Here is a 71359-nt window from a genome sequence, read left to right on the forward strand (position 1 = left end):
GAGAAATTGTTGCCAGGAGGAATGCCTTATGAGAAATACTAAAGGAAGTCCTTCAGAGTGAAAAGAAATGGCACCTGACAGTAACTCAAATCCACATGAGAAAATAAAGAGCACCAAAAAAGGTAATTGTATAGGGAAATATAAAAGACACTATAAATACATGTCTCTCTTTTCTTCTCTTAGCTGATTTAAAAGACAATTGTATAAAATGATAATTATAGAGCTATATTGTTGCACTTATAACATATAAAAATATAATATATGTTTATAACACAAATACACAATAGCACAAAGAAAAGGCAGGGAAGAGAATTATACTGGATCATGGAAAAGACACTACATGATAACTTGCATCCACAGAAGAAAATGAAGAGGACCAGAAATGAGAACTATGTGGGTTAATACAAAAGATTCCATAAATATATTTTTTCTCCTTTCTTCTCTTAAAAATACATAAGATGGTACAAAGCAATGATTATAACACTATTATTGGACTTATAGCATATATGGATGTAATATACATAACAACAGCACAAAGGATGGGGAATAAATGAAGTCATATTTAAGCAAAGTTTTGATAATTTACTGGAATTGAGTTAGTATTAATCTGAAGTTGATCGTGACAAATTACATGTTTTAATTCCCAAAACAACAAATAAGTTAATAACTCAAAAATATAATGAAGAAACAACAAAGGAATTAGAAGAAACATTAGGAAAATATTTATTTAACACAAAATAAGGCAGAATAAGACAAAATAAGGAAGAACGGAGTTACAAAAATAGTCATGAAGCATATAGAAAAAATACAAAACTGCAGAGATAAATCCAACCCTATCAATAATTACGCTAAATGTGAATGACTTAAACAATAGCAACCAGATTAAGAAAAGAAGATCCAATTATATGCTGCCAACAAGAGGCACTTTAGATCCAAAGACACAAATAGGTTGAAAGCAAAAGAATGGGAAAATACATACTGTGCAAACAGTAACCGTAAGAGAAAGAGAGTGTCTATTCCAACGTCAGACAAAATAGACTTTAAGGGGAAAAAAATGATACTAGAGACAAAGAGAGACATTTTATAACAATAAAAGGGTCATTCATCAGAATGATGTAATAATTAAACGTGTATGCACCTAACCACGGAGCCCCAAATACATGAAACAAAAACTGACAGAATCAAAGGGAGAAGTGGAGAATTCAACAATAATAGTTGGAGAGTTCAATATTCCACTTTCAAGAATGTATGGAAGAACTGGACAGAAAATCAGCAAGGATATACAAGACTTGACCAATGCTATCAACCAGTAGAATTTGCCATGTAGCAAACACTCCACCTGATAACAGCAAGAATATATATTTTTTAAGGGCACTAAGAATATTCACCAGGATAGACCATATGCCAGACCATAAAACAAGTCTCAATAAATTGAAAAGAATTAAAATCGTACAAAGTATGTTCTCTAACCACAACAAAATTAAACTAGAAATCAACAACAGAAGAAAATTTGGGAAATCAACAAACATTTGGAAATTAAACAACACATTTCCAAATAACCCATGTGTCAAAAAAGAAATCACAAGGCAAATTTAAATGTATTTTGAACTAAATGACCACAAACATACAACATATCAAAATTTATAGAATACTGTTAAAGTAGTAATTGGTAGTAAATTTATAGCTTTAAAAACTCATGCTATAAAAAGAAGATGCCAAATCCATAGCCTAAACTTCCACTGTAAGAAATTAGAGAAAGAAGAGCAAACTGGGCCTGCCTGGTGGTGCAGCAGTTGAGTGTGCACATCCCGCTTCAGCAGCCTGGGGTTCGCTGGTTCAGATCCTGGGTGCAGACGTGGCACCACTTGGCAAGCCATGCTGTGGTAGGTGTCCCACATATAAAGTAGAAGAAGATGGCACGGATGTTAGCTCAGGGCCAGTCTTCCTCAGCAAAAAGAGGAGGATTGGTGACAGATGTTAACTCAGGGCTAATCTTCCTAAAAAAAGCAAACTAAACCCAAAGCAATCAAAAGTAAGGAAATAATAAAGATTAAAGCAGAAATCAATGAAACAAAAAACCAAATAACAGTAAGAAAAAACATTGAAACTAAAATGTAAAGATCAACAAAATTGACAGACCTTTAGCTAGACTGACCAAGAAAAAGAATTACCAAAATCAAAATGAAAGAGGGAACATCACTACCAATCTCACAGAAATTAAAAGGATGATAAGCGAATACTATGAATAACTTTATGCTAACAGATAAGACAACTTAGATGCTTAATATCGTTAGTCATTAGGGAAATGCAAATTAAAACTACAGTGAGATACCACCTCAGACCCACTAGGATGGCTATAATCAAAAAGACAGACAATAACAAGTATTGGTGAGGATGTGGAGAAACGGGAACCCTCATACATTGCTGGTGGGAATGTAAAATGGTGCAGCCGCTTTGGAAAACATTTTGGCAGTTTCTTAAAAAGTTAAACATAAATTTACCATATGTTGCAGTAATTCTACTCCTAGGTATATATATATACCCAAGAGAAATGAAAACTTATGTCCACACAAAAACCACAAATATTCATAGCAGCATTATTCATAACAGCCAAAAGGTGGAACCCACTCAAATAACCATCAACTGGTGAATGGATCAATAAAATGTCACCTATCCATACAACAGAATACTATTCAGCCATAAAAAGGAATGAAATACTGGTTTATGTTAAAACATGAATGAATTTCAAAAACATTATGCTAAGTTAAAGAAACAAATACAAGTGGCTAGCCTGGTGGTTCAGTGGTTGGGTTTGTGCACTCTGATTCAGTGGCCCAGGGTTCGCCAGTTCGGATCCCAGGCACAGACCTACACACTACTCATCAAGCCATGCTGTGGCAGCGCCCCACATACAAAATGGAGGAAGACTGGCACAGATGTTAGCCTAGGGACAATCTTCCTCAAGCAAAAAGAGCAAGATCAGTAATGGATGTTAGCTCAGGGCCAATCATCCTCACCAAAAAAAAACCAAACAAACAAAAAAACCCAAGAGAGAAACAGGTACAAAATACCACACATTGTATGATTCCATTTATATGAAACATCCAGGAAATGCACATCTATAAAGATGGAAAGTAGGTTAATAGTGGCCCAGAGACTGGGGTGGAAACTGGGATTGACCGCAAATGGGCAGGAGGGATGTCTTTGGGTGGGTGATGGAAATGTTCTAAAATTGGATGATGGTGATGGTTGCACAACTATGTGTATTTACTAAGAACCACTGAATTGTACACTTAACATGGGTGAATTTTATGCTATGCAAATCATACTCAAAGTTTTAAAAAAATTACACATAAGTACTGCATATAAAATATACATTCACCAAAAACATAGAAATTTTAAAAGATAAGATAAAATATATATAACTTAATTTCTAGTATTTTCTTCCTGAACCCTTCCCACTTTGGAGATCATTGAACTCAACTTCGAGGAGGGATGTGTGGTCCAATGGTTTGAGATGTGGGCCCTGGAGCCAGGCTGCCTGGGTTAAAATCTCAGCTCTGCCACCTACTACATGAATGACCTTGGGAAAGCAATGTAAGCTCCCCGGGGCTTTGTCTCTCTGGCTGTGAAATGGGGATGATGAGAGTAATAATAACTAAGCAGGATGTCCAGAGGCTCCTGGGAAGGAACAATGGGGAGAGGCTACTCCCCATTCATCCCTGGGGGTGACCACTGGACCAGGCCCATTGGCCCTTAGGAGCCTTCTTCATTCCTAACTCCTGGGCAAGGTAGGCTTACCAAACCAATCCATAAAGCACTTACTGTATGCTTAGCACAACCAAGCAGGCAGGTTTGAAGGATGAGTCTCCCCGACTCCAGCAACACATACAATATGCAGACTGCCTCACAGGTTCACAGAGTCTCATGAGAAGTTATCTGTATTGTGCAGATGGGGAAACTGAGGCCCAGAGAGAGGACAGTAACTCTTCAGAACACGAGCAGGATTGACACTTCCTACAGTGAAAAGAACTTTGAAAAGGAAATGTCAAAGATGCAATGGCAATTCTGAGCAGCTCTGGGCAGAGGGAGAGAGTGAGGGGAGCTGAGGGAGGAGGTACACAGAGAAGCAGGATGTGGGTGTGCGGACGGGGTTGGGGGGGGGGGTAGCTGCAGCCTGTCACTCTGCCAGAAGCTGGGAGCGCGCCACCAGCCCTGCAGTGGGGAGAAGTCAGGTGGCAGGTGGGCGGGGCTCAGAACACCCGCAGATGTCAGTGCCCCTCACGGCCTGCCTAGGTCCTGGGCTCAAGCACCATCCCCACATCTATTCACTCTCATCCAATCTGAGCTGGGCTGGACCCCTGAGGATATTGACAACCCTGAGTTCATCCACCCACCGCAGGTCAGGTCGGGTGGTAGGGGGTGGGGAGTGGGGCGGCTCTTCCCAGCCTCCACGCCCACTTCCCAGGGCAAACTCCCAATCTGCCTTGGGATCTCAGTGTTGCAGGAAGACCTTACCTGATTGATTACCCCACCCCAGGAATGATGCTTATCACATTTTTATCATTTTTGTGTGCCGATTGTTTCAAGTCTTTCCCACCCACAAAGATGGTAAGCTTCAGGAAGGTGCCAGGCTCTGGCTTGTTCAGCACTGATCTCCCACACAGGGCCTAGAACATAGTAGGTACCTGATAAATATTTGTCAAAGGGATGAATGAATGAATGACCCCTCCAGTGGGGAGGGCTACTGTGTGACCCGGGAGCCTCTGTTTCCACTCCTGTAAGCTAGGATCATAATAATGACAATCATGTGCTTGGCATAACCCCAATGTTGCTGTGAGATCAAATGCAACAACAGGCACGAGAGACTTCTAAGAGCTGTCCAGCCATCTGTCCAAGCCCTCTGCAGGGGGCTCCACTGCAGATGCCGGCACGACCGCTGCGTGGCTGGGTCAGGCTGGAGAAGCTACTCCATCTCTTTGAGTTTCAGTGTCCTCAGCTGTGTGATGCAATGCCTACCTCACAGGGCAGCGGGAGGTGGATCACTCAGCCCCACGTCTAGCCCAGCGTAAGCCTGGCACTCAGGGGGTGGCCACCGTGACTATTACCTTCAGCTCCAAACCCATTTTATACAGGAGTTACATGGAATTGCTTGTTGAGGACCCAAAGAACGATATTATAGGATATGTTTTTATAGTACATCTGGGCCAAGAGGGTGGGTCAGAGTTTTGGGAGAGACCTCTTGAGCACCTTGTCTGTCCCAGGCATTGCACTGCACACACACAGGGAGCAGCCGGCCATCTGGGTCTGCCCTAAGCTGGTTCCTTCTGCAGGAGCAGCTCAAGAAGGTGAGGTCTGCCGCAGTGGGAGCATCTGGGCAGGCCCTGGCCACAGGCAGGACCCTGAGGGAATCAGGCCATAGGACACTCATGCAGTGTGGTGGAACAGCAAGAGGGCAGTGGCTGCTCAGAGCTCAGCTTCAGACCACAGGGACAGGCTGTGCTAAGCACTTGACTGGGGCTTAGGAGAGGGATGTACCCTATTCTGAGCACCTTCTACAGATCAGGCTTTGGCCTGTGCACTTCACACTGCATCAAAACAATCCTGCCAATAGGTGCTACTAGCCCACTTTTCAAAGGAAGAAACAGGCTCAGAACAGTGAGGCGACTTGCCCAAGGTCACACAGCCAAAATGTGCTCAGCTAGAATTCTAACCCTGAGCCAGTAGCTTTCCGCTGCCCTATCCTGACCCCCTGGGAAGGGGGCCAGGCTGGGGGGGAACTCGCCCTTGGCTATCTCCTGGGAGGGAAGGGAGCAACGGGACCCAGGGCCCTGGACACTGCCCCCCCAAGTCTCTGCTACTTCCAAGTAGAGGTGGGGGCCTCTGTTGCCTCCAGCAGAATAATACTATTAGCTATAATTTAATGAGAGGCTATTGTGTGCCAGTGAGCTTTCGTTAACTCATTTAATCCTCAAAACAGCGTATGGCTGAGTCCCATGATTATCTCCATATCCAGACGAGAAACCCAAGTCCAGAAAAGTGAGCATGGACTCCTCCGGCATCTCTTCTACTTTCTTGGAAAAGAAAGATGTGTCGTCAGGGCACTTTGAAACATCGACCCAAAGTCACAAAACAATAAGGGAGAAATGAGTTGGTTGGGAAGTCCTCCCTCAGGTCTACCCCAAGTCTTCCAGGCTGCAGTGAGAGCTCGACATTCCACAGCTTCTCCAGGCCGCTGGAAACCAGTCCCCACCACATGGCCTTGGCCCCTCCTCTGCTGGGGGTCAGCAGGGGGGGTGGTTGGCTTTTGTTCCCCAGGCCTCAGGGGAGCATCCTTACCCCAGAGAGGCTGCCTGAGGTCATGGGTCTGTGCCCCCTCCCCAGGCCAGCCTGGCCATGCTGGCAGCCCCGTCAATCAGATGCAGCAGGCTCAGCAGCCGGCCTTTTATTTCCTAAATTAAAAGGGCTTGTGATTCCTGATTGAATTAAGGGCGGGAAGGTCAGCTCTGAGACCAGCAGGGAGATTTCAATCACAGGAGACAGGCAGCAGCCAGGGTGGGCAGGAGGGCGAGACACAGGGCAGACAAGGCTGGGGGCGAGAGTGGAGACGCCACTGCTTCTCTCCCTGGCTAGACCTGGGCAAAGCGTGTTGTGACGATGGCTACTCCACAGCACCCACCCCCATCCCCGTTTTGAGCACGTTGGTTTGAATCAGAGAAATTCCACTCTCCCCCTTGCCCCTCGTGCAGTGGACAGCCTGCACCACTGTACTAGGCAGCCTTGCTTGCCTATCAGTTGGTTAAATGCCCTCAGAAAAGTGAATTCCACAGTGCTGCTCACTTCTATTGGTAGCAAGTTCTTTCTGGCTTCTCTGCTAAACTCCATGTCGGACCTTCAAGAGACAAGAAGGACGAAGCTACTTGCCTTGGAGTCATAAAGGACAGTTTCTCAGCCTGCTTTTCCTCCACCTGTGACTCAGGCTCTGGGATGCTACAAACCCCCAGTGCCTTCCTAGAGACTTGGACAGAGTGGAGAGAGGACTGCGGTGAACATCAGGAGGATTTGGTCCTCCTGGCTGTGTGCCCTGGAGAAAGCCCCTCTCTTGCTCTGGGACTCAGTTTCCCCATCTGTACATGGACAGCATAGCCCTTACAGGGTTTGCCAGAAGTCTCACCTCCCTGGAGAGCTGTGGTAGGATTTGCCTTCTTGCTTGGGCTGGCACGCAGTGCACTTTGGATAACCATGGACACCCCCTGCCCTCACCAGCCAAGAGACAAGTCAGGAGTGACAAGGCCTTGACCCCTGTCTTTGCAGGGCAGATGCGGAAGTCCTGGAGTAAAGGCCCCATGTCCTCCAAGGACAGGAGAGAGGAAGCAGGCTTTACCCATGGTGAGTGGGACTGGAGTTAGACGTCAGGATGAACTGACTTCCCAAGTGAGGGTGGTTTCTGAAAGTAGATCATACAAAGCCCTCTCTCCCTCCCACACTCCTCAGCCTTGTGGATTCTCCATGGGGCAGCCTTAGATACAGGGGTCACACCGCAGCTGGTGGGACTGAGGTCAGACATGGGAAAGGACTTCCTAACGGAGGGCTACATATAGCAGTGGCATATACCACCAAACGAGGGGTGGAGTGGGGCCTGTCTGGGAAACTGGGCAGTCATGGGCCCCACCTAGGATGGTGGATGTGAGCTCTGCACCCGGCTCCAGAGAGCTGTGTTCTCCTCTCTCGCCTCACTGGTCTTGAGTGGCTCCTTCCCCTCTTCTGCAGAGGGGAGGTGATGATGCCATCCTAGACACCAGGCAGGCGCGGCTTCCAATGGTGGGGTGCGTGGGTAGCTGGGAGACAGCATTGCCGGGGTCTTCCCCCTGTATATTTCAATCATGTCTACCCTTCAAATAAGTAAAGAAGATCTTATTTTCCATGTCTAGGCCCAGGCAGTGCCTCGCTCCACCAGCCAACTCGAAAGCCCTTTCCACGGACCAATTGTGGGGCCAAGCACTTTGCATGCATTTCACTCAACCTTCTAATGACTGTTGTTACACCATTTAGAGAGGAAACCGGAGCACAGGGAGGTCCAGGAACTTGCCCAAGCTTAGCGCTAGCAGAGCAGCCAGGCTCTACAACAGTGCCGAGCTTTGAGCTAGAACTCTGAGCTCTGTAGAGTTTTGAGCACTACGGACTGTGCCAAGCCACTAGGCAAGACTAGGGCCGTCTAGACGTGTCCCTCTCATCCTCCATCTACCCTCCTCCTGGCCACTCCCAACCCAGACTTCTAGGAGAGCCCTCTCCTCCCACATTCCCCTGTGAGGGCTTCCTTGTCCCACCCACATCTGCCTCCATGTTCCCTACCTGCCCAGAAGGTGTCCTGGAAGGCAGGGGCAGCCCCGTGCAGGGACTGGGCCTGGTCTTTGGGGTCTGAGTGAGCTCCCTGTAGGGCCAGGTTCTGTTAGTGCTGACAACCTCGGGTGACGTGAGGGAGAGAGTCCTGCGTCCCCCACAGAGGGGACCCCTCTTCCTTGGTGGACTCTTAATGACTCGAGTCCAGTGGGGAGACATGTGGGGACAGCCATCCCACTCCAGGGCCTCAAGCTGGAGGATGTCTCCTGGGTCACACCTCTCCCAGGGGCTGGAGGTCTCTGAGACTCGGATTGGGTGCTCTGACTGCCCTCCTGCCCTGCCCTCCAAGGGCCCTGATGGAGTGCTGGATGCTGGAACCACAAGGAGTCAGGCACAGGCCTCGGGGCTCATGGTGGGTAGGTGGTTCCATGCCCTCGAGCCCAGTCTTGGGGGAGGCCTGAGGGGGCATCTATGGAGGGATGCAGAGAAGAGATGGAATTCACAGTGGGCTCTGAAGTAGGAAAAGTTGTCAGCTAGGTGGGCAGGTCAGAGGAAGGCATCTCCTAGAGAGAGAAGAGCGAGATCAGAGGTGGGGAGGTTCTTATGTTTGGCTGCACGGCTGTGTGGGAAGGAGGCAAGGGCTGAGGCTGCAGAGAGCTTGGTGAGAGGAGGCAGCTGGCTGATGACACTAATGCCAGTGACACCGGGTACTCCCTGCAGGCTGCAGAGTTCTAGACCCATCACACCTATTGTCTCATCTGGTTCTCACGACTGCCCTAGGCGTAGATGCACCTGACCAACAAGGAGATGGAGGCTCAAAGAAGGGAACGTCACCTGCCCAGGTCACACAGCCAGGGAGATGTGCACCCTGGCAGCCTGGCTTCAATGACACACCACACAGCTGGCCTCCTTCCTAAAACTCTTGGACTTGATTCTGCAGACAGATTTTAAGGAAGGGTCTGGCCAGGTTTGTGCAGGCTGCTGAGTGGAGGATGAATGGGAATGGGAAAGGCAGGAGGCAAGGAGCTGGGGAAGGAATGGCTGCAGTAATTGGAAACAGGAGGCATGCCCGGCAGTGTTAGGAAGTTGAGTGAGCAGGGCGAGGGCCAGGGCTCCAGACTGGGGGTGGGAGTGGGGGGGATGGGGTGGCGGGGGGAGCAGAGGAGGAACGGGTTAGGAAAGAAGGTGATGAGTTGCATTGAGATCATGTTAAGCTGAGGGGCTATGAGAACTTCAGGGGTCCGGAGCTCAGGGAGAAAGGCCCGGGGTAGAAGAAAGGATGTGGAGGCCAGTGTTAATGACTGAGGTCTTGAATGGGTTCAGGGAGAAGAGAGGCCCCAATCTTACAGTGAGGATTTCTGACCTCTCCAGGACCCACCGAGGTGGGAACCCTTCAAGGAGATGGAGAGGAGACCCAGGGGAACGGAACATCCTGGGAACATGGGAGGTCAGCATGCAGAGGCTCTGAGCAGGCCAGGGAGATAAGAACTCAACCGCACCAAGCAGATTTGGTGCCCAGGAGGTCCTGGTGGGTCCCGCAGAAGGCAGGGACCAGTGCCAGGCTGTGGGGCGAGGAGGACATGGAAGCCAGGTCATGGGGGTTGGGGTTGGCTTTCTCCAGGAAGAGGAGAAAGATGGGGGAGTGTTACCGGGGAGGTGGGAGTGCACCTCTGGGGTCCCCAGGCAAGCCTCATCGCACGTGTAGGTCCTAGAGCTTCGGGTCTACCTGCCCAGGCTCCCTCTGATGAGCGCTCCTCTCTGACTTCCTCCCCACGTCCTCCCCAGAGTGCTCGGAAAAGTGCCGAGCCCATTGCAGGCCCTGGGAAGGGTTTGCTGATTCACTGAGGCGGAGAGCCCTTCAGCCAGAAGATGGAAGAGTGCCCGCCCTGCCGTGAGGCAGGCGGGTATCACAGGGCCCAGGCACGCAGGGCAGCCTGGAGGATGTAGGAGAGGCAGCAGCACTCCCACCATCCTTCCCACACATGTTCTGTGCACGAGTACAGGTGGGCAACGGCCAGCCCCAAGAACCAGGGAGAGAGAGACAGAGGAGAGGTCCTGGGACAGCAGTTCTCTAGGAGAAGGCACAGTCCCTGCCAGCTGGGGAATCAAGGAGGGCTCCATGGAGGAGGTGGCATTAGCACTGGGCCCAGTGGAGACGGAAGCAAAAGGACATTCCCAGCAGCAAGTGCACAGGCAGGAAATCAAGAGGCCTCATCGGTGTCTGGCAAGGTGCCTGGGTTGGTTAGCTCCTTGGGCGGGCCAGCCGTGAGTTGTGGTGAGACAGGAAGCCAAAGGGAAGCTGGGTTCTAGGTAGAGAGAGCTTTGAACGTCCAAGTCGAGTGTGCACTTTATCCTGTGGGCAATGGGGAGCTCTTGCAGGTTTTGCAGCAGGAGAGACACCTGGGGCAGGAGTGGCTGTGGGAAGGTAACGTGGTCCTCACTGGGAGAAGGACGGAAGGAATGTCCATCAGGGTCTCCCACGGGGCAGGAACCCCAGCTTCACCATCCGACTCTCCCACAAGCCGGGCTGGTAAAAATAGCTGGGAATCCCACTGGGATAAAAATAGCTGTGGGTGGGGGAGTCACCTGCACGGACAGGTTGGAGAAGTAGGTCATGGCTGAGGGCCACCTGGGAGGTGAGCAAGAGGGAGCCAGATCTCCACGCAGAGCCGACTGCTCCCTTCTTCACCAAGAAGACCCAGCCCCTCTGGGCGGCTCTGGGCAAGCTCAGAAAATGGAGGGTTCTTGAGTCAGCCCTCCCAGGCCTGCAGGCCACCCCGTGTCTCCCCATCTGCAGGCATTCCCATCTCCCAGCTGTGTCAGGGCAGGGCTGGCTTAGGCATCTTCCGGCACCTTCCCTCCGCTTCAGGAATCCACCTCCCAGAAGAATCTAGTGCTTGGTTTCTTGGCGACATCACTTCCTGAACTCACTGAGTCCAGAATTAAGTTCTCTCTTTATTGCTACTGTTTGTGTATTGAGAATTTATTAAATTCTATGCCCTGTGCCAACTTTGCCACACTACATGGACAACGTTTCTGAAACATGTCTGTTCCCCAAGAGCCAAGCCTCTCTCTCTTAGAGCCCTTGTCCACACTGCTCATTGTTTAGAAACTATCATACAATAAAATTTACTTTCTTTTTCCTTCCAGTGTATAGTTCTATGAATTTTAACACCTGTATAGATTTGTGTAACAATCCCCACAATCAGGATACAGAACCATTCCATCTTCCCCAAAACCTCCCTTATGCTATCCTTTATAGCTACACCCTCACCACACCCATAACCCCGGCAACCACTAATCTGTTTTCCATCACTGTAATTTTGTCTTTTCGAGACTGTCAAGTAAATGGAGTCAAACAATAGGTAACCTTTTGACTAACTTCTCTCATTTAGTATAAATGCTGGAGAAGCATCCAGTGGTTGCTGGGATCAATATTGCTCCTTTTGACTGTTGAGCAGTATTTCATTGCATGGACGTACCACACTTTAACCATTCAGCCACCGAAGGACGTTGGGATTGTTTCTAGCTTTTGGCTATTGCAAATAAAACTGCTCACAACATTCATGTACAGGTTTTGGGTTTTTAAAAAATTTTTTCTTCTTCTTCCCAAAGCCCCCCAGTGCATAGTTGTATATTCCAGTTGCAGGTCCTTCTGGTTGCACTATGTGGGACACTGCCTCAGCGTGGCCTGACAAATGGTGCTAGGTCTGCACCCAGGATCCAAACCGGTGAAACCCTGGGCTGCTGAAGCAGTGTGTGAACTTAACCACTTGGTCACAGGGCCGGCCCCCATGTACAGGTTTTCATGTGAAGAAAAGTCTTGGTTTATCTGGGGTAAATATGTAGGAGTAGGATTGCTGGGTCGTATGATAAGCGTATGTTTAACTTTACAAGAAACTAACCGTTTTTCAAAGTGCTGGTACCATTTTGCATTCCCACCAGCAGTAGGCGAGAGTCCCGGTTCCTCTGTATTCTCCTCAGCACTTGGTTTTGTCAATATTTTTTATGATAGCTGTTTCAGTAGGCATGCAGTGGTATCTCATCGAGATTTCCATTTGCATTTCCCTCGTGGCTAATGATGGTGCATATCTTTCCATGTGTTCGTTTGTCATCCTTATATCCTCTTTGGTGAAGTGTCTGTACAAGTCCTTTGCCCAGTTTTGAATTTGGTGACTTGTTTTCTTGCTGTTGAGTTTTGAGAGTTCTTTATATGTTTTGGATAGAAGTCCTTAATTGAATATATGGTTTGCAGATTTTTTCCCCACAATCTGTAGCTTGTCCCTTCATATTCTTGACAGTGTCTTTGGCAGAGCAAAAGTTTTTAATTTTGATGAAGTCCAATTTATCAATTTCCCCTTTCGAGGATCATGCTTTTGATATCCTTTATAAAGCCCTTCACCCAACCCCAGGGCATGAAGATTTTTCACATATGTTCCCTTCTAAACGTTTTGTGTTCTACATTTAGCTCTGTGATCCATTTTGAGTTAAATCTTTGTATTTAGGCCAAGGGTTAGTTTTTTGCTTATGGATGACCAGTTGTTCCAACACCATTTGTTGAAAAGACTACCCTTTCTCCACTCATATGTCTTTGTACCTTTGTACATATTGATCACATTTGTGTGGATCAATTTCAGATTATTTATCTATGTATCCATCTCTTTGCCAATACCACACTTTTTTTTTAAAGCTTGGCACCTGAGCTAACAACCATTGCCAATCTTCTTTTGTTTTTTCCCGCTTTTTCTCCCCAAATCCCCCAGTACATAGTTGTATATTTTAGTTCTGGATCCTTCTAGTTGTGGCATGTGGGATGTCACCTCAACGTGGCCTGATGAGACATGCCATGTCCGCGCCCAGGGTCCGAACTGGCGAAACCCTGGGCCACCAAAGCGGAGCACACGAACTTAACCACTCAGCCACAGGGCTGGCCTCACACTGTCTTAATTACTGTAATGTCATACTAAGTCTTAAAATCGAGTAGATTCCTCCCACTTTCTTCTGTTTTTTTCAAAATTGTTTTAGCTATTCTAGTTCCATTGCCCTTCCATAAAATTTTAGAATCTCCTTGTTAATATCTACCAAAAAACAAAAATTCCTGCTGGGATCTTGATTGGTATTGTGTCAAATCTACAATTCATTTTGGGAAAATCGACATCTTTTCCATGGTGAGTCTTCCAATCTGTGGATACAGTACATCTTTCCATTTATTTAGGTCCTCATCGATTTCTTGCAACAGCATTTTGTAGTTTTCAGCATACAGATCATGCATATCACACTATGGTCTTTATTAGTTCAGCTAATGCTCGCCTCCTCCATTAGATTATCAGCCTCATTAGGGTAGGGACTACATCCATGTTGCACACCACTGTGTTCACTGAGCTCCCAGGGGGCCTGCCAGGTATGCAGCAGGCCCTCACTAAATATCTCTGAATGAATGACAGCCCTGTGCACACCATCTCATTTAATCTTCCCATGATCTCTGCAGGGTATAGATTATACTCCTTACTTCATGGAGGAGAAAACCGTGGCTTGGAAATGAGCTGTAGTAGGCATTATTCTAAGATGGTCCCAAGCTTCCCACCCCTGCTGTACACACACATTAACGCCCTCCCCTTGAGTATGGGCAGGACCTATAAATATGATGACATATCATTCCTGTGATCAGATCATAGTCTACAGCAAAAATGAAGGGATTTTGCAGTTGCAATTAAGGTCCCTAATCAGTTGACTTGAGTTAATCACGAGGAAGATTTTCTTGGGTGGGTCTGACCTAATCAGGTGTGCCTTTTAAATGAGAGTCTAGAGGACACAGATAGAGGTCAGAGAGATTCAAAGCAGCAGAGGCACTCTCCTGTTGACCTTGAAGAAGCAAATTGCCATGTTGTGGAGAGGTTCACATGATAAGGAATAGCAGTGGCACCTGAGTGGAGGCCCTCAGTCCCACGACTGCAAGGAGCTTGGCAGAGGAGAGCCTCAGTTGAGATTAAAGCCCCAACCAATGCCTTGATTTCAGCCTGCTGAGACCCTGAGCAGAGAACCAGGCTGTGCAGTGCCCAGACTTCTGGCCTACAGAAACGGTGAAATACCACATGAGTACGGCTTTAAGCTGCTAAATGTTTGGTAATTTGCTATGGAGCAATAGAAAACTAATCCCAGAACCGGGACCCACAGGCCCCCAGACTACCAGGCTCTGGCTCTCCACCACTCCAGCATTTCCTGATGCCTTCTCCTTTTGGGGGACATCGGGCCTTCCCAGTTCATGCCCTCTGTTTTATTCTTCTGTTTGGATCACAGGCTTACAGAATCCTTGGTCCGTGACACTCATTAATGGTCCATGCACTTTGATTTACATTGCTTAATTAGTTGGTTTAAATAATGCAATAAGCATCCCTAAACCCACCATCAGAACAATAGCTAGTTCTTGATAGTAACCCATCTAGCCGTGGCCCCCATTCCACCCCCATCCCGCTACCTGCGGTAACGGTCATCTGAGTCCCCCGTCCATCATTCTCTCACTTACTGCTTTGTAGAGTTTAATTGCATGCATGTGGATTCCATAAAATTATTATTTTTAATTTTAATGGTTTTTAACTTTATAAAAAGAGTATTATGTGGTACATAATTTCCTGGGACTTTTTCATCTCAATTTTACATTGCCCAGATTCACACACATTGTTGCGCGTTTGAGTGGGTCATTCGTTTTGACTGCCGTATGGTGTTTCTCCATGTGACCACGCAGCCACAGCCCGGTCACCCACTCTGCTGTTGGTGGGCAATTTGGGCAGTGGCCAGGTTTTTGCTGTCATCAACAGTGCTGCCCTGAACGTTCTCCTGTGAGTCTCCGAGTTCAGAAATTCATTCTCAGAGTCCAATTCTGCCTAAATAAACCAAAGGGGACGGATTTGGTTTCTTTGACATAGGAGAAACAGGAGCCTAACAAAACTTCCTTCTGGGGGCCACTCTTGACTGTTTGCTCCCACTGCACCCCCTGAAACTACTAACAGATCCACTCAAACGCCATCAGCCCCAGACACCCAGATCTGGGGCCACGACACCCCACCACCCGGGGAGTGTGAGGAGCCGGCAAGCAGCTCCACCCCGACCCAAGTTCCAACATCAAGCACGGCCTCTGAGGAAGCTCGCTGACCACAGTGGCGGCTCACCCACGGCTGCGGGCAGGGCTTTGGCCCCAAACATGTCTCTCTGTGAGCTTGGAATGCAATGTTCTGGAAAGCCCCCCAGCCTAGACCACTGCAGAGCACGCGATGACAGTGAGTGTGGTGACAAGTTGGGAAAGTGGGAAGTGAAACGCAGCCCCAGGCAGGTCTCACTGGAGACCCCGGTTGAGTCACTGACCCCTCTTGGGCCAAAGTGTCCTCACATAGCCCAGAGGAGATGCACACCCAGTGAGATAAGAGGCTTGACATCTGGCTAGAAGGAAAGTGTGAGAGAGTGGAGAAAGCTGAGAGCACGGCCACGTCTGGCAGCTTGTGGTCCTTTCTGGAAAAAGGACCCTGCCCAGGGCTGAATGGAAGGGCCACTCATGCCCAGGGCCCTCAGGCACCCTAACAGCACTGTCACCATCAAATTGGAGGGGACGACGGCCCCTCTCCAGGCTGTGATCCTCTCTAGGTGCCCCCTGTCTGCCCTCTCAGCAGGAGCTGACCGCACCCACGTGGGTAGCGTGGGCAATGAGAGTCCCTGCTACAGGACCAAGGAGCCCAGTGGTTAGGGGCACGTCCCTTTGCAAACAGAGCCAAATCAAAATCCCAGCTCTACCCCTTACCAACTGTGTGACTAGGCGGCTTGCTTAAGATCTTCAAACCTCAGTTTCCTCATCTATGAAATGGGGATGATGAAGCACACCATCATGTGGTGATTAAGAGCACACTCCTTGGACTCCAATCTTGGCTCCACCACTTATTAGCTGTGAGACCTTAGACAAGTTACTTAACCTTCCTGTGCTTTGGTTTCCTCAACTGTAAAATGGGGTTGAAAACGCTACCCACCTCCCAGGGTTGTTATGACAATTAAACGAGTTGATGTTTGTAAAGAGGTTAGCACAGTGTAAGTGCTCAATAACGAGAGAGTGATGGTCAACATCATTCATTCATTCATTCATTTAACTGGTTTTAATGGGGGGTAAGGAGGAAGGTCGAATCTTCACCAGGCACTGTGTCTAAAGCTGTGGGGGCAACACAGCAGAGGAAGACAGCCCTTGTGATTCAAGATCTCACCACCCATTCAGAGGAAGAAGCAAGTGCCTTGATAACTCAGACACAAGACCCAGGCATCACAGAGAAGGGCAGAGGACGGGCTGGGTGCCCTGCTAGAGGGAAACCAAGGAGCTTGCCGAGGGAGGTGGCGCTCAGGGGACTGGACCTTTAGGAGGAGCGAGGGTTTATGTGAAAGAGGTAGCGGGCGGTGAGAAGCTTGTTATCCGGACGTCAGTGTCTGGCACTGTGGGGAACAGGCCTCAGCCTGGCTTGTCCCAGCCCTGCGCTGTTCAGAGAAGAACCCGAGGTCCAGAGAGGAGGGGTCACGCAAGGGCCAGTTAGCGGCAGGGACATTGGAACGCAGGCCAGTGCTCTTTCCACCCCACACCACAAATGAAGCTTCCGTCCCCCTGCCAGGGTATCTAATGCTGCATAATGGGGCACCCCCAAATGGAGCGGCTAAACAAGCCATTTCCCGGCCTCTCTTGTGTCTGTGGGTCCGCAGCCTGGGAAGGGCTTGGCGGGCTGTCCTATGGCGTCAGTCGGACAGCAGCTGGCGCTGGAGCAGCAGGGGCTGACTGTGCGCTGTCTCCTCTGGCCTCAGGGCCTCGCCCCGTGGTCCTGCCCGCATGGGCCAGCGTGGGCTCCTCACAGCGCGGCCGCCTCCGGGCTCCGCGGGAGCCTTCCAGCCCACGAGGTGGAAGTTTTGTCATATTTTCTGGCCCAGCCTTGAGAGTCTTGCAATGTCTCTGTCACTTTCTATAGGGTACAATCAAGTCACAAACGCACCCAGACGCAAGGGGAGGAGGACTAGACTCCGCCTCTTGACAGGGGTGTGGCAAGGTTCTAGAAGAACATGTAGGATGGGAGATTTTGTCATGGCCATTTTGGGAAAATAACATCTGCCACTCATATCCTCTCGTCCCTGGCCCTGCTGTGCCCTCCTGGAGGAGGTGGGGCAGCAGAGGCTGGATTAAGGCTGTCTGGAGTGATGAGGCCCCAGGAGCTATAGACATGGGCAGAGAGATAAGGTGCCGAGGGGGTGAAATCCTGGGGTGGAGAGAGAACAGACAGCGGAGAAGAGGTGGCTGTCAGGGGGCGGGGACACCAGGGCAGCCAAATTTGGCTCATTCCACCCCACCTTGGAGCTGCTGGACAATCAGATGCACTGGCCTGGCAAGTAGAGAGGACGTTCCTGACCTCAGAATGGCCCAAGCTCAGGCAGGTGCCAGGTGTCAAAATGCGCAAACCTGGGCTTCCCCACCCTCCCCAAAAAAGGAAGCACTCAGAAAATTCTTTTGGTCAGTAAATAGATTGAAGAAGATAAATTGAGGCCAAACTCCAGGAAGCCCGCTCCCACGGGCATGATGCAGCCAAACCATGTCCTCATTCCTCCAGCGGTGGCGTACAGGTGGTGCCTTCCTGCATGCCAGGTCTGTGACAGGTAATGACGGGAAGTGAGGGGAGCGAGAGACCTAGCCTTCACCCAAGGGACGAACGTCAGAGAGAGGCCTGCTCTCCCTGAGGCGTCTCAGCCGGCCTGGGCCTGACCAGGTGGGGTTGTGAGGGCACATCCTGACGTTTCCCCAGGTGACCCTTTTCCTGCCTTACTCCTGTCAGCTCCCTTAGAGGGGGGCAGCGGCAGCCTCTACTTTCTGCCCACAGGCTTCTCTAAGGTGAGAGACCCCTGCTCACCAAACTGAGGATGAGTGGGAGCTGGGTGGGAGGGGACAAGCAAGGTCACAGCCCCTCTGTATCCAGTGAGCATCATACTCTGAAAAAGACACTGGTCCCTTGGAGTGTAGCCAATGGAGGGGGATGGGACGAGAAGCCTAGTGCCCACCACCCAGGGCCAGAAGGGTGTGACCTGCATTGAGTCCTTTCATGCTCATTGCCTCTGTTACTCTTCACACCAACCTTGGTGGGAGTCACACTATCCTCATTTCATAGCTGAGGAAACTGAGGCTCAGAGGCCACACAAACTCAGACAGAGGCTAAATGATAAAGCTAGATTTAGACCTGCATCCTACCAGCTTTTGGGCCAGACTCACCCTTTCATCAGTCTAAGGAAAGGAGAACTTGGGGTCACCATAGACACTGTCTTCAAACCCCCAGGGATCAGCCAGCACTCCGGGGCCAGACTCCTCCCTGTTATCTCCAGGAGCACAACTGGGACTTGGGAGGTAACAGGGACACAGATCTGGGTCGTTCTAGCCGCACAGCAGCAGGGAGGGTTCAGGCTGTTCGACTCCGAGGTCCTCCCACCTGGGAGTCTGGTTCTGCAGAAGGTTTTAGTCCAGATCCGCCCCCAGCACACACGTACCCTCCACCCCAAGCAGGGGTTCCCCCACTCCTCACCCTCTTTCCTTTGTTCCATTCACTCAACATGCCTTGAGAAGTGCAGCGGGTGGGGTGGGGGTGTTGGGGGGACCCATAGGGCAAGTTGTAGAGAAGAGTAGGAGAAACTCAGGATGGAGATTGCAAGGCTGAAGGCAAAAGCTCCCCGTGTGCTCCAGCCAGAAGCTGGGAACATGGGAAACGAAGGCCTCTGGAGAATGGGGAGGTCTGGCGACTCAGTGCCAGCCAGAGCGTGGGGGCGTGAGAGGAAACCAGAGCTTCCTCATATGCCAAAGGTCAGAAGGAGATGCCAGCCATCCCTGGAGTGGGGTCGGGATCAAGGTCAATCCAGCTTCCCACCCAACACTCCTGTGTTCTCGGGTCCCGGCTACAGGCTAACTCAGCCCCGTTCTCACCACACCAGCACTGCTGTCCCACAGGTATCAGAAGAGGGAAGCAGGGCTGTCTCAGAGCCCCTGTCTGGGATGGCGTCTACAGGCAGGGTCTACATGGGCCCTTCACACCTGCATGAACCCCTCGCAGAAGAGTCAGAGTCCTGCTAACTGAAGAGCTGTGCTGCATGCAGGAGGAGCCAGATGGAGGGGGCCAGGCCTTGCCTCCAGGAGTTACGAAACAGAGGCTGAGCCAGGCAGACTCCCCACCAGCAAATCCCCAGAGCAGGGCCTATGGGAGAGGAGACATGCTTGCAGCTGCTACTAGTGCAAAATGTGCTTAATTACCCGAAGTGCCAGTTGCAAGGCTCTCCCTCAGGCTGTCGAGGTCTGGGGAGATGCTCATGCCCAGTGGAGTCCATGGGGGCAGCAAGGCAAATGCCAAGTCATCTTTACTGTGGGCTTCTGTACAGGGGGGAGCCAGCCTAGAGCTGTGCTTTAAAATAGCACTTTTTTTTTTCCTTTTTGCTTTATCTCCCCAAATCCCCCAGTCCCCCAGTACATAGTTGTATATCTTAGTTGCAGGTCCTTCTAGTTGTGGCATGTTGGACGCTGCCTCAAAGTGGCCCAACGAGCAGTGCCATGTCTGTGCCCAGGATCCGAACCCGCAAAACCCTGGGCCACCACAGCGGAGCGCATGCACTTAACCACTCGGCCACGGGGCCGGCTCCTAAAATATTACTCTTGCGAGAAGGATAGAGGGGGCTCCCTTCCATAGGCCAGGCTGCCACTTGCCTCCTGCCCTGGCCCGTAAGAATTAGACTCTTAGACCGAAGCTAAACTAGGCCTCTGTCTTAGCCTGGTTTTCCGTAAAAGTGGAGCTTGAGTGGGCTTCGATCTGGGGTGCAAATCATTTATTTGGCAAGTGATCCCAGACAGCAGGAGTGAGGGCTGAGGGCAGGGGACAGAGTGAGACAGGGAAGGGGGATTGGCCAATACCAGGATGTTTTACCACATTAGCCATCCCTGTGGATGACTGGTGACCCCACAGGGACCTATTTAAGAGCCTTGTGAAATGTGTCTCCAAAGTGTATGCCCAGGAGGGCAAAAGGGGAGAGTATTTGTTGGCTTCTGTCCCTCCACTGGGCATGGGGACGGGGTTTCCCTTCTGAGGTGTACGCGCTGGTGGACCTCAGAGGTTCTCAGGCATCCACAGGCTGAGATCCACAGGCATCCATGTACAGGACCTCAGAGAAGCCTCAGCAGGAGGCGGGAGGCACCGGGCCACGGCGAGGTGCCATCTGATTGCACCTGAGCGGAGCCCAGAAAGCCTGTGTGGAGCTGGCCACACAGCAGGGGCTAGAGTAAGCCATAGGGAATGGAGGAACTTGAACCCAAGTGTCCAGTACAGGCCTCCACCTTACTGCCTTCACTGAGCCGTCAGCAGCATCAGCAGCTTCCTGCAGGGCCAGCTTTTCCGAGCGTGAAAAATACTTTCCTGTAGCCAGAGAAAGCTTAGAGCTTGGACGTCAGAGTGGAAGTGGGAAAGTTCTAAGCACACGGCATGGTTTCAGAGCCCTGCTCTGCTTTGTCCAGTTCAAGGACCAGTCTGGCTTTGCTCTTTAAGTGCTTCCCTCACCAGGGAGCCTGAGTCCGGAAGGAAGCAGAGTCCGTTCAGCCTGGAACTGCCGCCAAAGCCCTCCCCAGAGTGCCTGGTGGCTCCCAGCCCCCGCCGGCCTCTCCGCATGCATTTATTTCCTGCCCAGCCAGCCTCACTTCATTTCTCAAGCAGCTCATTCATGCTCCTCCACTTTCTCCCTGCTCAGTGGCTCAGCTCTTTTTCTGGGCCGCACCCCCAGCGCCCTCCTGCCCACCCACTGGACCCAGACACTGGCACCAGCTTCCCAGGCCCCCTGTGGCTTGGCCCTTTCCAAGCCTGTTTGGGGCTCTGCCCAAATCAGCAATTACAAGTACCCACTTTTCTCTCTCACTCACACAAGGTAGCCATTGTCCACTGCACAAGGGAGGACCATCCGTGTTCATGCTGTGGCGAAGAAAGGATGTTTACCCAGGGTCGTCGGCACCACCTTCATGCTGCGTCCAGCCACTACATGCCACCTCACATAGGCCCACATGGCAGGTGCAGAAAACAGACATGCAGGCTCAGAATGGGCTCCAAATGGGCACACAGGTGGCCCACCACTTGCAGAAATGAGGCCTGAGCAGATCAAGTCCTTTCTCAGCTGTGGCTTCCCTCTGCTCAGGCCCTGAGCTGCTCTCCTCCATTCCTCCTTCCCACCTCCCTCTAATCCTCACCTTCACAGTGGATATTATGATTCCCACTTGACAGATAAGGACACTAAGCCTCAGAAGAGTTCATTAACTTTCACAAGGGGAGGGGAGAAGAAAGGAGGAGGGAGAGAAGGAAGGAAGAAGGGAAGGAGGTACCTGTGAGCTCCACTTCTGCAGGGCATCCAAAGACGGCAGAGATCGGAGAGCTGGCCCTGAGGAAGTTTCTAGTCTTCCTCTTGGGAGACAGGGTGGTGAATTGCTCAAGGTCAAAGGGAGAATCCCCCACTGAGCTAGGGCTTGGAGATTTGGACCATGGGGCAGGATGGGGCCACCCAGAGGGGTGAAAAGAGTGGACAGAGGCAGAGCATGACCTTGTGAAAGGTCGCCTACTCCTTGCAGAGGCCCAGACCACAAAGGCTCCAGCTGAGACCAAGCTAGAGGAGGCTGAACATGGGGACAGGGTGGGCTCTGCTCATCTCTCTGAGACAAGAGCTGAGGCCACCCGCCCTGGGGGACTGGTCCCAGGCGACCCCAGGCCTCTCTCACCCTCTGCAGAAGAGAAGAAAGATTCTCAACCAGGACACATCTTCCCTAGAGGCACAAGACGCACAGGATGCCTCTCAGGGGCACGGCTGCCCACCCCTGTGCACCCTCCAACCCATGACCACCCTGGTTGGGCTCCCAGGTGGGGAAACAGATGGTGGGTAGATCGCTTGTGTGGGAGGCAGGGGCTGTTTCCTGACATTCACGGCAGTGTCCCAAGGCCCAGAAGCCTCCAGGAGGGGCCACAAAGACTTTGTCTCCAGAGGTCAAAGGGTAACTCAGGCAGCCTAGATGGGCCTGCACAACCACCAGAGCTCAGGGGACAAGACAGGCACTGGGTTTTTTGGGAAACCCTGCAACTGATATCCTAGGGATCCAAAGGGACCTATGGGGTCATGTCTGTCACCACTCAGTCCCTAGTCAAACACTCCCACTGCCCTGAGGATATGGGCCAGAAGTGGGGAGGCCCTCCCCTGTGTACTTCCCAGGCCAGTCAGCAGAATAGCTAACTGTGGGGTGAACGTGGCCTCTAGAGGTCGTCTAGGGGTGGGTCCTTAGCTTCGGGATGTAGGGGAAGGGCTCCTACTCCTGGCAGAGGCCCAGTCCACAAAGGCTCCAGCTGGGACCAAGCTAGAGGAGGCTGAACAAGGGGACAGGGTGGTCTCTGCTTATCTTGCCATGAGCAGGACCCCAGGTCTCCCTCTCCTTTTTTTCTAGGGGTCCTTTGCATAGGTTCCTGCCACACTGAGCCCATCTCAGCTGGCCCAAGCCTTGGGGAGCCAAGCCGGGCCCCTGAAGACGCCTTACTCCCACTCCTGCACTGCTTGCTTCATCTAATTTATTCACTCAGCCATTTGATGAGGATTTATTGAGCACCTGCTGTGTGCCAGGCCCTGTGCTCATCACTGGGGAGGTACCAATGAGCAAAGGAAACAAAAATCCCTGTCTTGTTGGAGCTCAGATTTGAGGAGAGGAGTGTGTTTACAGATAATAGATACAATAAATGGGTAAATTATAGAGTCTTGCATTCGTTTCCTATGGCTACCACAACAAATTGCCGCAAACTTGGTGGCTTCAAACAACAGAAGTTTATTCCCTCACAGTTCTGGAGGTTAAAAGTCTGACATCAAGGTGTCGGCAGGGCCGTGCTCCCTCCAAGGGCTCTTGGAGGGGAGAGTAGTGCCTCTTCCAGCTTCTGGTGGCTCCTGGCAATCCTCGGAGTTGCTGAGCTCGTGGCCGCATCCCTCCAGTTTCTGCCTCTGTCTTCACGTGGCTTTCTCCCCGGTGTCTCTGTGTATGCCCTCTCCTCTTCTTATAAGGACACTATTTAGAGTCCACCCTCAATCCAGGATGATCTCATCTCGAGAGCCTTAACTGAAGCACATCTGCAAAGACCCTATTTCCAAATAAGGGCACATTCTGAGGTTCCAGGTGAACCTGAATGTTTTGGGGGGACACTATTCAACCCATAGTCATATTCACAGGTTCCAGGAGTTTGGACACAGATGTGTCTTTTGGGAGGCCACTCTTCAAACCACTGTCAATATATTAGAAGAAATAATTTGTAGATTATTTGGAGAAAAATAAAGGGTGGTACTACAGAAGGGAGGGTGCTGGGGCTGGAGTGAGGAGGGCAGGTTGCAGGATTCAATAGGGTGGTCAGGAAAAGCCTCACTGAGAAGGTGATGTTCAAAGACCTCAAGGAAGGTGAGAGGGCGAGCCATGGAGATATCTGGGGGAAAAGCATCCAGGTAGAAGGAACAGACAGTGCAAAGGCCCTGAGGCAGGAGTGTGCCCAGCTCATCTGAGGAATAAGGAAGCCAGAACAGAGAGAGGGAGGGGCAGAGTGGTGGTAGGGTGGGATCACATGAGGCCATGTGGGCCGCAGTAAGGACTTTGGCCTTGACTCTGAATGATACAGAGCAAAGGAGAGACGGGAACCCACTGTTGTCACAGCATCACTCTGGTTGCTGGGTTGGGCATAGACTGTAGGGGGCCCTGGGCTGAAGGGTAACTCCCCTGCCCACTCCCCCACCGCCACCAGGCGCCAACGGGCAACAGGCCCTCCTCGGCTCTGGAGTGGCTGCCCAGGACTCTGTCATAGAGAGGCGCCTCAGATCCCCTGCCGTCGGACCCCCTGCCTGCCCACAGGGCTCAGGTTTCCCCTGTCAGCTGTACCCACCAGAGCCTGGGAAAGTCAGCTTTCCAGAAAGATTTCATCATTTTCCATTTGGAAACGTTTGCTGCTCCTGCCACTCCCTCCCCTGCCTCCAAGGCTGAGCACAAAGAGCTGAGACTTTCTGGAGCTCAGAGAGGCCATGGGCCGGGGCAGACGGGCTCCAGCCTGCCCCACGGTGACCTGGGACCAGCTGGCCAGGCTCCCACCATGGGGAGCCTCCCTGGCCCCCATGCCTGCTCCCCACCACTCCAGAGTGTCCCTCACGGACTCTCCCAATCATAGTCCTCCTGCCCTGGCACCTCTGCAGCCTGCTAAGGGGGAGGGCACCAGGCAGTGACACTGGAGAAGGCTGTTGAGGAGGGGAGAAGGGCTGGACGTCCTCCTCCAGGACTCCCTCACAAAGGCACAAAGGCAGGGTAAGTGGAAACTTCCCTTAGCATCTCTGGACCACAAGGTTTTCCTCTCCATAATGCTTCTCACTCTCGTTGCTATTGTGGGCCTGTCAACACAGAATCTGTCAGTGTTTGCAGAACCTGCCAGCATTTGCAGAACCTGCTGTGGTTTGCAAAGCCTGTCAGTGTTTGCAGAGCCTGCTTGGTCACAGAGCCTGTTACTGTTTGCTGAGAGTGTCTTTTGTTCCTCCAGGCGGCCCCCACCCATTACACAATGCTGGCTAGTAGAGTTCCCTCTCTCCTTCCTCCCCTGCCCTGTCCCACACCCCTCCTTGAGGTCTCCCCAGGTATCCACAGGGCGTTTCTCCAGAGGTCCCAAGACTTAGAACTGTAGAAACCTCACAGCTACACTCCCCGGTGAGACCATATAAGCTGAGGAGTGGGGGGCTGGATGGAGTTCTGCTCCTATGTGAACAGAGGGGCAACTGCCTACCAAGCTTGGTCCTGAAAAGAACACACAATTTGAAGCCAAGCAGAACTAGACCTCTGTCACTTCCTAGCTGTGGGGCTTCAGGCATTCTCTCAAGTTTCTGAGGCTCAGTTTCCTCATCAGTAAAACGGGAATGCATTACGACGTAGGGCTGGGTGAGATTCACCTGATACACTGGATGGAGAAAGACTGAAGAGTCAAATGGCTGCCAGTGACAAGCGCCTGTTTGTGCCAGGCATGGGCTTGGCTCTTCCACAAAATATCTCCAAGGGCTAAAGAGGTCCCAGGCAGCTCTACGTGGTGAAAATAAGTCTGCAAGGGTCACTTCACCCTGGCCCTGGCTGAGGGAAGAAATCTGTCAGGAACTTGGAGAGAGTCAATGTGGGAGCCCCCAGCCATTGGCCCTCCTCCTCCCCCTACTCTCAAGGCTGCTTTGATAGTGAGAGAAAGCAGAAGGGATAGGTCTCTCCTTACTGACCATGAGCTCCCTGAGGTAAAGGTTCTGCCTCCCGCCTCAGACCGGGGCTCCCCAAGGACTGGCCGCGTCTCCCTCAGACTGGGGCTCCCCGAGGACGGGGCTGTCTCCCCCCAGACCGGGGCTCCCCGAGGACTGGCCGCGTCCCACCTCAGACCGGAGCTCCCAGAGGACGGGGCTGTCTCCCCTCAGACCGGGGCTCCCCGAGGACTGGCCGCATCTCCCTCAGACTGGGGGTCCCCGAGGGCGGGGCCGCGTCTCCCCCCAGACCGGGGCTCCCCGAGGGCGGGCCGTGACCCCCTCAGACCGGAGCTCCCCGAGGGCGGGGCCGCATCCCCCCTCAGACCGGGGCTCCCCGAGGGCGGGGCCGCGTCCCCCCTCAGACCGGGGCTCCCCGAGGGCGGGGCCGCGTCCCACCTCAGACCGGGGCTCCCCGAGGGCGGGGCTGTCTCCCCCCAGACCGGGGCTCCCCGAGGACTGGCCGCGTCCCCCCTCAGACCAGAGCTCCCCGAGGACGGGGCTGTCTCCCCTCAGACCGGGGCTCCCCGAGGACTGGCCGCATCTCCCTCAGACCGGGGCTCCCCGAGGGCGGGGCTGTGTCTCCCCTCAGACCGGGGCTCCCCGAGGACTGGCCGCATCTCCCTCAGACCGGGGCTCCCCGAGGACGGGGCCGTGTCCCCTCAGACCGGGGCTCCCCGAGGGCGGGGCTGTGTCTCCCCTCAGACTGGGGCACCTTTCCCCTCTCAGCCCCCCGGGTTGGAGTTCTAAACATCAGCCTCTCCAGCTGTATTCCTGCACCACTGAGTGACCACGCAAGGGACCACGCATCAAGGGTGGGGCCCTCCTGAGGAAGAAAGGGCTGATAAAGGGTTATTTCTCTGAGCACTTGACACAAGACAAACCAGAGCCGCAATCAGAGGGTTCAGTTGGGAGCCATCAGCCAGCCGACTTTAATAAGTGCCTGCTGTATGCGAGGCCCAGTGGCTGGTGCTTTGGGAGAGACCAAGAGGACCTCTACATGGTGTCCAGGTGCCTGGGAGACACGCCTGGGCACTGTGGGATGCTGAGTGCTGGGTGGATGCACTGAAACAGGGGCCTGGGGGAGAAGGGAGCAGTGACCTCCACAATCAGGCAGCCTCCTCAAAGGTGACCCTGGTGGGACCAGTCCCTGGGGTCAGGTTGAAGGCAGTGGCCCTGTGGCCTCAGCTTTGGCCCTGGGGGTCTGCTGAAGGCCCCTCCCCCAGCCTACCCACCCCACTCTTCCTCCCCCGACCTTATCTGGCAGTCTTGGTCTGTGTTTTCCTAGAGCTTGTCCTCTCCTGTCCCCTCGACCCCACCCAAGGCTGAACCCTCTCTCCTCCTACTCCTGCCCAGCAAGTCCTGGCTAGGTGGGGTCGGGGGGACAGGGGAAGGAGCTTCAAACCCATGGAGGGCCCTTCAGGACTCACCTCCTGGCTCCTGAGGCCCCCATCCCCCTGGCCCCTGGTAGCCTGGGAATTTCTCACAAGAGGAGTTCATGAGGTGTTCTAGAGAGGAAGGGAGGACCCCTGGAGGAGGCCCTCTCTTCCATCCCCTGCCTCCACACCGGGCAGTCACACCCCAAACCGTTAGAGGATTCCATAACCCACCAGGCAGTGGACTCCAACTGGATCATCCCACTCCTGCTCCCCACCAGCAAAGTGAAGCCAACTCATTTCTCTTCTCAGCCCTGCCCCAGGTTCCCGAGCAATGAGGAGCTAGGGGGTCCCCTGAGGGGGCTCTGCTATCACAGTAGCCACACTCAGCATATGTAGGCAGCCTGGGGTCCCTAGAGGTAACAATGGTGAGGGAAGGTCAGTGGTGACCAAGCCTCAGGGAGCCCCAGAATAACGGGGGAGGGGAGATACAGCCCTGCCCTCAGGGAGCTTCCAGTCTGTTGGAAGAAGACAAAGCCCTGACTTGTGGAATATCCTATTCAACGAGGGAGACGCAGCCCCTGTCCTCGGCAGCCCCCAGTCTGAGCAGGGAGACCCAGACCCTGTCCCTTCAGGTTTGGTCTCATTTGGCCTAGAACCCCTCAATCCCAATCAAGGGAGTGAAGACCGAGAGATCACCATCTCCTGCCTTAGGTCAGAGTCCTTCCCACCCACCCCGAGAACTAAGGCTAGGACCTAGAGCAGAAAGGGAACTTAAAGACCCCTGTCCTAAAGGGTCACTGGCAGGGAGACTCTTTCATCATCATCTGGGCTCTGGGCCCCAGGGTCTCCCAGAATCCTGCTAAAAAGCAACCTCTCCATGCAGGCGCGGACACAGGGAGTGGCCTTGCTTTGTCCCATCAACCCCTTTGCTCACGCCAGACACTGATAGCAGTGAAAGGCGGGCCCACGGGGTGAGGGAGTAGGGGAGACCCGATAAGCTGACCTTCCTCCGGCTCCTGTTTTGGCTGGGGCAGACCAGTGTGCTGTTTGGTCTGTGGACCCAGGGTGGACAGGAGACCCTGTGGGGTAGCGGCTTCCAGGTCCAAGGTCCCATTGGATTGGGACTGGCAGGAGGGCAGTGCATCAGAGGCCCTCTGAGGTCTCCTACTGCCAGGCCATGGCTCCCTTCAGGCTCTTCAGGACACCCACCTCACTCCGCAGTCCCCACCCCAGGAGACAAGGGGCTGCCCGAGCCTCCCCACAGCTTCCACCACCTGCCCAAATCCCTCGGGCCCCTGCTGCTCTCCTTTCTAGAAACCTTGCCCCAAGCAAGGAGGAAAAGAGAAGGAAGGGACTGTCTCCTCAAGGGAACTAAGGGACAGAGGCTGGCAAAGATCTCCCAAACCCCGTGCACCCACCCTCAGCAGCCGTGTGGGGGAGTGACAAGAATCCGGGGAAGATCGTGTTCAATTTGGGGGAGTTGAACACAATCTGAGTATTAGATAACAGTAGGAGATTATTAGTTTTATCGGGTGTGAGAATGGCATGCTGCTTTATACAGAAAATTGGGGGTTTTTAGAGATGCATTCTGAAGTGATTAGGGGTGACATGTCTTAGTGTGCGTAATTTACTTGAAAATATTTCGGCACAAAAAAAGATGAAGCAAATCTGGCAAAATGTTCGTTATTCTATCTTGGTGACGGATGTTTGCAGGTTCATTGTACTGTTCTCTCTGCTTGTATGAACGTTTAAAGTTTTTCATAATAAAATGTCAAAAAAAAAAAAAAAGGAAAAAGAGTAAGAAAACAAAAGTTGTACTAACCTGGGTTTGAATGCCAACACTACCACTTCCTCGCTGTGTTATCTTAGGCAAGTCGTACAACCTCTCAGGGCCTCATTCCCTCCAGAGCTGAATGGTACAACTATAGTCCTCTCAGTAGGGTGCTGTAAGGATTAAGCTTAGTGACTAATGGGGAGCCCTAGCACAGCCCTCGGACACAGCATGTGCTCAGTTAAAAATGGTTGTGAGATGAATGGACTGGAGGCTTGGAGAGGGGAGGTCTTCTCAAAATCTGACCCTCAGTTTCTCAGCCCTCAATAAGCAGTAGTTAATGACATTACCTGGGTCAGCAGCCACCCCCCCGCCCCCAGCCCCTCTTCCATGCCAGGAGTTGTGTTGGATGCTCGGGGGGAGAGAAGGGTTGAGGTAGTAGGGCTCCTCTTAACAGGACCGGTGGGCACTGGTTCCCTACAAGGAACACTGAAGTTAGTGGGCCCCCTCCCCATTTGGTACCCAGCCCAGGTACAGAGCAACTGCCCTTTGGCAACTTCCAGTCATCCAGCTCTGAGGACAGTCAGGGCTCACGAGGGGCCTCAGCCATGCTTGGCAGTGCCAGGCTCCCCTGCTCCTGGCCACATGGCCCCCAACTGGAGGGTTCACATGTCCAAGCACCAGCCAGCCACCTGCTGCCTCCTGCCTCCCAAAATAGGAAAGCGTTGGCCTTCTCCCGTTACCAGCCGCGTGCCCTACTGCCCTTGTCCTCGGCATGGGGCTCCCGCTCCTCCCCGGCTGCTGCGCTGTGGAGGGTGTCAAGGGGCTCAGCCCCCAGCCCTGACTGTCCTTGTGGCCATGGAGAGGGAGATTCAGTTTCTCCATCACAAGGGCATCCTCCAGATGGAGGTCAGCCCAGAAGGAGGAAAAGGCCACCTGAACCCTTACCCATCCCTAAATTCTGCAGGGCAGCGGGCTCCAGAGACCTGAATGTTCTGAGGAGCTGCTGGTGGAGAGATACAACCTTTGCACCCCAGGAGCTCCTGGTCTGATGAGAGACACAGCCTCTGCCCTGACGAAGGCCCCAGTCTGAGGGAGGAGACACAGCCCCCGTATGGGAGGGCTCTGGTCTGAGAGGGGAGGGCCAGTCTGAGGAGGGAGTCTGGCCACATTGGGGGTGCAGGGCCTGGAGGGCTGCATTAGGCCAGTGGCAGCCCACAATGTTGCAGCTTCCTTTGGGAGCCTGGTTATTTTGGGGTGGGCAGGAGGAGCAGGCAACTTTCCAGATTAAAATAGGCAACTTCCCAGATTAAAATAGCCTTCCCTGGGTGTCATTCCTGAGACGTGCACAGCTCCCAGCTGAATGCTTGTCACAAGGCTGTGTTCCTCCTGCCCCTCCCAGGCAGGCTGGGCAGAATCAGAATGGCAGGCCCAACGGTGGGAGGGGGGGTGGGGGGGGCGGGAGTGTGGTGTGGAGGATAAGCCTCATTTCCTAATCAGGGCAGTGTGAGAATGCAGCTCCAGCCTCCAGGGCCACCCAAAGCTGTCCACCACTTGCCCAACTCCTCCTTGCTAAAGGGGCTGCCAGCACCATCCCTCAGGAAGTCTTCCACACTGACTGCAGCTGTATGAAGCCCTCTGGCTCCACCTGCCTCCCCAGTGGTACGTCCAGTTAGTAATTTCCTGTGGTCTGGGGCTCCCCCTCAGACTGGGGCTCCCTGAGGACAGAGCCGTGTCTCCCCTCAGACCAGGGCTCCCTGAGAGCAGGGCTGTGTCTCCCCTCAGACTGGGGCTCCCTGAGAGCTGGGCTGGGTCTCCTCACCACCCTGTTTCGCATAGTGTGGGAAGAAAGTTGACCCAGGACTCAAGAGCCCTGGGTTCTAGTGGTGACTCTGGTGTGACTTTGCCCTCAAGGACAGCGGCCTGCTTGGCATGGCTCTTCAGAGTAGAGATACTCTGGTTACAGATCCAGGTTCTAATCCCAGGCCGGGCACTCCAGGCTCCAATACCTCAGCCTGCTTACTTACCCCTTGACCTTCCACGGGGTCATGAGGAGAGCAGCCACTCCCGCCCCAGGCAGATGGTCAGGCTTAAATGAGATAATGTGCACAAGAGACTTGGCGCAGTGCCCGGCAGAGGGTAGTGAAAAGGTAAACCAAAGAGAGGCCTAGTGGGTCAGTTCTCAGGCCAGTTGTGGGTTGGGCAGAGCCCTAAGCTCCCTGACCCCGGAGTCTGGGGCCAAGACTGGCCCTGGAAGGCCACAGAGTGACCCAGGTCACTGGCCAAGCCAGGGATATGAAGATTCTGACCTGCAGTTCTAGGAACAGGGCACAGTCTGAGCACTCAGTGCTAACACTTGCTTTCCCTTCCCCCTTTGCAACTCTCCCTCTGGCCACCCAGCTCCAGCTGTCTTTGGTCCCTGTCCCCCATCATCCCCCTGCCTATCCCTGCCACCCACCACCACCACTTGGAGGAATCCAGCTGCCCTGTATGTGTGACGTCTGGCATGGCGTGACCCCTCCAAGCTGGGCAGGGGACTGGGGCCAGGCCCAGACAACATAAATACATTCCGGGAGTTTACATTGTGGGGGCTGAGAGTACACACCAGTCAGCCACTGCTGCCCCTGTTTATTCGCTGGGGGTTCATGGCCAGGGCGCCACTGTCGGAGGAGGGTGGAGGCAATCCTCGGGGGGCTGCAGCTGTGTGGACGTCAATGGACTGGGGACTCCTGGAAAGCCTGTAGGTCTCCTGGGTCAACCCCTCCGCCATGTCCCAGCTGCCTCAGCCCTCCCCATGGACCATGTCATGGTGCACGTGAGAGTCTGAGCACAGAGTGGCCTTCCTGAGCTTGTGGTTAGGGGCCCCTTGGCCCCCCTCCCCTGTGGCCCCTGCCCTGCTCCAGGAACCCAGCTCAGACCTCAGTGCGTTTTCTCTGGTCAGGCCAAGCTGGGTCAATCATTATTAATGCTGTCCCTGGAAGTTTTCCAGAGTGTTTTACTTTTCTGAGCAGTTTCCACCACTCAGCATCTTCTCCACCTACTCTAGGAAGCAGGCTCTGCGGGGACATCTACTATCTGCATGAGAAGGTTGAGGCCCAAAGGGTACACTGGCCCTGACTCCCACCCACAGCTACCTGTGGCGCCTGCATTCAAGACTGACAGAGATGATAGTCTCACAGGGGACCTGCACAGTGATCCACTTGACAGATGAGGAAACCGAGGCTTGAGGTGGTTAAGTGATGACTTGCCCACAGTGGCTCAGCTGGTGAAGTTAGGATTCAAGCTCAACTCTGCCGGGCCTGGCTCCAACCTCCCTGCATGGTCCTTCCTAACCCACTGCCCAGAGTTCAGGAACCTTCTGGGAGCAGGCAGGGGTCCACACATTTCTCGGAAAGGCTCAAATCTTCCTTCCCTTCCAAGATGTTTACATTGGAAAGTCAGAGCATATCCATTAATATATTCATTCTCATTGACAGTGCAAAGTCCTGTGTGAAGCATTGGCAGTAGGAAGGACCAACAATAATAATAAACAATAGCAAATGTTTATCAAGCACTTACTGTGTGCCCACTTCTGTTCTAAGTACTCTATATACAACATCTCAGGGAATCCACACTACAGCAATATGAGACGATTATTAAATCTATTATTAATCCAATTCACAGTTGGGAAGACTGAGGCACAAGGAAGGAAAGTGGGTTGTCCCAGGTCACACAGCTAGAAAACATAAGAGCCAGGATTGAGACCCAGAGCCACTAGGCCGTGTGTAGGAGATCTGGGTGGAGGCTGACTTTATCCACTGGTTTAAATAGTGAGAGTGTGAGTGCTCTCTCACACACACACACACTCCCCAGCCAGGGAGGGGACAGGCACAGCTGACCACAGTGTACAGAAGTAATCGGAGTACTGCAGGGTAGATCAAGGAAGGGTTCCTGGCAGAGAGGGGTTGTGTGCCAGGGCTTAAGGGAAGGGAGAGATATAGGCTGTTCCTAATGTGGGGAACACAGGGCAGGACTCACCTCCAAAGGGCCACTCATGTGACCCTGAACATGGTAGGAGTTGAATCAGTGTTCTTGGAATGATGGATAGGTGATAACGTGGTGGTTGTGATGGAAGTACTGATGAGGATAGCAGTGCGATGGTGCTGAAGATGAGAGGAAACGATGGTGGGAAGGAGATGGTGGTGTGACAGTGGAGGTGTTAGTGATGGTGGTGGCAGTGATAAAGATGGGAACGCAATTAGTGATAGAGGCAAGAACATAAATATTATTTACTTTACACTCCTGTACACAGTCCTTTACAGTTCACACCAGCCATCACACATTCCTAATTCTCACAGCTACCTTCGGGTGGGCAATTTCATCCTCACTTTATAAATGATGACAATGAGCCACAGACAAGTCATATTCTGCTTGCCCAAAGTCACAAGGCCAGTAAGCTGGCCCGGGCTCTCTGCCTTCAGGGCTCCTCCCCACTTGGAGCAGGGTACAAGGGCAGCGTGAGAATGCTGTTGGTGGTGAGGCAGAGGCCATTCTGCATTCCCAACACAGTGGGCTCAGCCGTCCTCAGTTTGGGGGAGCAAGGAGTAGAACTCGATGAGGGAGGAAGCAGTTCTAATCCCCGCCCCACTACCGACCGCCTGTGACTTTCTCTGGGTGGCGGCCAAGGCAGATGTCAGCTGCCAGGTGACAGCAGGCCTGCTGGGCAGAGCCAGTGGAACCTGGCAGGAGCCCCACACACCAAGGGGATGAAGTCAGGGGTGGGAAATAATCCTGGAGTCAGAGAAAGGCTTGCTTTGGGGTGACATTCCTGGAAAGTTCTGCTATGATTGGCTTGAAGTTGGGGCTTCTGCACAGCCCTTTCCAGTCAGGAGCAAGTTTATTAATAAACCCTGCCCTACCCGCTGCCCTCAACCTGGGGTGGGGAGTCTCACTGCAAGGGGGTGGGGAGATGGCGACTGAGCCCTTAGATCTAGGCGGGGGGTGCAAATGGCCTGTAGCCCCCAGACTACATTCCCCACCCCACTGCAGCCATAGGGCTCCCCCTGCTTCAGCCACAGACTCTGAGGGCTTAGGAGAAATGGTAACAGGGGTGGGCGGTCTGCACATGAGTGCAAAGGGCTGCAAGCGAGAGTGCCTGCATGTACAGTTGGGTGTGCAGACGTGAGCTCCTGAACAGTGTTATGAGGGTAATAACGGGCTCCGGGGGGTGCACACGTGCAGGGGTACCCGTGGTTGGCCTGGAGGAATGTAAACCATGTCTCAGCTGCCTGCAAGGGTGTTCTGTGTGAGCCCTGGGCCATGTGTGTGGGCGGTGGGCGGGAGACATTAAGTGTGAGGGTGCTAAGGCCTCGGGAGCATGGCCTCCTGCCCAGGCGCTTCCCTCTGCGGCTCATTAGCACCCAAGGCCTCAATTTACTGCCTCTGCTCCTCCACCCCCTGGCTCTGACCTCATTAGGCTCCAGCCCCCTTCCTAGGACAGTGGGGAGGGGAGAGGAATGACTGCTTAATCTGCAGTGCAGGATCCCTGGGGAAGGAAGGAAAGTCCTGGGGGTGGGGGAGAGGGGAGACCAGGCACAGAACTTAATATAGTCACAGGGCAGGCCAAGGAGGATGTCAGCTCCTATTACACCTACCACCTCGCCCCCATCATATGACCCAGCTCCTGCTGGTGAGGCGTGAGCAGGGTGAGGAGCACCTGGGCCTGGGCATGCTGGGGGCCGCCCTGTGCTCTGCCCTCCATACATCCTTAAATGGAACCCCTCTCCCAGCTTGTCCTCCTGGCAAGGGGCAGGGTCCAGCTCTCCGCTCAGTGTGCCTCTGGATGGCTTGGCTGGGTAGTCCTGACTCCCACTGGGCCAGCCAGGAAGGGAGGGAAGGGGTGGGCACCTCCAGCACTGATCCCAGCACAGCCCCCAAAGGGACAGGTCCTTCTGATGCTCACCCTCCCCCACCTCCCTCCCTCACCCCTAGGTCCATGGTCCCAAACTATGGCACACCTGTGGGCAGAGCCCTGAGTTAGGCGTAGTAGTGAGAGCCAGGGTGAGAAGGAGCAGAGCAGCCAGGTCAGCAGCCCCTTCGCAGCCGCTTCAGGAAAGCAGTGCGTGTGCCACGAAAGTCGGGTTCAGATAAGTCCTCCCCTAAACCCCTCCAGCCTAGAAATCCCGGAGCCCAGTAGGAGGGGGACACAGCCCTGCCCTCAGGGAGTCCCAGTCTGGGGGGGACATGGCTCCGCCCTCAGGGAGCCCCAGACTATCACATCAAATCCCCTCTGTTGAGCTTCCTGTGTTACCTTGGGGATTTACTCAACATCTTGGAGCATCAGTTTTCTTGTCTGTGAAATGGTAACATGGCCGTGTCCCTCAAAGGTACTTGTTCTATGCCTGGCAGATAGCAAAAGCTGAATAAAAGGTGGCTGTTCTTCTTCAATGTGAGCTTTTTGTGGAAGAAATCATCACATTTGGTTTTTAATTGGGGAAGTAGATTCCAATAGGATCATGTGCACTCCCTATTTCCACCTAGAGACAGGTCATCTCTGGAAGGTCTGGCTGCGTTGACACCCCATGGTCTCCCCAGGTAGCCCCAGGCTTCATGTTTATAGTCAACAAATATCCTGAAAAGTCTGTCACACAAGCAGTCCCAGGCATGAGGACACCAGTGCAGCATGGGGACAAGGCAAACCGTGCAGCTGCCCCCACCAGACGATGCTATCCGGTGGCTTCTGGTCATTGACTTCCTGGGAACCCAGTTTTTAAAACTTACTTTTTATTAAATTGTAAGGTTTGTGCATCAAATTGAACAAATCTTAAGAGATCTGGCAAACTTGTGCATATGTATATGCCCATGTAACCACCACCCAGATCACGCACAGAGTATTCCAGCACCCCAGGAAGCTCCCTCAAGCCCCTCCCAGTCAACCCCATCTCTCAGAAGTAACCACTATTCTGACTTTTATCACCACGGGTTGGCTTTGTTCTTGAACCTCACGCACACGGACTCCAGAGCATACACTCTTTGTATGGGGCCCAGTGTGGTCAGTGTGGGGTCTGTGAGGGTCATCCATGCTATTCCTGCAGCATTACGTCTTCCTTTTTCCTGTCTGAGCAGCCTTCCATTGCGTGGCTATGCCACAATTTATTATCTATTCTGCTGTTGATAGACATTTGGGTTGTTTCCAGTTTTTAATTAATAGCAGTAAAGCAGCCATAGCATTCTTGGACATGTCTTTCAGTGCACGTAAACATGGCAACCCATCCTGAGAGCAGATTTTGAGGGGGATGCTTAGTTAACAACTCCAGGGAGGGAAGGAGGGATTGAAAATTATCATGCTCCTGCCCTGGGCCATGAGCTTTTTTGGGTTCATGGGACCAGCCACAGGGGAAGGAGGACAGAGGCAGAGCAGCTCCCAAGAGGAACTCCACCAACCTCGTCACTGAGCCTAGAGCCAGCAGCATGTGTGTGTGTGCGTGTGTGTGTGTGCACGTGTGTGTGTGTGACTGTATTCGTTTCCTAGAGCTGCCATAACAAATTACCACAGACTTGGTGGCTTAAACCAACAGAAATTTACTCTCTCGTAGTTAAGGAGGCCAGAGTCCAAAATCAACGTGTCAGCAGGTTTGGTTCCTTCTGGAGGCTCTGAGGGAGTCTGTTGCATGCCTCTCTCCTAGCTCCTGGCGTTTGCCAGCAATCCCCGGTGTTCCTTGGCTTACAGCTGCATCACTCCAATCTCTGCCTCCATCATCATGTGTCCATCTTCCCTGTGTGTCTCCAAGTCGCTGTGTCTACAAATCTCTCTCTCCCTAAAAGACACCAGTCATCAAATTTAGGGCCCACTCTAATCCAGTAAGATCTCATCTTAAAACTTGATTACACCTACAAAGACTCTATTTCCAACTAAGGTCATGTTCCCAGGTAGTAGGGGTTAGGATGTCAACATATCTTTTGGGGGACACAATTCCACCAACAGCAGTGATTACGACTCTGCATGTGTGGCTGTACATGAGTGTGGTTGTATGAAATTGTGAGTGTACACGAATGTCTATGTGGGTGCGTACAAGTGTGAGGGAGTACTGAGAGTGTGTGTGCATGTGCTTGTGAGAACGTGTCTGCATTGGTGTCTCTGGTTGTGCTCATGTGGCCGTGGGCACATGTAAGTGAGAGTGTGTGTGCCCCTGTGTCCATGGACACCCTGCTGGACAAGCTGAGAAGGGTGGCAAGGCAGCATGGTGGCAGCAGGCCTGGCTCCCTGCTGTGGTTGAAGCCGTGTTTGGAGCCAGCCAGGGTGGGCCAGCAGGGCCTTGCCTCATGAATCCAGAGAGTGAGCTGTGAGAAGCAAGGACAAGGGTGTTTGCTGAATTGGGCACAGGCTGGTAAGCTGAGGTGGTGTCTCCTGGCGGCAGCATCCGTTCCCAGGTCCTCTTCCAGGAACGTTCCTAGAAGGCCCCTCCACCCAAGCTCCTGTCCCCTGCACCCCATTTGCCTGGATGGAGTGGTGCTGGCTGACTCATTCTCTCCCAGGGTTAGAAGCCAGCACTCAGTTACCTGTTGTGCCAGCCAGGTAGGGGTGGGGCAGGTAGCCAGCCCCTCCCAGGCCCTGCCCCTAGGCCAATCCAGAGAGTAGCCAATCACCCGCCACGCCTCGGCTGGGGCTGGACCCCAGGAAATGGAGAAAGACAGAGGTGAGCACATGGTCAGGGAAGACCTAGTGCAGCCCCTTTCGGGCAAACCTGCCCCCAGAGACAGGACATTGGGAGGGTCTCCTCAATAGTAATGTCAGTCAGGGCCTGCTCTGGCCAGTTAACTCATTTAAACCTCACAACCAAGTTTAAGTAGTATTCTCATCATCCCCATTTTACAGATGCTATTGCTGAGGCCCTAAGGAGTTAAATGATCTGCCTAAGATTACACACATTTGTTTATATTTGTTGGAATGCTTTTATTCTCTCTGGAAATCCACGCCCTAGCCCTTCCTCCAGACTCAGCCCCAGCTCCTCCCACCGTCTCCCTGCCTACCACACACCCACACCCTGGAAGTGCAGCCTCCCCCCCCCCCCCCCCCCCGACCTTCCCCGGGAAGACCCTCTGGCCCAAGGAGCAGTGGGGGGCAGGTTTGGGGTGGTCTCTCTGATTCCACCCTCCTGGGCTCCTCCATGGTGTCCTGGTTTTGGTTTTGGTGTGGTAGTGAGCTTATTCTCTCTGTGAACATGTCAGTGAGCACACATTTGGAGGAGGGGGTGTCTGGGCATGCTGGCACACCTGCAGGTGGGCTGCCCCCAGGGACCCATGAGGGCATGGCTGTGGTGGGACATACATTGCACAGGGTGTACCTGTGAAAGTGCCTAGGCACAGGGTGCAAGCCCCTGTGGATGTTCATGAAAAGCCTGTCCCCCTGCAGGCTTGGGCGTCTGTAGGGTGCCTCCCCCATCTCTCCCCCCTTATCAGATAACTGCCAGCATCCTCAGTTCTCAGACTCCCAGGCCCCAGGCGAGAGAGCCTGGTGAAAACTGCCTAGGACTGGGAACAGGGGCACCTAAGTCTCAAGCCTCGCCAGCTCCAGCCGCAGGTGCCCTTGAGCCAGCACCGCCCCACCCTGGCAGCTGGAGTGTCCTCACCCAATGGGATGGGGTGACACGAGGGGAGGAGGCAGCAGGAACGCTTCTCCCGCCCCCAGGAGCACAGGGAGTCTCATTACCCCGGTACTCAGTAGACTGGGGGGATTGAGCCAGGACTTGGCATTGACTACAAAGTGTGGGGGGCACCCCCCAGCACTCCCGCGGGCGGCTGGCCGGGGGGAGGGGCTGTGACGTTCAGTGGCCTCATGCAGCCGAGAGGAAGTAGCTAATTGCTGACCTGATGACTGGGCAGCCTGAGGAGTGGGGTGATGATGCCACTCGCGGAAGCAGGCGCCCCAGCCCAAGGAGGGGGCCCTGCAGGGACGGGTGGGCCAGGCCTGGGCTCTGCAGAGGCCGAGGTGGCTGTGGCCAAAGGAGCAGGGGGTGGGGGTTGTTGAGGCTGTGACCGTGAGAAAGGGCTCCTCCAGGGCTTCCCTCAGCTTCAGGGGAAGAGAGTTCAGAGGCAACGAGGGGATGAGGGGATTTGGGAAGGGGCTACACGGGGCAGAGTGGGAGAAGATGGAGGCTGAGGCTTCTTCTTGCCCCCTTTCCACCTACGTTGCCTCCACCTTCCCATCTCCCCCACTCCCACCTTATCCCCTCTTTGGTCCCTGTGGCTCAGGTGGGTGAGGAAGGAGGGAGTAGATGGAGAGTTCTTTTCATCAGAAGACCCCCGGGCACCAGCAGCCTTCTTGGCCATACCTACCCTGCTGAAGACCAGAGCTCCAGGAGAAGCAGTGGCACTTCAGCTGTCCTCACAGACAGGAAGAGCAGGTGCAGCAGGTGGAGAGAACAGCACAAGCAAAGGCCGGGCAGTGGGGTCTAGTGAGGGTGATGGAGGATAGGGCTTGGTGGCCATGGTAATGAGGAGAGAGGAGATGCGCAGCGCCGTTCTGCGCCAAGGGCCACACTGTCCCTTCCTGGCAGAAACTGTGGGTAACCACACTTGGAGCTTCTCCCACATGCTGGCCACAGCCTCTGGCCAGACAGGCCTGGCCTCGACTGCCAGAGCAAGGGCCAGGACCAGGTCAACAGCCACGCGAGATGGGGACCACCCCCGGCCCCTCCATCCCCAGGTGCATCAACACCAGAGAACCAGCAGCCCTGAGTCCCAAGAAACAGGATCCATCCGCCTGTCAGTTCTCTGGGCCCCTAGCGCCCCCTGTGGGCAGGAAGCTACACGAATGGGGGAGGGGCCTCTACCTGCCTGCGGGGAGGAAGGGAGACAGACTTGCCCTCCTGGAAGTAAACAGACCCTGCCTCAGGGAACCCCCAGTGTGACGAAGGAGACACCGACATTGAGCTCTGAGCTCCAGCCTCTAAAGCAGCCCCTGTCCTCAGGAGGCTCCTAGTCTGATGGAGACGTACTACCATCAGAGATCCATTCCGAAGGGTGAAACATACCAGCTGGCTGTAGGAAACGTCGTAGTCTGCGGGTAGGGACACACAACCCCAGCGAATTTTTCCGGAGCCCCCAATCTGTTGCAAACACAGGTTAGACATTTTGGTGACTGTAGGGCTGCTAGAAAAAAATACAAGATGCCCAGGTAAATTTAAACTAACAACGAATAATTTTTTTAGTATAAGTATGCCCCACATGTTGTAGGGGATATACTTGTACTGAAATATGATTCGTTGTTTATTTGAACTTCAAATTTAACTGGACGTCCCGTATTTTTATTTGCCAAATCTGAGAGCCCTAGATGCCTCCAATTTGAGGGAGGAGGGGGGACTCCCATACACGGAAATGCAGGTAAACACCTCAGCGTGCTCTGGAAAGCAGCTGTGAGGAGGGAGGGGGAGTCCTGGGGCGCCGGCTTGCAGCAGTTTAAAATTCCTTCCAAGCCAGATCCCTAATCCCTCGGTGCACAATGGCCGCCTTCTCCCCCGCCGCCAGCGCCCACGCCCTCCCCCGCGGGGCCGTGGCAGTGCCACCACGGGCCTCCCTAAGCCCCTTTGAAGCCGCCAGAGCCCCGCGCCGCGGGAGGCCCCGCCGCTATGCCAGTTATGCCAGCTATGTCCCCGCCGCCGCCGGCCACCACGGCTCCCCCATTAATGCTAGCTAATCTGGCTAATAAATAAACTCCCCTCCCAGCCTCAGTCCCCCACTGGCTCCTCCCTGCTCCCCGAGAATTGATTCCAGGGCTTGGGTGAAACAAGCGCCCCCACTCCCTTCAGATGTCTCTGCTTTTTTTTCTCTTGCTGTCCTACGTCTGTTGCCCATGTCTGACGGGACTCGGGGCGCCTCTGCCTCGTGCACTGCATCTGCATCTCTTTCAGTCCACCTGCGCGCAGAGAGCAGGCCACATGCCTGCGTGCCCGGGAACTAGACTCGATGCCCCCGAGAAGATCCGCTGGACCGAGGAGCGCCCCCTGGAGGCGGGAGGAGGAGCAGGCCACGCCCCTCCTGGCCCCGCCCTCCTGTGTCCGCGGAAGTGGGCGCCCCGCGAGCTGCCCCAGGACGGGTGACTTCGTGCTAGGGAAAGGCGCCGGCGCCTCCTACGGCAGGAGTCCCTTCTCCGCGGCCTCTGCCGCCCCCTGTGTCCCCACCCGGGCTTCTGAGAGTCTGACTCAGAGCCGAGCCCGCATCGCTTCACCTCCTACAACACACCCGGAGCGCGCGGAGAAATTACAGGATTGCAGGGGCACGGCTAATGCTCTCTAATTACCCACTGCCGCTCTCGTTCGCGGCGCTCTGCGGCGCTGGGCCAACATGCCGTAATTAGGCCGCCCCTCCCCGGTCCCTGAACCCGTCCCTGGTGCCCAGGACAGCGCGCATCCGCTCAGCCCGCCGCCCCCTGCTGCCCTCCGGGACTGCCCCGCAGTCCCAGGAGAGAGTTCTGCGACCCCCACTTGGAGTGGGGAGAGGGGAGGTGCGGGACTTGGGGACCAGCCCCTCCCTCCCTGTAAGCCTACAGTCCTGGAGATCTCTGCTGGAAGGGACTGGGAGAGTAGGGACGGTGGACCCATTTCGTTGACATGGACACTGAGGCCTATTGGAAAGCTAACTGTCCGGGGGAGGAGTGGGTAGGGCACCAGGGCAACAGTATCCCCATATTGCGTATGAGGCACAAAACAGTAAAGGCTCTCAGGGAAGGCCACCAAGCCAAACTTCCAGATCAGCTCATTTAAGGGTGGCTCTATGACGCCCCACCGTCTCCTTCCCTTGGCGAGGGCATTACGTTCCTGCAAAGAAAGGTGATCCCCCATCATAGACCCGGAGCCCTTGGCAGCCGACCAGCTGTGGCCTGTTCGTCACAAGGGAGCTGGCAACGGGTGGCTTCAGTCTCCCATCCCAGGAAGGGTGGGAGGAGGCCCTGAAGACACAAAGCCAGGCCTGGCAGCCAAGACTAAGGGGGAGCAACTTGGCTGTCTACTTCTTTATCCAACCAGGCTCAAACCTCTCCTCTGTCGGGAATTCTTCCCTGGTGTCCAGGGAGTCGCAGGCTCGCGGCCTTGGGCCAGGGTTAATCTTTAGTGAGGTGTGGAGCGGCCTGTGGGAGGATGTGGTCTTTGTATTGAAGATGAGATCCTGCAGACAGTGTGGGCTTTCCGACTGCCTCCCCGTAGGGAAAGGCCAGTGTGGCCAGACTGGTCCCTGAGGCTTTTGAGTGTGAAACACGGGATTTAGACCAGCCCAGCTGGCCTGTGCCTTCACCCTTTTCCTCAGCTGCTAGGATCTCAGTCCGCACTATTGCCACCCTTTGTCATCTTTGCGTGTTTCTCCATAAGCCTGCGAGGTGAGTGTCACTGGGACCCCCCTTTTTGTCTCCCCCCCATGCGGTGGCAGTGGTGGCTGAACACGCTTCTAGAAACCCCTCTAGTACCTCCTTTTTACGTCTTGAGTTTCAGTCTGTGCCTTGGGTAGGCACCATATCTTCTCCAGCAGGGATGACAGCTAATTTCTGCCATGAGACTAGAGGTTCCTTGAGGGCAGGGCAGTGTCTCCCCTCAGACTGGGACTCCCTGAGGACAGGACTGTGTCTCCCCTCAGACTGGGGCTCCCCGAACACGGGGCCGTGTCTCCCCTCAGACTGGGGCTCCCTGAGGACAGGGCTGGGTCTCCCCTCAGACTGGGGCTCCCCGAACACGGGGCCGTGTCTCCCCTCAGACTGGGGCTCCCTGAGGGTCGGGCCGTGTCTCCCCTCATACTGGGGCTCCTTGAAATCATCAGATTCTCCCCACACATGTGGCATTTGCACCCCACCCAACTCCCCTGGCTCTCCTCACGGCCCAAGCATTCCTCCCAGGACACCGTTTGTCACACTTTGATGAATGAAACCTACTAAGAATAACTCAGTCCTTGTAGTCTGTAAAGGACAGAGTGTGGAGGAGGGAGGCTGGTGATTGTGGGGCGCCAGGGGAGGATGGACACGGCCATTCATTCAATAGCATTTTCCCAGGTGCCCATCTGGACTCTGAGAGAAGACACGGTGAATGCCACAGAGCCCCCTCCTGTGCCATTTCTGCTGTTGCCAGTAGGGGAGCAACCACAGGATCCCTGAGACAGAAATGCCCCCTTCTTTATAGACTTCCCACCCCAGAAGTCATCACTTCAGGGCCACCCAGCCTCCTCAGTGCTTGGCACCAGCTCCCTGTGCTTGGAAGTCAGGTGCTGGGGGTAGGAGGCTGCTTCCAGTGGGACAGGGCTGTGGTGGGGTGCCTGTGGAGCAGCCTTCTTCCTCCTGTGGAGAAATGTCAGAGGGACCACCACTGTAGAAGCTCTCAAACTGGCAGGAGGGCCTTTGGGGCTTTAACTGGGGGAGGCGGTGTGAGTGATCCAGAGGATGAATCTCTGTCTTCTGCTCCCCCGCAACTCTCTCTCTCTCATCCTGCCCCTTCCCACTCCAAAACCTCAAGCCTCTAGCTAAGAATTGAGCGACCTTTCCAATGCAACTATTTTCCCAGGCACTTCACAGGGGGCCCGCGGGGTGGGGAGGCTGTGACCTTAACCCGCTTCCCTGGACAGGGCCTTCCTGGCACTCTGCCCCCACCTGCCACCTCCTGAGAAGGACATTTCGGCCTGGTCTTGGCAAAAACATCAGCCTATGAGCTAGGCAGCCTGGTATGGTACCAGCTCTGCCACTGAGCCCATGGTGACCTTGAGAAGACATGTCCTCCTCTGCGCCTCAGTTTCCCCACATGTAAAATGAGTTTTGTCTAGTTTTCAAACCTTTCTTTTTAAAAAAATAACAGATCCTTTTGTAACTTATGTGGAGTCTCAACTAGTAACACAGACAAAGTTTGGGGTTCTATGGACAAAAGAGGAGTGGGGGCCCAGAGCGCCGATGTTTAGTTTGACACACACGTGCACACACACACGTGCACATAGCTCAGCTCCAGGGCACTCCACAGAGCATACTTCACAAACCTCTGAACCCTGAAATCCTTCCCTGTGCAAACACTCTGGGGCCCTGCCAGGGCTGGGAGTTCTAGAACTGGGGGTGCTGACAGTGACTGTGGGTTGCCTGGGTGTAGGGATCAGGGCTGAGGGGTAACGGAGTAGGGGGCTTGAGCTGGCATGGGGAGTCCTTTCAAAATGGGTAATCCCACTGAGGCTGGGCAGGCGCCTGGGTCCAAAGCGGGGTCCCGGCCAACCCTCACTGCCCTCCCTACCCCCTGAAGCCAGAAGTCAAGTATGCTTGTCTGGCCCTGGCCTCCTCAGCTGGGGACAGGGGGCACAAGTGGAGACTGAGAGTGCCCTTCCCCCGGGGGAGGGGCAGCAGGTGTGGGCGGGAGCCTCTGGCAGCTTTTCTCTGGGATCCCTCTCACTATGCCTGGCCAATGCCAGAGTGGCAAGAGTTGGGGGACTGGCAGGGGCCCACAGTGCCTCAGGGGTGGGGGCTGAGCACCAGGCAGCCTGAGTGTGGCAGCATAGCCCCCTGCAGGAGACGCAGTGAGCCTCACAGCGCCACTGATGCTGGAAATGTGAGAATTTGGTGCCAACAGAGAATGCAGGTGGGAGGAGGCCCATCAGGCACTAGTGACAGGAAGGCAAGAGTGAGGAGAGGAACAGGTGCCACACAGGAAAGAAAAATGGCACCGATAAGAGGCAGGCCTGGGCCTGGGGTCCCAGTTCAGGACAGCAGGGATTGTCCCTCCAAAGTGGGGGAACAGCAGCAGTACCCAGTCCCTCCTTGCCCACAGAGGGACTGTGCTCTGGGGTCCTGAGAAAGGCCTGTGCTCAGCCCCAGCTGCCTGGGGTCACCAGGCAAACGAGGTGCTGCCCTTTCCCTTCACCCCTAAGTGATCTGCACCTGCACAGCCCTGGAAAGATCGCTGTTCCCAATTGCCCTCAGGGGACATGTGGGGGAGCACAGGAGTTTCCCCCAGTCCCCACCTCCCTGGGACGTACAATGAGGGATGGGGAGAGCTACCTCACCATCCTCCATCCCACACACACACACATACACACACACACATACACTGGTGTCTGTTCCCTAGAGACTTAGCAGCCCTGGCCTGGGTCACTGCTAATGTCCCAGGCATGACAGGGCACTGGGGCTACAGGAATGGAAAAGTCAGCCAAGGTCTCTGCCCTCATGGTGCTCACATTCTAGGGAGGGAATGACAGGTGATCAACGAGTCAACAAACCGTAAAGTTCAGGTGGTGAGAAGACAACTATCAGTGGAGAGTGGGGGGATAGGGGGTCTTTTAGGTGGGGTGGTGAAAGGATGCCTCTGGGAGGAGGTGACATTTGAGTGGAGACCCGAGTTACAGGAAGCCAGTCATGCTTTGGGACCAAAAGGACTCCAAAATGTACAATATTTTTAAACTGAAAGAACATGTGTCCATAGACATTAAAGGACAGGGGACTTAGAACTGTCTCTGGAGCATGTTTGTGTCCAGCACAGTGACAGGAAACCCACATACATTATCTCTCAGAGCCCTCTTCAGAACCTGTGTGTCAAATGGTATTATTTTCATTTTACACATGGGGAATATGAAGCCCACAGAGGTTATTGTTTCATTCATTTCATAAGATGCGTTGCGTTTTAGCCTCTGAAATCACTATAATAAGTCCCACGTGGACCTGCCCGCCTAGATCCTACAGTCTGTGAGGACAGAGGAGGATCAGGAGGGCTTCCTGGAGGAGCCCATGGCTAAGTTGAGTCTGAAAGGAGGAGGAGGGGGTGACAGAAGTGATGAGGAGAGGAGGGGGCCCAGAGGAGGTGGCATCAGCAGCAGGGAGACCTGCAGGCAGAAGTAAAGGACTGAGGAGGGGGTCGTGCCGGGCTGCCTGGTCAGCAACTTGAGTGAGCTGGGGTGGTGAGTGAGGACCCTGCAGGCAGGTCAGAGTACGGAAGGGCAGATGGGGCCACGTGGTGTGGCTGTTAGGCAAGGCAGGTAGGATAGGACCTCTTCCAAGGCTCTGGTGACCTGGCCACCCCTGAGTGACAGGGTTAATAATGGCAAAAGGTGGGTGCCAGCCAACAGCAAGGCATAGTCAGACAACTCACACAGGCTTACGCACTCCACACACACAGACACATAGACAGACATGTGCACCCCATACATGCACAAACGCACATGCAGCTGGCCTAACTGTCCATCTCTACTGATGAGGGCCTGCAGAGAGGCACAGGACGGGGGTCAGAGGGCACAGAACAGCGTGACTGCATAGCTCTGGCCTTGGGATCTAGGCACCTCTTTCAGGACAGATGTGTCTCCATAGCCCCCTTCCAGGCTCTCAGGCCCCTTGTCCTCCTCTCCACTTGTGCTCTGAGATCTCACCTGCCAGCACATTGTCCAGGATGTGCACATAGGACCTGGTCACGTTCATAGGGGAGGCAGCCCTGGGCATCAGCCAGCAGGAGAATCCAGACTCAGAACAGACCCTGCCAGGCTGGAGTAAACAGGCCAGACCAGAGAGATGAGCATTCACAGGGTTAACGCAAGGGCTCGAATGTGAGGTCAGACACTCAACAGCTCAGACAGGCTGGGGGAGGCCACATGTAAGATTGGTTCCAGTGAGCACTCTGGAAGGGGACTTGTCCCCCAGGGAGCAACGAGTATGCAGTCTTGGGCGGCACTCATGGAAGGGCAGCCTCATGAGTGGAGGCTAGGCAGAGAGAGGGGTGCCCCTGGGCTCTGAGCTGGCCAGTCCCTCCCGGAACAGGGTCCAGACCTGGGGATCTTCTTCTCAAGGGGACAAGGACAAAGACAGCGACAGGGTGGGGAACTCATCATCCCCGTCCTCATATGACAGGTCATATGAGGAACTGTCACAAGGATGTTCAGCCCCAAGAACGAAGGGCCCAGACACCTGGGAGGCCCACACTCCAGCCATGGCCTTTGCATGTGCCACATCTCCCACTGGCAACTTTCCTCCCTCCCTAACTAGTTAAGCCCTGCATGCTCTTCCCGCTAGCTAAAGCAGCACCTTCCTCAGGAAGCCTTTTCTGGCCTCTCTGTGGAGTATGTCCCACTTTCCTGTGCTCTGCCTCCCACCTTGCCCTGGTCTTGGGGGGCCCTTACCAGAGGCAGCTTTACAGTTTTCTGCATGATGGACCACAGTCTCTCTAACTAGACTGCAAGCTCAGCGAGGTCAGGGGCTACATGTGCTGCTGCTTACTGTTGTTTCCCTGGTGTCTGGCACACAACAGAAGCTCAAGAAAATGGAGGAAAGGAGGAGGGAGAAAAGGAAGGGAGGAAGGGAGGGAAGGAGGAGAGAAGAAGGGAACTGAGCATGCCTTGAACTCTCCGAAGGCTGCCAGCAGCCATACAAAGGAGGGTTAAACTGGTTCTCAGTGGCAGCAGGAACACCAGTAGAAGGTGAACCTAGGGAGTCTGATTTCAAATCATCGACAGTAAGGTTGTAAAAGTCAACTGGTCACAATGCGGATTGGTCTGCCCTGGAATACTCTGTGCTTCTCAGGATGAGTTTAAGCAGAACCAAGAGCACTTCTCTGAGGAGCTATTACTCCAGGGAATGAAGGAACCGAGGAATGATGAAAAATGAAAGAATGAATGAACAAAATATGACTGATGATACTACAGAGTATTTCACGCACTGGGCAGAAAGCCAGAGACATCTGACCTTTGTCTGTGAGTCTGGCTGTGCCAGACCCCAGGTGGACAACGAGCCGAGGACCCTGTCCTCAAGGAGCTCAGCCTGGTGAGAGATGCACGCAGCACACGTACATACAAGAAAGCACACTTCAAATCCATCCAGCAATGCCAGACGTGTCCTACTGGATGATGTTCATAGCAGGGCAGGGAGAAAGGTGTCTTGGGAACAGCTCAGTCCTGACTTCCCTCCCCACACCTCCCAGCTTTCTGAAGGAGGTCACATTCTGAAATCCACTTTGGGCCACTTTCCCAGGGGGTAACCCCTTGGCACAAGTCTGTCCTGAGGTCAATGCCCCTCTGGCAGCTTCCTTCTCAGGATCAAGGGTAGGGTTGGGAAGGAGAAACTTGGCACCTGGCCTTAGTCAGCAATGACCTTATCTGCAGAGGCTGGGGCTGGGCAGGGGGTGGACACCCTGGCTCTGAACACCTGCCCCCAGCAGGTTCAGAAGCCTGAGACATATGCCTAGCCCATGCTCAGGAGGCCCCCACGTCCCGACCCCCAGCTTCCTGAGAGCAGGGATCATGTCTTACCTGCCTCTATTCCACCCTTGGTACAGAGGAGGTGCCCACAGGTTGTGACATGAGCAGTGCAGGGCCAGGGCTGGCAGAGCTGAAATAGAAAGGGGTGTTCTGCTCAAGCAGACAGAGATGGAACGCCATCCTAGCTGGGGTGCAGTAGCGTCTAGACAGGGACTGGGAAGAGCACACATCCCCCTGAGGCCCCTAAGGCTGGGACCGGACTGAACTGTCTTCTGTTCATGCTCGGGGCTTGCCCTGTCTCCAGCAGCCCCACTGTGGCCTATGACCGGTCAATGACTCACAGCCAGCTGTGGGCATGGAGGGGAGAAAGTGGCCCCTAGCTGAGCTCATGTACTCGCAATTAGCCCTCTACGCCCCCTCACCACGAGAGCCTCCGGCTTCCACGCACGCACGTCCCAGGCTGCCCTTTCCTGACCGCAGCGTGCCTCTCACTGCTTATTTTAGCCTGATGAAGGCTCTTGAAATGTCAGAGCTGGAACCGAGCTGGGGCTCATGGAGTTCAACCCTTTCATTCAACCAGGGAGAAAATGGGGACTCAGAGAAAGTCGGTGATGTGTTTCAGGTAGCACGCTAATTGGCAGTACGGCCAGAAATTGACTGCAGACACTGGGAGCCCAAATCTGGGTGTCCTTAACTCAGGGGGGCAGTCTGCTCCAGGCGGCCCCTCACCAGACTTCTGGAGCCTCTGGAGCCAGGATGCCTGGATTCGAATCCTGATTTGCCAGTTATCAGCTGTTAGACTTCAGGAATGTTACTTTGCCTCTCCGTACCTCAGTTTCCCCATCTGTAAAATGGGGCTAATAATGGTACCTACCTCCCAGATTGGTGTGAGGATTGAATGAGCTACTATATCTGAATTTTTGAGACCAGTGCCGGGCACATGACAAGCACTCAGAACATGTTAGCTAACATTCTTACGTGCTCAGTAGAGTCACCAGGATTTGGTCCTCGGTGTGAAAAGTTCAAAAATTTGGTTTTACCAGTTTGTCTAAGGGTAAGCAGACTCCGAGAGGCTGGCCTTCTAACCAGGTTTGTGGCAAACTGACATATGGTGTTACCCTGGGGACAGATGTTGCTGTCAGAAGGACCACAGTGGGAACAGAGGCTGCTTCTCGCTCTGGCAGCCACCACCTGAGATCCAAAGACTGCAGACATCACAGCAAGGGCAGTTGGAGATTCTCAGGGCTGTTCAAGGTGGGTGAGCCTGAAGAATGCCCTTCTGAACTCAAAAATGGGCCTCTGTTCATCTGCAAAACTGGGGAATCATAGCCTCGAACTCGCGGGGTGATTATGTGCATGAGAGCAGGTGACACAGTACCTGGCACAGTCCTTTCCAGCCTCCTCCCTTGCCCTCTACCCCATCCCCCATCACCTGCTTGAGGCCAGTTCGTCTTGATTCAGAGCATCCTCCCCCGGATCCACTTGGATAAATATTGACAAATTCTTCTCCTTTCACATTCCTCCTTTTTTAGTCGCCAAAGCTCTGACACCTCACACCAGATGAACTATGGTCCCAGAACACGTACAAGATTGGGGTGGTCTCATTCCAGTCCCAGAGATGTTTGTTGAATTAATGACTCTGTGGATCAATGAATGGAGCAATTCCCAGAATCTCCTGAAAACTCACCCTGATCTCTCAACATTGGGCAACACTCTGGTTTCCCCAGGTCCCCAGCCATAAACTACTTCTGGGGAGAGGCTGCTCTGCTGTTGTCTTATCTGTTCCTGCCATCTTTCATCTCCCATTAATACAGCAACCTTTCTCTGTTCCCACCCACCCCACCATCCTGTCTAGACAATCTGGTATGTTTGCAGCCTCCCCCAGCAGGAGTGCCGTCACAACCATTCTGCTGCCATAAGCACTGCCCTCATGCCTGGTGGTCAGTCTCAAGCCCTCTTCTGCTCCCCAAGTGACAGCTGTCCCCCACTCACCCAACCCAACCTCCTAAGATGGCCTGCATAAGAAAACTGACCTCTTTAGGTGCTATTCCAGCTCCACTGATAGCCCATGATGCTGGCCAAGCCCTTGCCATGCCAGCCCCAGCTGGCCCCCAGCCATAGAGTCCTGCTGTGGGTAGCCCACTCCTTTCTGGGAACATCACCTACTGTCTGGACTCCTGTCCATCAGGGCAGACTGAAACTCCACAGATTGGGAGGCCAGCCAGAGCCAGCTAGGAGTTTTTGCCCCTTTGAAGGTTGGGATGCTGAACACTAATTCTACCCTGAGGTGCAGGACAAGGCCTGGGAATTGTCTCCAGCTTGGTTCCAGCTTTTTCCTCATCATTGACCTGCTACCCATGCCTCTGCGTGGTCCTGGGGTACCAGTGGTCCCCACGCACCAACCAGAGCATTCCAAGAGTGTTTGAGCTGGAAGATCCTAAGGAACCACCCACGCTGGTGGAGATGCTCCTAGAGTGTTTGAAAACATGTTAGAGTCTTTTTCATCGTAACAATGATTAAGGGTGCTCTGGTATTGGGTGCCACGGCCCAGAAATGCTAAATGTCCCTCAATGCACAAGGCAGTTGTGCAATGAAGAATTGCACCCCTTCCTTCCTTGGAGAAACACTGATTCTAGTCAGACGTACTAACTGTGCAATTGTAGTAACTAAGAGCCAAGGAGGATAAGAGACTGGCTCAAGATTACATAGCAAATTTGTCTTATAGGCAATCCAATGAGGGGGACCCAAGTGTTCTCGTTCTTCAGGATTCAGTGTGATCTGTTCTCCAAATCCACTGGCAGTCACCAAGTTTGAGGCACAGTGAGAGAGTTAAAGATGAATGTGAGACATTGGGAAGGCTTCACAGAAGTGTGGTTTTGAGCTGAGCCTTGAAGGATGGCTCATGGACTTGTGACTTTTGCAAGTGGGGGAAAGCATAAAGGGAAATTGTGGGGCATGAGGACTGGTGTCCAGCAGTGAAGGTGGCTGAGAAATGAGCAGAGGCTTTGGGAAGAAAGCAGGAGAATGGGAAGTGACTACAAAGTGAATTGAAGCTAGATCACAGAGGACTTTGTGTGTCAAGCTAAGTATTGAGATTTTCTTCTATGGGCAATGGGAAGCCACTAAAGATATCAGAGTAGAAGGTGTGCAATGATGAGCTCTCTGCATAATAGGAAGGTACTGAGGCTGCCTGCGGAGAAGCAATTCCGGGTGGAAAATTATGGGGGCAGGAAACCACTGTCAGAACAGTCCAGGTGAAAGACACACATGAGGTTATGGAAGAGGACAGGGTCCCGGAGATGGGCTGAGGAAATGGAGATCACCTCAGAGCCAAGCAACACTGTGGGAATTGGTGATGTCCTTATCCTTAAAACAAGGGATATTATTTTGGTTTGAGTTCTCCTGGAAGTAGCCCCTGAGAAAAGGATTTGAACATAGTTTATTTGGAAGATGATTTCAAGAAATAACAGTAAGGAAGTGGGGAAATCAGGCAGGAAAGGGGAAGGTAGTCAAAAAAGAGTATTATATCAAGCTAGTTACTGTGGCAAGTGGAGATCAATCTTGCTGGAGATTCTGGAAGACAGTAGAGAACATATACCTCCAAGTTAGTCCTTGAAAGGCAATGGAGTTGTGGGTATTTATCCACTGACTCACACCAGTCATTGTTTGAGGGTTGCTCCTTGGGAACACTAACTCTCTGGTACTTTTGGAATGCCCCACGTGCAGGAGCAGGCTCTGCATCCAGAAAAAGCCCTCAAGTATAGCGTCTCAGGAGCTTGCAATTGGAAGCTACCAGGTAGCTGTGTAGGCAAATGGTGAGTATCTATAAGATGCGGCAAGGCCCTGATAGTATCTGCAACATATATTCTTTACATAAAAGTGGAGTGAGTGAACCAAGATGGCACCCTGTCTAAAAATGACTCCATAAGTGAACCAGATGGGATATTTCTGAGAGAGGGCCCTGATACCTGAAATGCCTAGCTCCTGTGACCCCAGGAAGGCAGAGACGGAATGTGAAGTATGATAATATTGTTCTGTCAATTTTTGCTTTATATATTTTGACACCAAGTTATTAGGTGCATACAAATGTAGAATTATTATATCTTCTAGCAAAATAAACTTTATAGCATTACGAAGTATCTCTCTTTATGCCTAGTGATGCTTTAAAATCTAGTCTTATTTTAATATATCTACACTAGCTTTTTGCTTTAGTTAGTGTTGTATGCTATATCTTTTCCCATCCTTTATCTTTCTTTGTCTCTATTAATTCAGGTACATCTACGTAAACAACGTATAGTTGAATTTTGGTTCTCATCCAAAATAAGTCTGAAAATATTTGCCTTATAATGGGAAAATTTAGTCATTTTACATATAATAAAATTATTTTTATATGTAGGTTTAAATCTACCATCTTACTCAGCATTTTCTATATGTCCTACCTACTCTATGTTCCTTTCTCTCTCCCTACTTTGCCTCATGTTAGAATTATTTTATTCACTTATCCTCCTCTATGAATTTGGAGGTTATTCACTTTTACAATTTTTTAGTAGCTATCCAGGTTTTACAGCATGCATTTTTAGCAAATCCTAGTATTAATTTATTCTTTTACTCTCTTCCTCCAAAATGTAGCAAGGACCTTAGGACCTTAACTCCCCACAAACTCTATCATATTATTATTTTTCTGTACATCAATATTATTTTATATTTATCCACACATTTACCATTTTCATTAGTCTTCATTCCTTCCTGAATCTCCGACCTTTCATTTGGGATTATTTCCTTCTGCCTGAAAAATATCCTGTTAATGTAGGTCTGCTGGTAATTAATTCTCTCAGTTTCTATTAGACTGAAAATTTCTTTAGTTCATCTTCATTCTTGAATAATTTTTTCTGGGTATTGAATAACAAGGTAGCAGTTATTTTCTTTCAGCCCTCTGAAGAATACCATTTTTTTTTTCTGGCTTCCATTATTTCCGCTAAGAAATCAGCTGTATATCTAATAGTTTCCCTTTGGAAGGTAATCTGTGTTTTTCTCTGTCTGACCTTAAGATCATCTCTTTATCTTTGATTTTCAGCTTTTAGTTTTACTCTAATAGTAAAGATGTACTCTTTAGTTTTACTCTGATAAGCCTAGGTGTATAGTCCTTTTTACTTATCTTGATTTAGGTTCTTAGGGCTTGCTGAACATATGGATTGATGTCTTTTTATCAGCTTTTGAGAGCTGTCAGCCATTATCCCTTCATATAGTCTTCCGCCCCATTCTCTTAAACCTCACTATTTCCTCTGGTCTCTTAGACGCTCTTCTGAATTTTCCATCCTTTTACCTTTCCATGCTTCATTCTGGATATTTTTTCTCACTCAGCTTCTAATTAACTAACTCTTTATTCATCTTTGTCTAATATGCTCTTTAACCTATCCTTTGAATTCTTAGTGTCAGGTATTATGATTTTTAGTTCTAGAACTTCCATTAGAAAAAAAATAGTTTCAATTCTCTGCCAAAATTCTTAATCACATCTTTTATCTCCTTGATCATGCTAAGCATTATATTCTTTTTTTATTTTAAAATCTGTATGCATAACTCCAACAACTAGAGAGGATGTTATATATGTTTTTAGTATATATTTGTTCATGTTGTCTTGTCCCATCACGTGTCTGGTTTTTGGTTTTGTTTTATGGGGTTTCCATGTTTGTGTGGTTCTGTTTCTTTGTGTGTGTATGCCCTGGATGTTGTAGGTGGAAAACCATTAGTAGAAGATGTCTAACCCCAGGATACTATCTTCTTCCAGAGAGGATTTACAAGAGCCTGCGTGCACTAGCAACATTGGAGCACCTTAATTAATCCAATTTCAGACATTGAGATGAGTCAAAGCTGAGCTGCAGGTCCTGTGAGAACATGTCTACTTCCAGTTCCTCCTTACTCCTCAGGGGTCCCAGCCCAAAGCAAGGGGGTTCACCAAACACTCCTGTTGATAGGCCTTGTCTCTTATCCCCCAGGAGACCCTCAGAAGCCCTGATCAAACTTTCAGCCTCTCAGTTGCTTCCTCCATTCCCAAAGGAAAAGCACTTCCCAAGCCAGGCTCACCCCACTAGTCTCAGTCCTCTTCATATCCCAGCCCAATAATTCTCCACTACCTTATTTATCTTATTAGTGCTCAAATGCTTCAAACAGTTTGCTGTTGTTTTGTTTTCATTTTTGGTTTTTTTAATATATAGCTTTTCCTGTTGCCTTCAGTAGGAAGGTTAATCCACATTGGCTAGTCTACTCTTTCTGAAAACAAAAACAATGATGCATAGGAAGTTTCTGAAACATTTGCAACAGTGTTAAAAGGTGTTTTTTTAAAGCCAACAGTTTACACAACATAGATTAATATGTTACGGTTTATCATAACAGAGTTTATTTTTCTGAGTTAAAAAAACAAAAGATGCGAGATTTATATGATTTGTTGGCTTTAATACCAAAGAGAGTTAATCAGGATCATAAACTTAGAAGAGCAAAGTTAAATGATAAACTGGTTTCATGTTTTGAAAATAAAATTAGATTCTGTATTCATTTTAAAAGAACCATGACTTGGGAAAATTAGCAGGACTGGTGGGTGGGTGGAAATTTATATGAAGGGATGAGGAGCCAAGGGCTTGATCTGGGGTGATAGGGAGGAGAGAGAGCAGGTAGACCTGGGGAGAGCATAATGAGTTCAGCACTGGACGGCCTTCCTAGAATGTGCTGGAGAGAGTCCTGAGAGGGAGGTCAGTCAATGGCCAGAAGGGAGGTTCTGGCTGCATGATCTGATAGACTCGAGAAACAGAATTGGGAGCTGCTTGCGCACAGACTGGACTTGCAACCAGAGGAGCTAAATGACCTAGTGTAGAGTATACAGAGAGAGGAGGATGCTATCAGAGCACTGACTTTTGGGAGCGAAGGGAGGCAGAATGAGTTCCAGGTGGTAGGCAGGTGGAACGTGCAGGTCCTGAAGGCCTTGGCAAGAGGCTCCCTCGAAGCCCTGGGGGTCGTAGGCCAATTTCCCCCAAGAGGCTGAGGCTGAGATGCGGGGGAGGCCTCTGCTGATTTTGAGAGCGGTTTCCGTAGTGTCGGGAACCCAGAGGCTACTGAGGAGGGGTTAGGGATCCAGTGGGAGGCCAGGAAGCAGAGGCAGTGTGTATAAATTTCTTTTTTAGAATGTGTGGGGCTCTGAAGGAAGGAATTGAGATGGTGATTAAGGGAAGAGCTAGTGGGAACAACTGGAGGAAGTTTGTGGGCAGAAGGGAAGGAGCCAGGGCCAAAGGAGGGAGCAAAGAACCCTCAAGATGGAGCAGAACTGAGGGAGTCAGCACCCAGGAATCCCTGAACTCCACCAATAGTTCTCATTATTCCCATTTTTCAGATGAGGAAAGTGAGACTCAGAGAGGCTGACTTGCCCAAGTGACTACTAGAGAAAAACGGGGCTGGGATGGGACCCAGGTGTGTCAGGTTACAAAGCCCACCCCTCCATATCATTCCACCCCCATCGTGATTTCAGGGTTTCCATGACTATGACCACCCCCGTCACCACCACACTGCCACCGTCATCACGCCCACCATGGCCTCCACCACGGTGACCACCACCGTCACTATCTACCCCACCACAATAATTATGCTCACCAGTACGAGATTTCCTGTGCTGGATGCATGCAGTTCCTGTCTTCGGGGTCTCCTATTCTGAGAACACGCGAGCAACAGAATAAACTGGCCCAGACAGTCAGCCAGAGTCTTTTGATCACATGGCCGAACAGCCTGTGCCAGTCGTCTATTCAGACGGCCTGCATTCCTGGCTTCTTCCTAGGGGAGGGGGCATGTCAGAAACTGGTTTTTCCATTTGCCCAGCTCTTCTCATGGCAAACTCCACAGGCCTCCCCCATCACACATCCTCACCCTACCCTGATCTTCCATTCATTGTCTCTGAGCTGGGAAAATTAAACAGATTTTTCAGAGGGAAAATCCTTAGGGAAGGGAGTGTGTGCAGAGGGATTAGTGCTGGGCCGAGCCCCAGTCATTCCTGGTCCTCCTCTGAGATTTCTCGGCTTCCTGTAGGGACATGCTCCCCACTCACCAGGGCTCCCTACCCTCCCCCAACTCACCACACCCCCTCCTTGGTACAAGCAGGGATGGAAAACCCAGGGCTTCAGCCTGACCCCACCACCCCTATGTGCCCATGGGCCCCAGACCCTCCCTAGCCCTGCCCAGTCCCTCTCCCCTGAGTCAGCAGCCTCAGACCCTGAGAGATGGAAGTATGGGATGCAAAGGGAGTCAAGATGGGGAGGAGGCAGGCCTGGGATGCTCAGAGAAAGTTTCCATGCTGAATGGCTCATTCTGAGCTGCTCTGCCAATTCCCCCTCCTCACTAAGCCCAGGATTAGAGTAAGTGGAGTCCTGGAACACAGGAGCCAGAGTCTGGGAATGGAGCACAGTGTGGTGAAGGGAATCAGGCAGGCTTCCCCTGGAATCCTTGTTCAGCCCCTCACACACACCCGCTGTGTGGTCTGGGCAGGCCATTGACCTCTCTTAGCTCCACTTCCTCACTTGTCAAATGAGGATCATCAAGTCTGACCACGATTGGAGAGGATGTGTGTAAGATGTGGTGTTCAGTCGGCGGCGGTGGCTAGCTGACTATTACCACTGTTGTTATGAGTTCTAAGTGCAGGAGGAGTGGGAAAGAATGGGTATTTCCTGCCCCTGACTCTCAGGCCCTGGAAGGCCGAGAGGTTCAGTGAGAGAACGTGGCATTGGCATCTGATAGGCCAGGTTGGACCTCGTCTCCACTGTGTGAGCCCAGCAGTGACTCATCCTCACCAGGCCGCCACTTCCACACTGATACACAAGATGCATTATAGGTCTGCTCAGAGACTGAGTGAGATTTAACACGGCGTGGGTCTAGCACAGTGTCTGTTGTGTCTGCCCTGCTTCCCTTTTGCCTCTGTCTGAACCCAGTGAGGCCAGCTCCCTGGCTCCATCCTCTGCCCTCCTCAAGCGGTCCCAACCATCCTTGTCTTGCCTGATTTTTGCCACACTTCCTTGCTCCTCTTCTCCAAAACCATATTCACCTGTCACTTCCCTTGCTCAAGAGCCTACCATAGCTCCCTATTACTGATCACATCTAAATCAGCCTTCTCAGCCTGGCATTTGAGGCCCTTTCACCTCACCTTCCAGCCCCATTTTCTCTCCCTTGTCTCACCAGACGCCCCTTGCCCTAAGCTGACTTGGCCCTGGCTGACCTCCTGCTCCCCAAACTTTCCCCACAGCACTCATCTCTTGTGGCCTCCCTCCACCCTCCTCCCTTGTCTTCCAAGCTGGACCCAGCTCATCCATCTCCAAGCTCCAACAAACAAGTTACAGACAAACCAAATCTCAAGCAGCAGCCAAGAGGAAGCCTGTCCATAATGGGCCATAATACAGTTACCGGCGGGTCGGCTTTGGGAAGAATCAGGTAATCGAATCTCCGTCCGGGTGCCATCTGTCTCCATTGCCCCTGCCTCACCCGCGAGATGCCCGCCCCACATCCGGCAGCCCAAGCAAGCAGGTCCCGGGCCATAATGTGATTCCATTAAAGAGAGGTTGGGTGCTTTGGGGACAAGGGGAAGAATTTCAGAAGGACAAGGAGGAGAAGACAAGGCCAGAGTCAGAGGGGACAAGTACAGAATGGCACCCACCCCAAGACTGATCTGGGAAAGGCAATGTGGAAAAAAGGCTGTTGTCTTCAATATGATTGTTCCTTTTGTATTTTTAACCACATTTTCTTCCTTTTAAGTTTCTGGAACGGTGGTGTTGTGGGAGGGTTCCAGGTACATGTCTATGCAAAACTCCCACACAACAGGGCAGAGAGGCTCAGGCCCGGACTCTGGCATCATGCTGCCTGGGGTGGGGTCCCCACTCTGTCCCTGGCCGGGTATGGGACATGGGAGAGGCTATTTAACCTCTCAGGGTCTGAGTTGGCCCCTCTGTGAAATGCAGATGATGGTAGTAATACCCCGCACACAGCTGGCTGTGAGGCCCAAGAGAAGGGTCCCAGGTAGAGCCTTAGGGCGGATCCTGCCCTGTACGACCCCTGCTATCGTGTTAACTCTCCCGGTTACAATGCCAGGCAGAATAGGATGGCCGCTCCTTGGGGGCTGCCTTTAGGGGCCACCCGAACCCTGTCTGTGTGCAGCAAAACAGTGTGGAGATGAGAGCTGTGCAGCTGGCAGTGGCAGGCAGCAGCAGAGATCAGCTTTCAGGATCATAACTGAGCCCTGCTCCTTGTCGCGCATCAGGGTAGTGTAGGCAGCCTTGTCCCCACATTCAAAGCCAGCCCACCCTAGAGCTTCTCATTCCACTGTTGTGGGGTGAGCCCGGTGAGGCTGACAAGGCCAGGAATGGGGACCAGCATGTCTAGCTTGGGTTGCAGGGCCTGGTAGAGAACCAGAGGGGGAGGTCAGCAGGACCAGGAAACACAGCCGCCAGAGGTCCACCCAGACCCTCACAGGCAGCAACAGTGGCATGGAATCTATACTTGCCAATTCCCTGATCACTTATTCCACACATGTTTACTGCCCCTGCTCTGTGCCAAGGCCAAGGCCGAGGTGAGGCCCTGGGGTTCCAAAGAGCAGGAAAACGGTCCCTGTCCTTCAAGCCACAAGTTCTAGTGGAGGAAGCAGTGACAGTTGACACGGTAAGAGCAGCAGCTGCTGGGCACACCCTGAGAGAGCTGGAGTCAGGGAGAAGGGGGTCGTATATGTGTATTTTTTGCAAAATTAGAACTATACTGAGCATGCTCATAACTTATTTTTTTTATCAATAATTCCCACCTTAATAAAACAGTCATCCACAACATGACCTCACTAGGCTACAACCTATTGTATACTGTGGATGTGCCATAATTTACTTAGCCATTCCTCTGCTGTTGGGCATTTAATTTTTTTTCTAGGTTCCACTGATACACAGAGGGCCATGGTGAGTGAATGTTCTCATACACAAGTAGCTGTTCATTTCTTTGATTGTTATTTTAAAACAAAATCCTAGAAGCAGAATTGCCAGGCACAAAGAGAGACACATTTTTTCAAGTCTTGCTCCGTAGGGCAGGACATCCTTCTTCGGGATGTGCTGGTGACGAGCCCAGCAGAGGAGGGCCGGCCTCCCCAGGACCCTTTCAGGAATGTCCAGCTGGGGTTGGTTGCAGCCTGTGTTTATCCATCACAAGAGCATCAACCCCTGTTGCTTCCCAGGGATACTACAAAGTCTTATAGCCTTAAAGCTTGTTGAGCCTGGTGAAAAATGGGACTAAAACCCAAGTTGCTCGTGCCTAAGGAATAGCATCTGCTGCAGAATGCTTGGATCATTGTATGGGATAGGATTACATTAGGCTGCAAGCCTCAGAAACGCGACCTCAGAGACTGAACCAAGGAGTGGGTATTTTCCTTACACCACAAGAAGCATGGCGGTAGCAGCAGCCAGAGACTGATGACCTGCATCTGCGCTGCCCTCCATGACCCAGGCTCTTCTAGCTTTCCTTCGCTCCAGGCTGAGCATGTGGCTTTCCCCCTCATGCTCAGAAGATGGCTGCTGGACCTCCAGGCATCACACCCACATTACAGACAGGAAAAGAGGGAAGAGGGAAGGGCAGAGCATGTGGCCTGCTGAAAATCCGCTCCCCTTTTAAACAATTTTTTTAAAGATTTTTATTTTTCCTTTTTCTCCCCAAAGACCCCCGGTACATAGTTGTGTATTTTTAGTTGTGGGTCCTTCTAGTTGTGGCATGTGGGATGCCACCTCAGCATGGCTTGATGCCGCTCCCCTTTTAATCAGGAAAACCACCCAGTCCATCTCCAGTTACAGCTCATTGGCCACAACTGTGTCCCAAAGGCCCAGCCTCGTTGTGAAGAAGCCTGGAGAGTCTAGCTTTTCCTTGGCACATTGCTGCCCTGAATTGGACCTGGAATTGTGTAAGGAAGGAGGGTGGGGAAGATGGACATTTGGTGGGCCCTGACACTGACTGCCACCTTGCTCACATGCATGGTGAACTGCAGAGTGCCTAGCTGCCTCATCCGGGAATGTGCAGCCTGGAGGCAATGAGTCTCCCAGTCCTGGAGAGAATAAACAGAGGTTAAATGATGACTTGGCCAAAACGCCATGGAGGGAATTCAAACAACAGAAGGAAATCAGGAGACTCCCCAGTTCTCTCCAGCCTTAGGGCTTTGGGGGAGAGTCCCACACTCCTAATTAGATTATTATATTAAGTTTGGTTTAATGCAGAAAGTATCGTGAATCAAAATCCCAGATTCAAACTTCACTCTTCCCGTTAACATGTAACCTTTAGCAAATTCCTAAATTTTTTCAGCTTCAAATTCCTCTACTAACAAATAGGAATAAACTAGCTTGTAATTATTAAGTGATTAATAGATGCCAAGCACTAAGCAAATTATTTGCTTGAATTATCTTATTTAGTTTTGACAACAATCCTAGGAGATGGTTGTTATTGCAGATGAGAAAACTATAGGACAAAAGGGCTAACAGTGGGGCAAAGCTCTTTACCCCTGTACCATCCTACCCGTCAGACTTTGAGGTGAAGTGAGATCAACACTGTAAACTGTAATGTGCTTCACAAATGGTCCACATGGGAGCCTCATGCGCTGGCTCAGGATGGTGGGTCTATCAAATCTAAAAGAAAAACACCAAATCCATTTATTCATTCAACAAATATTTATCCAGTGCCTGCTGTTCTCAGAATTCTTAGGGGATATATCAGTGAACAAAACAGACAAAGTTTCCCACCCTCAAAGAGGAGATAGTCGAGAAACAAAATAAATGTTTCATATTTATATATATTTGATAGAGATGGTATGAGCTACAGAGAAAAGTAAAGTGGAAATGGGGTTCAGGGTGGCTAGAGGTTGTCATTTTACATGGGGGAGGATCAGAGAGAAGGCTTCACTGAGGAGACATTTGACGTAAGGCCTGAGAAGATGAGGGAGCGTGTCATGTGGATACCTGGGAAAGGCAGAGGGGACAGCTGGTGCGATGACGCAAGGTGGGGCTTGCCTGAAATATTTGAGAAACAGCAAGAAGGCTTGGGTGGCCCGAGTGGATTAGGTAGGCAGAGAGTAGGGAGAGGAGGTTGGAGAGGCAATGGGGAGGGGTTGGTTAAGGTTTGGTGGGCCACTATAAGGATGTTGGCTTATTGAGGGAGATGGAAGCCACTGGAGGGTTCTGAGCAGAGGAGCAACGTGATCTGGTTTATGTTTTAACAGGATCACCCTGGCCCCTGTTGAGAATAGACTAAGCAAGGGAGGAAGCAGAGAGACCAGTTATGAGGCTCTTGCAATGACCCTGCTGAGAGAAGATGGTACCTTGGACCAGGTGGTAATGGGGGAGCCGGTGAGAAATGGTCAGATTATGGATGTATTTTGAAGTTAGAGCCAATAGGATTTCCTGATGGATTGGACACAGGGTGCGAGAAAAAGAGACTCATCAAGGATGACTACCAGCTTTTTGGTCTGAGCAACTCAGAGGAAGGAGTTGTCATTAACTGAGATGGGACTACTGTGGGGAAAGCAGATTTGAGGGGGGGATCAGGAACTCAGTTTCAGACATGCCAATTTTGATATTCCTGTTAGACATCCAGGTTGGGATGTTGAGCACGCAATTTGAATAGACAAGTCTGGAGTTCAAGGGAAAGGCTTGGGTCTAAGATATAAATGAGGAGTCATCAGCATACAAACAGTATTTAAAGCAATGAGAGTGAATTAATGTACCAAGGGAATAAGTGTAGATAAAAAAGAGAAGCAGTTCAAGGACTGAGTTCCAGGCCTCTCCACTGGTTAGAGGTCAGAGAGAAGAGAAGGAACAGCCAAGGAGACAGAGAAGGTATAGCTGGAGAGGTGGGAGGAGAACCCGGGAGTGCAGTGTCCTGGGGAAAAAGGTAAAAAACATGGTCGACCTATCTGGAAATATGCGTAAAAGCTTTCAAAAAGTTAATTCCCTGTACCTAAAAATTGCTCTTCAAGAATATATTCTAAGTAAACACTCTTGGCTATGCACTAAGATTCATGGCCAAGAATGTTCTTGATACTGTGGGTTATAAAAGTGAAAAACAGGAAATAACCTAAATGTTGAACAGCAGAGGATTGCTTAAATAAATTATGATACATCCATATGATGGGCTAGCATGCAGCCATGGAAACCCAAGTTTTAAAAAATATTTTTAAAAGGTTGAATGCCCTGTGGACAGATTTATCTTCATGATCTATTATTAAGTGAAAACAAGCCAGTTATAAATTGTTATGGTCAACAAGATCCCTGTATCAGCCAGCTAGGAACGTGGAAACCACTCCAGGCATTTCAAGCAGAAAGGGATCTAGTACAGAGAAGTAGGTGTTTACAAAGCTGTGGAAGGGCTGGCTGTCAGGTTCATTGCTAACTTTTAGGGTGTCAGGAAATTGTGGAAACCACCTGATGCCTGAGCCTCCAGCATCAAAATAGAGAAGATGCCTCAAGGCTGCTCCCAAATCTCCTGTCTGCTGAAGCCCACACACCTGCCCTCGGCTGCCAGGAAAACAATGCTGTGATTTATGCTCTCTCCACCTGCCAGAGCTCACGGACGTGCCTCTCGCTGGCTGGCGGGAATTCCAAGAACTGTAGTTCCCTGGCTTCCAGCCCCTACTGGGCAGAGGGAAGCATAGAGCAGGGGAAGGAAATAAAACTGAGTTGCCAGCAAATGAAACTGCACACTTTTATAAATATTTCTTTACAAAGATAACGTGCCTGGAGCATAAACATGGTGGTAGGCCAAATATCACCTCCCCAAAGATGGCTACGCCCTAATGCCTGGAACTTGGGTATATATTATGTTACCTGGCAAAAGGGACTTTGCCGATGTGGTTCAGGTTACAGACCTGAAAACAGGCAGATTTTCCTGGATTATCCAGGTGGACCCAATTTAATTGCATGAGCCGTTAAAAGCGGAGAACATTCACTGCCTGGAAGTAGAAGAAAGACGTGGCAAAAGAAGACTAGAGGGCTGACAGAAGGAAGTCCAAGAAAGTCCAAGTGTGAAAACGATCCTTTGCTGGTTCTGAGATGTTCGGCGGCCATGTGCAATAACCAGGAAGAGGCCTCTAGGAGCTAGGGCCTCCAGGTGACAGCCAGCAAGGAAACAGTCCTACACCTGTGACAAACTGGATTCTGCCAGCAACCTGAATGAGCCTGGAAGTGGATCCATCCCCAGAGGCCCCAGGAAGGGAAGCAGCTTTGCTGACACCCTAATTTCAGTCTTGTGGGACCCTAAGCTGAGAGCCCAGTCAAGCTCACCTGAAGCTCTGACCTTTGGAAACTGTGAGATAATAACCGGGAGTTGTTTTAAGCTCCTAAGTCTGTGGTCATTTGTTATGGCTGCGTAGAAAACCAATACAAGGATCAAGGTGCCGCATGTGGTTTTCTCTGAGTAATTGGACAGTGGTAATTTCTTTTTTTATTTTTTCCTTCTTTCCTTTTATTCTTTCTTTTCTTTTTTTCCTTTTCTTTGATTTTCTGAATTTTTCCACTTTTCTCTAAAAACATGAAGCCCCTTAGGCTGTTGACACGGAGTGAGCAGAGTGGCCCTTGCCCAAGCAGGGAGGATGGTCAGAACACAGAACAGGCGTCCTGGAGAGGCAGTGAGTTAGCACCATTGTTGGGGAGGGGGCGTTGCGGGTAGGATAATGCTGTTGATAATAACTAACGCTATGTGCCAGGCCCTGTGCTATGTGCTCACCGTAAACAACTTTCCTAACTGTTGCGACAACCTATTTTACCACTCAGGAAACTGAGGCACGGAGGGAACTAAGTAGCCTGCCTAAGAGCCCAGAGCTGGCAAATGGCAGCCCCAGGAGTATGACCCAGGGAAGCTGGCTGCAGATGCCAGCCTCTCAGCCTGGATGGAGCAGGCATCTCATGGCAGAGGCATGGACCCCACGGTGCAGGGCCCCATGGCCACTCCAGGGCCTTTCCAATGTTTAAGATTCAGAACTCACTGTACAGAGGACTCTGACTCCGAAGCCCCTTCTGTACAACAGATCAAAGCAGAGGAAGGTCTTTGGTTGTCACTGGCGTGGGGAGGATTGGGGAGGTGCCCAACCCCATCCAGCTCAGCCGTCAAACCCACCTCAGGAGGCTCCACAGAACCTCTTCGGTTCCCTGGAGCATAGTTTAGAAAGGGTCCCTCCAATCCTGAGGGTCTCTGGCTCTGGGGAGGGGAGGGAGAGCTCTTCTGGTCTCCCCAAGCTGCTAACACCAGGTCTGCCCAAACAAGAAGGCTTCTCTCAGAAAGCTGCACTGTTATTCCAAAAAGCAGTCAACTAGCTGCCATCTTGGCTCCATCTCACACAGCACATCTGGGATGTATTTACTAGCAGCTCCCCTGGGGGCCTGGACCCAGTGCAGAAATTGAGAAGACTGGAAATGAGTAAGACTCATCCAGGGCACTTAACAGAACCCAACAGTGGCACCTCCTTTTCCACAGGAAGCTGCATCAGTCAAGAATCCATCATGATTTTGCAAGAGGATTCTAGGGAAAGCCCTCTTGCCTTGTGACTGGTAGAGGCCAACTCAAATGCCCTAAGGGTTCTTCATTCTGCCGTGCACCCCTCCTTGTTCTGGAAGTCCAGGTCCAAACTCCAGGGCCCATCTCGCCTCTTTCTATCCAAGCCTCTGCCTCGTGTGCCCACCCAGGGTCCTGACTCCCCAAAGCTGGGGTATGCCTTGCTCTTGCCATCTTGCCAGAAGCTCAATTTCTTCCCTGAGCCCCAGTCTGATGGCAGGAGCCTCTTTGTACTGACCAACCTCCCCACTCTAGTCCCAGCCTCCCATGGCTGGGAAATGCGGTTAGCTCCATCCCAACGGGGTTGCCCCTACTGGGATGAGCCAAAAGTAGCAGGAAAAGACTCAGGAATCCTTTAATCCTCAGAGTATTATCAGCATCCAGAGATCATCGCATTCAACCCCTGCCTCCGTGCAGGATGCCCGCCATTCACTCTTGCTGGCCTCCTGTCAATGGCTGACCATGCTCATCCTCACTGCCTGAAACTCAGTTTACCCCCACACTTGTCTGTTTGCTCCTGATCTTGTCTCATGAGAAAGAATGGAAATGTGTCTATACCCACTCGGGTCATATGAACACAGCCACAGTCACCTCCCTTCCTCTTAAATGACTGGGTTACTTAAGGGCCAGAGGGGGTTCATGGGCCTGGAAGATGTGGAGATTGTGTGTCAAGGCCTTATTCCTTCTGTGCTCCTGGAGCTGACAGTCATGGTAAGGAGAGAGGCCAGCCTAGAGAAGACATCTGAAGGGTACACTTGTCTCTTTCTGGCCACCTGGCTTTAGCCCTTGACCTACGTAGGTGCCCTCAGCAACCTTAGTGCCCTACACCTGTCATGGTCCATACTGGAAAGTCGCTTTCCTCTCTCCCCCGACCCTCTCCTCTCTCCAGCAAGCCTCTGAGCACAGCAACATTCACTCAAGGGTGATGATGAAGTCAGCCAGGTTCCTAACAAAGGTGCAAGGCCAGAGGACCCCCAACTGCATCAGGAAGTGGAGGGAAGGTGGAACAAGGTCACATGTTTAGGACAAAAGAACAGCCCTCAGGACCCTGGAGGAAGTGGGGAGAGGGTTGGAGTGATCTTTGTTCTCAGAAGCTGCTGAGGGAAGTCAAGATGTTGAGCAGGCTGGACATCTTCCTTCATCTCCCAGCAGCTTCAGAGGACTCCTTTAACCTGCCCCACCTCCCCTAGTGTGGGAAGAGCCACCTGTAGGGAGGAGCCCAAAGTTCAAAACCATGTCTCCTTCAAAAGACTAGGACTTGAGAGAGCCCTGAGGGTGATAGAGGGGCAGGAAGTCTTCAGGGACCAACAGAAGGGTTCCCGATTTTCTTCCAAGGCCCCCTGCCCTCTGCTCCTTTGTTCTCACTAGCCTCCCTCTCTTCCCTGGCCCTCCTCACCCGCTGCTCAGCTCTGTTTCCTCTCTGAATTTGGGGGGCAGGGGATGCCTCTTGTGGATCCTTACTCCTTTGGGGTCAGGAAGCCGAGAGCCCACAGCTTGAGCTTCAGCTCTTCCCTGTGGCCATGCCCCCATCTCACACTTCCATCGCTTTCTTTGTGCTTCTACTTCCAAGGGAGGGATGATCAGCTAAGGAGGAAGTTCTGAGCTAACGAAGTGTGTATTGATTAAGATTGTGTTAATAAAAGCAGAATACATTAAGGCTGTGTGGTTCCTTCCAGAAGAGCAATAAGGACAAACACTGGGAAACTCAATACAACCCACAATTTTAATATGTAAAATAAAGAGATGAATTTTTCCCAACATGCTTAATGAGGAGACTTTAGAAGTTGTCCCATATTAAAGACAGATGTCAGCTGTCACCATTAACTACTACCACTAGTATTGAACATTGTTCTGGAATTAATTGACAATGCAATTGGATAAAAGAATAAAATAAGAAATATAAATATTGTAAGAAGCAAGCATAACTATTATCATTGCATGATATTATTCTATGCTTGCATATTCCAAGAGAATATAAAGAACTAAAGAACTTTTAGTAGTTACCAGAGAATTTAACAAGGTGGCTAGTTTAAAAACAAGATTTCCTAAGCACAAGAAATAACTAAGAAATAGAGAAATAAGGTCTCATCCATGAAGACAACAAAAGCATAACATGGGGTCCTGCCCTGTGGCCGAATGGTTACGTTCGTGAGTTCCACTTTGGCAGCCAAGGGTTTCCGCTGTTCAGATTCTGGGTGTGGACCTAGCACCACTCATCAGGCCACGCTGAGGCAGCATCCCATATAGCACAACCAGAAGGACCTACAACTAGAATATACAACTATGTACTGGGGGGCTTTGGGGAGAAGAAGAAAAAAAAGATTGGCAACAGATGTTAGCTCAGGGCCAATCTTTAAAAGTAAAAAATAAAACATACGTGAAACATGTAGAAAAAAAATGTGTAGGTATACATGGAAAGAGCTATAAAACCCAAACGAGTGACATAAACATAGACTTGAATAAATAGAGCGAGACCTTGCTCTTGGATAAAAAGCCAATAATATTGTAAGCATGTTAGTGTCCCCATAATGAACCTATAAATTCAGTGGACGTCTGTACAAAATATCAGCTGCTTTTTTTGACAACATTTGACAAAATGATAATAAATTCATCTGGAAAGACAAGTATAAAAGAATAGCCAGAACACTCCTGGAGGGAAAATTGTAAACTAACAAGGGAAGAGTAGCCCTATAAAACATTTTTTAAAATATGACACAGCTACAATACTTAAAATAGCATGGGACTGGTACAGGCAGGCAGCTCAGTAGTAAAGAATAAAGAAATTTGAAAGTCACCCAAACAAACATGTGAATTCAATTCAATGAATTGAGACATTCGCCAGATATTTGGGACTAAAATAAATAAATCCGTAAACCCTACCTAACGCTGAAATAAATTCCAACTGGATCAAAGCTTCAAAGAAAAAAACATTTGAAAAATAAGACATTTGAAAAATAAAGCCATAAAAGTGCCAGAAGAAAATGTGTGTAAATGTTATTATGATTCTGGGATAGCAAAGACTTTTCTAGTCATGGAACAAAACAGAAGTCACAACAGAAAAGATTAATAAATGTATCCAAGTAGAAATTAAAAGAAAAAACTCCACAAACAAAATCAAACAACCAAACAAGAGAAAGTATACCCGTAGGATGTACAACAAAATGGTCATTTTCTCAGCTTAAAAAAAGACATATTTTACAAAACAATAAAGACAACAATCCAGGGGGAAAATATAGGCAAACAATATAAATAGGCCATTCACCAAAAACACAACTGGCTGGGAAAAATATACAAAATGCTCCATCTGACTAATAATTTCAAATGCAAATGAAAATAAGATATAATTTTTCACCTCTCAGATTAACAAAGATCAAGAAGATTCATAACACACAGTGTGGTAGAAGGCAGGGCTACACAGGCCATCTCATACAATACTAAAGGAAGGAAAATCAGTACATTCCGGAGAGCAATTAGGCATTATCTTTTCATTTTAAGTGTTCACACTCTTTGACCAGCAGTTTAACTTCTAGGATTTTATCCTGCAAGAGCATTTATGCAAGTGCCCAGAGGTAAATGTACAAAGATGTTCATTACAGCATTGTTTATAATTTAGAAATAAAAAAGGAAACAACCCAGAGATTCATTTATAGGGAATTGGTTAAATGAATTATAGTACATCCATGAGTGAAACACCATGTAGCTATTAAAAAGAATAAGGAAGCTTTTTGTATATACTATTAGAAAGATATCTAAGATAATACGTGAAAAAACAAGTTGAAAATTTATGTATAATATAACCTACATTTGAAAAATAAAATTTAAAATAATATGCTTTAATCATGCCTTGGCCCAGCCACTCCTCCTCCCTCAGAGGTCCCTAAGGAAGCTTCATGTATAAGAACAGTAGTAAAGGGAAGCAAAATATTACTCTATTATTAGCTGGAGGCTTGGCCTTCAACCTGAACTCCAGTGAGTAGACAAAGGCCCCTCTGACTCGCACACAGCAGAGGACCTGGTGGTTCAGGGGCTTGTGCTCCCTCTACCTGTACACCCACCACTCCGCCTGGGGCCACATGCTCGACCCTGAGGACAGCCCGGTCATACATGCGCACACAGACGTATCTCCTTTGCTCAGAAGGCCCCCACCCTCTAGTGGCTCCTGTATCTCTCCCTTCATGGTGTGAGAGCAGAGGGAGATGGACCGGGGGGAGGCAGGGAAAGAGGTTGACCTCTTCTGGGGTCAGAGGTGATGAGCCCTCCCTCCCGGATGCAGGGGGTGGACCAGGGCCAGGAATTGCAACAGCCCTTAGCCGGGTTTGAGGCTGAGTGGGCAGGCAGCCTGCTGTGGTGAGGAGGGGAAGGGTTTGCGGGAAACATCGTTGGCAGAAATAGCCAGGATAGCGTGCACCGGCAGCCTCTGGGGAGGGGACCCCTGCCCTCAGCCAACTCCCCCAGGGTCTGTCCCAGGTCACCAAGGCCACCTGTCTGCCCTATAGGCCTTGAGTCACTTCCTGTGTTTTTCTTTTTCCTCAGGTAGGCTCCTGACTCACAAACCTCCTTCTTTCCTTCCTGTCCCTCTGTGACTCAGGGGCAAGGACAAATCCCACCTGAGGGCTAGGAGAAGGGGGACCCTGCCTGGGGATGAGCGCCCCCCTTACCTCTGTACCTCCCACACCTTGGTCTCCCCATCCCTGACACGGAGCTGGCCCCAGCACTAGCGGAAGCCCAGATCCACGGTCATCTCAGTCAGTCCCCTGCATCCAATTCAGCCCAAACAGGGACTCCTCATCAGCTCCAGTCCTTGGAGAGAAGGGCTGGAGCACTTCCTGTCTCCAGTTTCAGCAGATTCGTTCTCCCCGCGGCCTCTGCTCTCCAGGCCCTGCTCTCCTGCATTACAACAAACTCCCTTAAGGGTGAAACCATATCTCATTCCCTCAATAAATGTTTTCTAATTGAATCAGAGTCAAGCTAAGTCTCCAGGGCAGGAGCCACAGGCCCAGCTGATTGAGAAACACAGAAAAGGAGTCCTCCCCACTGGGGAGACTTTCTCTACCCGCCCACATGATAGACACTGTGGGTTGTCAACTCAGCCCCTGCCCCCAAACCCCTTGTCTTCTTTAACACCCAACCTACCCTTTCACACAGCCCCATGCCTCACCAACCAGGGAAGCCTCATTCTCCCTACCAAGAGTTAACAAAGGAATGAGCATGTGCCATAACCTTGGCCTATGAGAGCCGAGGGTAAGTTTGCCAGGGGCACTTCAAGGAAAAGCTTTCTTGATCTTAAAAACAGATCCTCAGAAAGAGATGGCCCCTCTTCAAACTCCAGACACAACATGTCTGGATGTGACGTCTGGAACTTCAGCAGCCATCTTGCAACCATGAGGGGAGCTATAGCACTGGAGGAGCAAGCCAACACCTGAGGAGAGCAAAGCAGAAAGACAGAAAGAACCTGGATGTCTAACGATGTGGTAGAGTCACTCAATTAACTGCCCTGGGGCCGCCCTACCTCAGGACATTTTTCTTATGAAATAAACACTTCCTGTATTGTCTAGACCATTTTGAGTTGGGTTTCTGTTCCTTGCAGTGAAAGGGCCCTTATGATACAGCTGGCTTTTTGGAAAGCCTGGCTGCAGAAACCAAATGAGTCGTTGTGAGAAAGGCGGGTGTGTGGCCAGAGGAGGGAGGAGATCACAGTTTCCAAACCTCTGGCTCATGCGTAGCCCCATGACAGGAGACCCAGCCAGCTGGGGACTGAGAGGAGCAGAAGGAATGTGGACCACGTGTGGATGAAGACATGAGAAACAGGAGGTGGAGTGAGGGGACCTCTGGGAATCAGCAGCTATGGATGTGGTGAGGGAGAGATACAAAGATGTTCATTGCAGCATTGTTTCTAATTATTCGTAATTCTAAAAATAAAAAAGTGGACCAGCCGGCCCCGGGGCCGAGTGGTTAAGTTTGCACCTTCCACTTTGGTGGCCCAGGGTTTCGCTGGTTTGGATCTTGGGCACGGACATGGCACCACTCATCAAGCCACGCTGAGGCAGTGTCCCACATGCCACAACTAGAAGGACCCACAACTAAAATTATACAACTATGTACCAGGGGGCTTTGGGGAGAAAAAGGAAAAATAAAATCTTTAAAAAAAAAAAAAGTGGAAACAACCCAGATGTTCACGTATAGAGAACTGATTAAATAAATTGTAGCACATCCCAAGAGTGGGAGCAGTGAATCAACAGAGCCGTAAAAAGAGGAGGTGAAATCTAAGCAGGGACCCTGGATGGGGTCATGTGGTTCCCCCCATCATGGGTCGTCGGGGGGAGCCAGGTCCTCTCCTGGCCCAGCCTTGGGGGGAGGGGCCTTGAGCCGAGTTCTGGGCTTGGTTCCTTTCACGTATTCCTGTATATTATGCATTCCATTCCCGGACCGCCCAGTACAGCTCTGACCCCAAGCACAGCTCTCCCTTCTTGAGGGCAGGGCCCCTGTGTTCTGTGTTTCGGGGCTGCCCTGGGCCCAGTACAGCACTTGGGGCCTAATTACATGGGGCCCAGGAGGAAGGGAGCATCTAGCAAAGGTGAGGGAGGAGGAGAACTGTCCAGAAGAAAGAAACAGGCAAGTGGAAAGGCCAAGGTCGCCAGAGCAGGATCCCTGCCCGGGAACCAAGAGAGGCCCAGAGATGGCCAGAGGAGGAGACAAAGAAGTAGACTCTAGAGGGCGGGAAGTGAGGAGCTCGGGTGGGGAGAGTGGCAGCAGAGAGCAGAGTCGGTCCATAGGGCACTGTGGGCAGGGGCAC

At 51.7% G+C, this 71359-nt stretch overlaps 1 long non-coding RNA gene across 1 annotated transcript; it reads right to left on the reverse strand.

The window, feature by feature from the left end:
- Positions 1–36367: 36367 nt before the first annotated feature.
- On the reverse strand, positions 36368–48359 carry LOC139077508 (uncharacterized). Its single transcript, XR_011530100.1, has 2 exons — positions 48040–48359; positions 36368–36623 (listed from the first exon to the last, which is right to left on the reverse strand). It is a non-coding gene; the product is annotated as an uncharacterized lncRNA (long non-coding RNA).
- Between the last annotated feature and the right edge of the window lie 23000 nt (positions 48360–71359).

This window comes from Equus przewalskii, chromosome 19 (genome assembly GCF_037783145.1).
Source record: "Equus przewalskii isolate Varuska chromosome 19, EquPr2, whole genome shotgun sequence".
NCBI classification, from domain to species: Eukaryota; Metazoa; Chordata; class Mammalia; order Perissodactyla; family Equidae; genus Equus; species Equus przewalskii.